Raw genomic sequence first — 72,089 nt, 5'->3', positions numbered from 1 at the left:
TATATATGTGTATGATTCCATGGGCAGTGTAACATATGATCATGCGGTTAAACATGTCAGACATTATGCGCGGTTGATCCCACATTGTCTCAAATGCTTGGAATTTGGGGCACATAATAAATTTTATGGGAAAAGCCTGTGGAAAAATTTCTAATTAAGTGGATGAAGACACCTCTGCAGAGTAACAAATACGTGTTTCGCATATGTTTTACCATGCATCTTATATTTATTATTTTTTGCTCTTGTGTTAACTATTCTTCAATTTCTTTTTCATGTTCTTTTTGTAGTGTTGATTGTGGTGTATTTGCTCTTAAGTTCATGGGTATGCGGTTGAATAAAGAAGATGTCTTCAATTTCTATCAAAATCAGTCATTGACATTCAGGAGAGAATTGGCTGCCAATCTTTGGGCTCATGGAAAGTGGAAACAAGATAACGGCTATGAAACTCCATAAGAACAACAAGGACATGATTACGGAGATTTTGAAAAGACTGTGTGTGAATTTTTTGATTAGAGGATTGGTTGCACAAAATTTGTGAATATACACTAATTATTTTTTTAGTTCGCTTTTGTTTAGACAAATATGTTTGTGTCTTTTATCATGATTTTTAAGTATATTTTTGTTGAAAAACTTAAGCATGAAGTAAATGACTTCTGCTTTTTAAGTTTATGTTTTGGTTAAAAGTCATAACAAAAGTGTCGATTGTAGGACAAAAATTTCAGCTTATCAAGTGCTGAAGTTTTTAGAAATACACTAAAAACTTCAGCACAATGGGCTGAAGTTTATTTGAAAAAGCTTTACGACAAAACTCTTGAATCCAGGACAAAAACTTCAGCTTATCAAGTGCTGAAGTTTTTAGAAATATACTAAAGAACTTCAGCACATTGGGCAGAAGTTTTTTGAAAAATCTTTACGACAAAAACTTGAGCATGTTTTGGTATTTTTTTAACTTGATACTTATCTTTTTTGCATTTACTAGCTACTTTTTGTCATTTATCACCTACTTCATCTTTCATTTAAATTTCTCTGACCATATAGTAAATGAAGTTATTTTTTTACTATAGAAAAATTGTGGCCTTATTTTTTACTATTTTTTTATTGCACTTACCAACTACTATCATTTACCACTTACTTGTTTTAGCACCTACTTATCTTGTTACATTCGATTTCTCTGAACAAAAAATAGTTAACAATCTCTTCGACATTTATAGATATTAAATTGATATCTTTTACATTTATAGATATTAAATAGATTTAGGTGCACTCTTTGGCTATATTAACAATCTCTTCACTTAAAATTTTTATAGTCATCCATAGACTTCTATCATATTTCTTTAAATTTATATTCAAAGAAAAAAAAGAAAATGTTGGCAAAGACATGTTTATTGGGTGCAACAGGGAGTTCATGGGAAGCAAAGATAATGAAGGAAAAGTCGAAATACTTCATATGTGAAGGAAAGTGGGAAGATCAAACACTCGAGCTGCAGGACAATTTGCTATTTTTACTAGTTGGTAAATCTAACTTTTAGGAAAAAGAGCAAATTTCCTGGAGCTCGAGTTTTTGATGTGGCCACTCTCCGTCACATATGAAGTATTTTGGACTTCTCCTTCATTATCTTTGCTTCCCACGAATTCCCAGATGCACACCAGTAAGCATGTCCTTGCCAATATTTTCTTATTTTTTTCTTATGAAAGAAGATAAGAGTTGCTAAAAAAATCATAGTAGTAAACTTCGTCAAGCTATGGCTGACAGAAAACGCTTTGGTGGAATTAAATTTGGTGAAATGGAGCGTGACTGTCTTATACCTAATGGTGCTGCAGGGAATTTGCATGAACACCTTTTCACACTTAGTGACTCCTCCCAGAATGCAGATATGTAGGAAATGCAAGAATATGACAAATATAATTCAGAGGTCCGTACAAGGTGGTAAAGTAAGGGGCCCGTATTGCCGCTTCTGTGAATCAGTTGAAGACATAGTAGTAAGGGGACCGTATTGCTGTATTGCTAGTGTCTAGGTCCCATCTGTAAGCATGAAATCATAAAGTTGTTATGAAAGAAGATGGGAGTTCCTAAAAAAATCATAGTAGTAAAGTTCAGTTGGAAGCGAATTTTAGAGTTCTATAATCAAAGGCATGCATTTGTATTCAACAGAGATTTGGCTGCAAATCTTTGGACTAATGGAACGTGGTTTTGAAACCCAAGAAGAGCAACTAGGACATGACTATGGAGAATATGAAGATACTCTATGAATTTTTTGAATAGAGAATAACTTGTAAACAAAAAACTAATTTTTTCTTTTTTTTTCAAGGATGTAAGTGAAAACAAAATTGGATTTTGTGAATAGACATTATTTTGTGTGAATTATATGAAGTCTTTTAAATTTTTGGTCTATTTGCATTAATTTGTTTTTTAGTTTAGTTGTATTGAATCAAACATGTTTTGTGTCTTTTTTCATGAATTTTAAGTATATTTTTGTTGAAATTCATCATGCTAAACTTCAGGATGAAGTAAATAACTTCTGCTTTTTAAGCTTAAGTTTTGGTTAAAAGTCATAACAAAAACGTCGACAAACCTTTACAACAAAACTATTGAATCCACGACGACAAACTTCAGCTCTTAAGGTGCTGAAGTTTTTAGAAATAAACTAAATAACTTCAGCTCCTTAGGCTGAAGTTTTTGAAAAAGCTTTACGACAAAACTACTGCATCCACGACGAAAAACTTCAGCTCTTAAGGTGCTGAAGTTTTTAGAAATGAATGAAACAACTTCAGCACCTTGGGCTGAAGTTTTTGAAAAAGCTTTACGACAAAACTACTGAATCCACGACGAAAACTTCAGCTCTGAAGATGCTGAAGTTTTTAGAAATGAACGAAACAACTTCAGTACCTTGAGCTGAAGTTTTTGAAAAAGCTTTTACGACAAAACTACTGAATCCACGACGAAAACTTCAGCTCTGAAGGTGCTGAAGTTTTTAGAAATGAACTAAATAACTTCAGCAGATTGGGCTGAAGCTTTTAAAAAAACTTAGGACAAAAACTTCAGCATGTTTTGGTAGCTAGTAAAGTAGCATTTACTAGTTACTTTTTGTCTTTTGTCACCTACTTCATCTTTTATTTAATTTTATTTGACCATATAGTACATGATCCGAAAAAGTTACTTTTGCACTTACATTGATTATGTGAAAATTTTTCAGGCTGAAGTTATTTTTTTACTATATAAAAAATGTGGGCTTATTAGGGCTGAAGTTACATTTCTTTTTGCATTTACCACATACTTGTTTTACCACCTACTTATTTTGTTTCATTCAATTTCTCTGAACGTAAAACAGTAAAAACATCTGAAAAGTTACTTTTACATTTATAGATATTAAATTGATTAGGTGAACTCTTTATCTATATCAACAATCTCTTCACTAGAAAATTTCATAGTCATTCATAGACTTCCATCATATTTCTTTAAATTTATATTTATCCTTAGTCTTTTAGCTTTTGTTAAAGAAAAAATGTCTGGTGCAAGCGGAAATAGAAAGCCTAATATGGATGAAATTATGTAGAAGTGGGAGACTTTGAAGTGTGATTGGTACAATAACAAACCGATGTCTAATCTTATACTTTTGTGGGATCAAATAAAGGCTGATTGGGAGAGAATCAGACCATAGTTTTTTGCCAATGAATCATTCCAGAACAGGCTTAACCTGGAACGTAGTTGTGGAGGTTATTAAACCTCGTTTGACAAGGTTGTGCAGCAGTTTGATAGTTTTAAGTTTCCTATTGGGGACGACTATTCCAAGCTGCAAAACAACCTGAAGACTCTTCTTTCTCTTATGGACAGAGTAATCGTTGAACAAAGTCAGTTGTGTGATGAATTCAACAAGTTGAAGAATGATCTCGTTGGACTCTGTGGTCTTTTGCCTGAGTACCCTATAGTTATCTCCGATACTGATGATAATGAGATATTTAGAGAAATTGAGGAGTACTGTGATGATGATGATGATGATGATGATGATGATGATTAGTGTTTGTAATCCTTTTTTTTATGTTTTTAATGATGTGCTTTTTTGTTTACTTCAGCATATTCATTAAAGAATATGCTGAAGTTATTAGGTTCATTTTGTATAACTTCATCCCAGAGATATTGAAGTTATTGTTTGTACTTTGTGTGTTGTCCTCATCTCTTTTTGTATCAATGTAATTCTCATCCTCTTTCTTCTTAGCTTTTTGTTGTATTATCCTTGTTATTGTTGGTATTTTCTTTTTACTTCTAGTCAATTCTGAGTTAATACAATTAGTTGCTTTTTAAGTTTAGTTTTTGTAATCATTTTTTATGTTTTTATGCTGTGCTTTTTTGTTTACTTCAGCATATTCATTAGTGAATATTCTGAAGTTATTAAGTTCATTTTCTATAACTTCAACCTAGAGATGCTGAAGCTTTTGATTGTACATGCGTATCTTTTGTGTGTTGTACACGTATGTGTGTGTGTGTGTGTGTGTTTGTTAAGAATATGTATTTCACAAACTATAACCTGAAGTTTTTTCTCGGTGAAGTCATTGCGTACTTTCTTAAAATGCAACCAAACCTGTAAGCCTGCGCAACAAAAATGAATGATTTATACTTTACCAGTATATAAAACAGTCCAAGAGCTTATTTTTTTTATTCCTATGAAAAAAAACACATTTCAAATATGTCATACAATAATGAAAGTCTAAATTCAAACCAAGGATTATTGAAGGGTGGAGTATTTTTTAGTGTGTTTCTTTGAATATGGATGAGGTGCTGGAGAAGACAAGCAAGTTGTTCTGTTATTCCTAGCTTGTTTACATCGACTGCATTTGGTAGACTTCAATGGTACTGATTCAGTCGTAGGGATATGCCTCTTCTTTTGTCTTCTTCCTTGTAAAATCTCTACATCGGGAGGTTTTGTGCTCTCAGATTGTATATTTTGTGGTATATCCCATGATATTTGATCTCCCACGGTATTCATATGTCCTTCATATGTTTTCAACCATGTTTCCTTTGAATACCAATTTGAGCAGTAATCGAATTTCTGCAAATATCTCTTATTAATAGCAGGAATTGCATATGGACAGGGCAATTCGTCAAGTTGGAATTCCAGGCAGTCGTAAGTTCTCTTCTTTAAGTCCACGATGAATTCGATTCCTTCACTATTTATTCTAAATAATATTGAATCAAGGTTGAATACCTAACAAGGAATAAAAAATTAAGATAAACTATATTAGTGTATTATTACTTCAAAAATAAAAAATATTAAGTTTTTTCAATGTAAGCAGTAAATCACTGCAACAGATATAAAAGGCTGAAGTTAATAAATATACTCACAAACATTTTGCAAGCCAAGTCCATCTTCTTAGTCATCTCTTCTTCTGCCCATATTGATACCCTGTGAAAAATTTCATTTGCCTTTTTTCCTCCGTTCGTAAAACCACTCTCCCAACGTTTCTTGGATGAAATCTAACATTCTTAAAATAGGCATTTCTCTCCCTTTTGGTAAAATGAAATTCATTGATTCTACCATGTTTGTTGTTACCATATCATAACGTCGCCGTGGGAACCACGATCGAGCCCGTCTCTCTGGAGGCTCTTCCATTATGTAATTGTATGTTTTCTTGTCAACTCTTTTGAGTTAGGACATTAACTTATTAAAATCGTCACGTTTGTATGACCTTGCAGCACTTTGAAATAGATTTATTACCGTGGCTTTTGCATGTCTTTTGCTTTAAATTTTTCTCAAAGTGATATAGGCAGATACCATGGTGAGCTTCAGGAAAAACTTTTCTAATCCCATTTGCGATCGATTGGTTTCTATCTGACAAGAAAATAAGTTCACGACGGACTTGAATTGCTTTTCTCATTTTCCCGAAGAACCAAATGTATGCCTCATTGTTTTCTGAATATGCTACACCAAAACATAGAGGAAAGATTTGATTGTTTGCATCTTTTGATACATCAACAAATAGAACACCACGATATTTTGACTTTAAAAATGTTGCATCTACTGCAATAACGGGTCTGCAGTAGGACCAACCAGCTACTGATGCCGCAGGAGTAAATAACATGTAAGCAAATCTGTACAGTGAAACACAAAAAAACAAATCATAAGGTGTGAAGTTTTTCAAATAGGAACATTTGAAACTTCAGGCTGATGGTTAGTAATGTTTTGCTTACCTATTCTGCCCATCTCTTTTTATGCTCGTGTACGTTCCTAGGTTTTTGCGCACCATCATGTGCAGGTATGAAGGAAGAATCTGGTAGTTGTCTTCAGGTGTTCCCATTATGCAAGCAACAACTTTTTGAATAGCGCACCATGTCTTGTGATAACCAATGTCAATCCCAAATTTCTTTTTCATTTCGTTTTCTACAAAGGCTGATGTAACCTCTATCTTTTTGTCTCGAACATGTTCTATAATTTGTTTACTTATAAAATTTGATGTCGCATGCTTCTTGTGAGCACGTGATTTTTGTTTACACGACAATTACTCCAAAAGAAATCGAAAAATAAAACAATTGGTTTTGTTGTACAATTTTTGGAGTTTACGTGGCACTTTTGGCAGTTATTTGTAGTTTTGTTTGTGGTTGTTTAGTTTTGTCGAATAAAAATACAAAAATATATGTCGCATGTGAGTTTAGGATATCGTTCTACTATTAGGAATTAATCGAACCATAATTTGGTTTTAAAAGGAAAAATCACAAAAAATATGCATCTTTTATTCTATTTGTTGTCATTGAGTGATTTTATTTTAATTAAATGTTTAATGTGAGTGATAATTGTTGTTTAGGTATTAATTAATATTTGTATAGTTTTATTTTGATTTTACAATTTAGTTTAGGAATTTTATTTAAATCAAAAATTAAAAGAAGGAAAAGAAATGAGTTAAAATTAGATGAAATCGGAATTGGGTCATTTAAATTGGACCCAAAATCAGGCCCAAAAGCACTGTTTTACCCGGTCCAGATCAGCCAACCTCAGAGAACGCCCAAATGGCGTCGTTTTGATCATACTTGATCTAGGCCGTTGATCTAAGATTGATCAACGGCCAAGATCACGTCTCCATACCCACGCCTGATACCCGACCCACTTAACCCCAAAGACCGACCCAATCTCATTTAAATTACACGACGTCGTTTCACCAAGTGAAAGATCTGGGCCGTTGATCATTCTTGATCCAACGACCAGGATCCGACTTCCCCGTCCCATATATAAACCCTATACTCTCACCCCACGCCCTAAGCCAGACCCCCCTCCCTCGAGTCGTCTCCCTCACCAAACCCACACTCAAAATAAGCACTTGGAGGACATGACTACTGTGGCTATTTCGGGCCTGATCGGCTGGATAGACCACTGATAGCACCCCGTCGACCCCCTGAACACAGATCCACAAGCCGTGGGTCTCGAATCTTCCCCCACCGTCTCGAATCTTCATTTGAAGATTCGAGCCGGACCCCAACCCATGCCAAACCCCCCCAAATCCATGCCAGGTACTCCCCTGACCTCCCTCGTGACCAAATCAAGCTTGGTTTGGTCCGAATCTAACCAGAAAAACCTGAATCCCAAATCCGCCCTAAGAACCCTAGAAATCCAGAATCCGAGTTTTTGTCCGTTTAAACAAGAAGGTTGGGGTCTAATAGACTTTAATCGAAGTGTTCTCAGTTGATAACACTTCGATTAAAGTCCGTTCAACCCCAAAAGAGGTTCGATTCAAAATCCGAGACATGGTCGTCTGATTTTTAATTCTTTAAGGTATTTTCTTCTTCTTTTCCTTGCCAGTTCATGTTGTTTGTTTTGTTAAATGGTTCGTGTGTTCAAATGTTAGTTGATTTGTTTTTATTTTTGTGTCGACTATTCTGTCCACCCTTGCCCGGACCTTTTATTTGGTCGAATTTTTCTCTATTCATTGATTGAGTGTATGTGTGTTAAACTATATAATCGATTGAAATAAATTTGGTCGATCAATTAGTTTCCAGGGCAACTTTTGTTTTGGGCAGTGCAATTTGAATCACCTGATTAATACTGTTGGATTCTAACCATTTGCTATTAATTGTGTGGTTGTAATTCGCGAAGTCGATTCGATATATGTCGTCAATTAGTTCCAGTTTGGAATGGTAGTAATCTGACTTATGCTATTTAATTCTTACTTGAATCAGTTGAGAATTGATTACAATTGCTTGTAGTCTGTTAAGTTAAATCAGAAACCACTTAAGGATTGGTTATAGCTGCAACTTTAATGAGAAATTTGCAGAGCTTAAGTTAAGTGGACTGCCAGTTTTGGGTATAGGTTAAACCATTAGAATAATCTATAGTGCAAATACACCTTGGCTGACATCTTTACAGATGAGAGGTCAGATGTAAGATGAGTTTAATAATAAAAGGCTGAAGATGCACATGAGAATAGTAGTGGAACCTGCTGTACAGTAGGGTATCCACTGCCTTTCTGAATTTCAGCAGTTTAAAGTAGAAGAAAATCCCATGCCTAGACAATCCTAAGTGGAGATGACAGCCTTTAAGGCTTATTTTAAGCCCTGGGCAGCCTGTCTTTAAAGGCAGGTTCTTCCTTTCTATAGGGATATAAAAAGGGATAGCCAAGAGTAAAAGAGAAAAAAAAAGATCAAAAAAGAGGGCAGGACACCCCTGAAAACTAAGAAATTTCAGCCATCAAAACTCCCTCTAAACAGCTCTTTCTTTCTGATTTCCAGATTGAAGTTTGATATTCAAAATCCAAAACAAAAACATTAAAAAAATGAATAGATTTGGGTGTGTTTGAGTTGATTTTCTGGTTAAGTTTACCTTGGTGAAGTTTCCAAAGCATTTAAGTTCAGTTTTGAAGGCACTTGGGTGATTTTCGAGTCATTGTGCTGTTACCCGAGTTATTTGGTTCATTTGTTATTGTTGTTGGTTTTCTGTCGAAATTTTGGAGTTTTGGTTGGGTTTGAATCATTCCTGTATTGGCCGGTTGTTGCTGTGGTGTTTGTTGTTGCTGTTTCGAATTACTGCTCGCTCTACTGATCCTTCTTTCTTCTTCAATTGTAAGCACTTCCAGGTACATATTTCTGAAACTATGTTTGTTGAAAGCTTGAAGTTGAAGTAAAAATGAAGAAATGAACGTAGTTTGCTTCACGGTACTTGTGTTCATAATATAGCGAATAGTTTGAATGATAGTTAGCCCGTATTTGTTTAAGCTCATTCCAACTACATTTATTCCGTATGAATTGGAATGTACTCTAATTGATATGGACTGTTAAATAGTATGTTGTTAAATCAGGTGTATCTCCATATGTATAACAATTTAGTCTGATTTGGTGATGATAGTATAACTGAATCATGGCAAGCATCTGTATGTACTTCTGTTTGGATCTTTGAACTATCAAACTCGTTATATCCGGTCTAATTTGATTTCCAGAAAAATGTATCCCAAACAAATTTTCATATTGTGTTATGTTAGTACCAACAATTTAGCCATGTATGCCAACCCTCTTGTTGAACTCCTTGTTTCAACATAGTTTTAATGAGGCAGATTAATAATTAATATTGGCATCGGCCCATCATTTAAACGAAGTGGCTATTAATAAGGTCAGTAGGTTTTTACATATTTTGAAGCACGAAACAACGCAACAATTTTAAGAACACTAATCTAATAGGCATGAGTTTTAGTAAGATGGTGCGGCGCTTGGATCTAATAAACTCCCGAACAAGTATTAATAATTAAGGTTAATTTCAGCGCTAATAGTCGTGAACAATTATTCGTTTGTTTATACAATTAGGAGGAGTTTAATTTATCTATAGGATAGTTAATCACGTTCAGAAATATTATTTTATCGTTCTCGATTTTGTTTATAATTTCTAGTAATGTTCCTTCCAGTTAATGTTCGTCTCAATCTAGCGTTTAATATGTTACGCCTCTTTTAAGCTTGTAACGAGTTAGGATTTTCTCTCATTCATTTTAGAAACAAATTTAATAGAAATGTAGTCGCTTTAGGATATCCTTAAAAAAAATGAGACGAGCCTCGCCAAATAAAAAATAAAATGCAAATTGCGGGGCCCTCAATAATAGGTCATAATAAAGTACTTAGAATTTGGGATGGACCGTTTAGTGAATTTCACTGCCCTCCCCAAAGGTAATAACACGTTAGACTCTTTAGGCGCGACTTAATTAAATTGCATTCTTAAATTCGGGTGCGCATTTATGTGACCCAAATTCAAATCTCGACGGAGTCGGAATATATTAACAACCACGGGTGCATTGATTGTGACGTGGTTCGAGATGCATTTTCACGACGTTGCAATTCTATAAAAAAAATAATAATAAAAGCAACTTAAACTTAATAAAAGCACATAAGTAATAACATGTATTAAATCAGATATTTAGCCATTATAATAATTTAAGCGACCGTGCTAGAACCACGGGATTCGAGGGTGCCTAACACCTTCCCTCGGGTCAACAGAATTCCTTACTTAGAATTTCTGATTCGCAGACTTCATTTGGAAAGTCTAATATTTTCCTCGATTTGGGATTCAAGATAAACTGGTGACTTGGGACACCAAAAGCCAAACCTTTCCCAAGTGGCGACTCTGAATTAAATAAATAATCCCATTTCGAATATTGTCACTTAAAATGGAAAAACTCCCTCGCGCATTTTATCCTTCGGGGGCGGGCGCGCAAAAAGGAGGTGTGACAGCTCTGGCGACTCTGCTGGGGAACGAACCCAGAATCTCTGGTTCAGGGTTCAAGAATTCGAGCTTAGAATAATTGTTATATTTGGCTTTATTATCTGATCTTTATTACATGTTTTGGCATAACGTGCTAAATGTTGTCTTTTACCGCTTTGATATTATCTGAACTGTATATAAACTGTGCCGAAACCCTTCTCTTCTTACCTCCGGGGAGAAGCTCGCTGGTCGAGACTCCCTATTTTGTTAGTGTCAATACCTGAAATAAGAAAGAGGCCGGACAAGTTACAAAGCTGGACGATCTCGCGGGTCCCCGGTACGTAGCCCCGTCCTCGACTCGAGTTGTCCGCTCGGGTACACAGTCTAGAACATATACCCAGGTTATAAACCTAGTATAACAAAACCTCATGCCGGATCCCTAGTAGGAACGCTTATTTGCATCATGTTGCATTTGACATAGGGGACTCAACACAGGGGTTGGGTCCGACTAGGACAGGTAACCTGAAATTAAAAGACCATCTTGTTGCATCCCGTTTGTTTTGCGCATTTATTTGCTTCAGATCTACATGCTGACCGGTTTCTAAAAAAAAATTCAGCGTAGGGAGATAATTACTTATTTTTGGAAAAATAAAACCAATGTCCAAGTAGTGTCAAAACCTCGCCGGAATTTTCTTAAAAAAAAAATGAAAACAAAATTTGTCTTTTAGTTTGATTTATTAAAAAAAACATATATATAAAAAAATTCCTTTTAATCACTTTCAAAATCCAAAAAATATATATATATAAGTAAAAAAAAGGGGAAAATTCAAAATTCAAAAAAAATGTTGTTTCTTTTGTAGTATCTCTTTTATAAATTCGGACTAATAGTCCAAATACTTCCTTAAAAGATTTTCGAAATTTCAAAAAAAGGTAAAAAAAAAGTTCAAAGAAAAAAAATTTCTTTAGTCTTCGTCTCTTTTCCAAAAAAAATAATAAAAAACAAAAATATAAAATATAAAAATCCAAAAAAAAATATTCTTCTCCTTTTCTTTAAAAGATTTTATTCAAAAAAAAAGAAGGGGATTTAGTTTGTTTCCCCTATTTCTGATCAGCCCGAACTACGCCGGTTTGATTCTCACAGGGTGCGAGATACGTAGGCAACCCTCATCGGGTCCAACCTCCCCTTTTCAAAAATAGCCAAAATGTTAGAATTTTAATTTCGTCATGAATGAGTCGGGTGATGCCGTTTTGTCAAGGATAACCGAATGTTCCCGAAAGGGACGCCGGAAGGCTGACTTTGCACAAACGGTCATTATTGGTCATTTTTATTTTTCTGACCAAATTGCCCACCGACCTTAGGATCCTCGTCCCCGAGGCTCTGTGAGGCCGTGTTCCCCATGTTGGTTCATTACTAAAAAAAAGTAATAAACAAATCAAGTGATTGTTTTTGTCGAAAATAGCCAAATGTTCCCGAAAGGGACGGCGGAAGGCTGATTTTGCATAAACGGCCACTTTCGGTCATCTTCTAAAGTTTTTGATCGGTTGACCCTCACAACCTTAAAATCTTCATCCCCGAAGTGCTGAAAGGCCGTGTTCGAAAATCGGATCTTCTTTATAAAAAATATAGTCAAAATATTTTTGAGTCAAATCATTTCTGCTTAAAGTCACCTTAATGAATGTGCAGGATGAACACAATGCAAAATGAACACTTTTTGATAATGACTAAAATCTCTGTCAAGTTACGGCTATGGTGGAATGATCTAGGTACTGAAGGGCAAGATGAGGTCAAGAAATATCTGAAAGGTCTCACGAGTTTATTAGAAATCCAGCCTCGGGGAGATATCATAAGAGCTTTGGTCACCTACTGGGACCCAGCGCACAATGTTTTCCACTTCTCCGATTTTGAACTCACCCCGACTCTGGAGGAAATGGTTGGGTACATCGGAAATGCTGAACTTCCATTAAGGCAAAAATACCTGGTTGCCCCAAGAGCTGTCACGGTGCATCGATTTCTAGACTCACTAAAATTACCCAGGACGGTCCATAACCTAGATTTGGCCGCCGGTTTTTGTAATCCATGCTTCATATATGACAGGTATGGTCATGTAGTTGGATTCAATAATCCGATTTACAAGCTATGCAGCAAAGGTAGTCGTCAGAAGTGGGATGAGCACAGACGGGTGGCTTTCATGATAACATTTTTGGGCCTTCTGGTATTTCCGAGGAAAGACAGAAATATTGATCTGAAAATATACGAGGTCGTCAGTACTTTGCTCACTCATAATGACAGTACTCTCGCACCTATGGTGGTATCTAATATCTTTCGAGCTCTCACAGCCTGCAAAGCCGGGGGGAATTTCTTCGAAGGGTGTAACTTGCTGCTACAAATATGGATGACTGAACATCTCTGCCATCGTTCCGAGCTTTTGAGTCATGGTTCCTCGAAGAAAACTTGCATAGAAGAGTTTTACACAAGAACCAAAGAGGTCAGTCTGCCCAAAGGAGTTACGGCATGGACTTCGTTCTTTCAGACTCTCACTGCCAGCCAAATACAGTGGACACTGGGATGGTTGCCTGTTAATGAGGTCATGTATATGCCAGCAGCTAGAACTCACTTTCTACTGATGGGACTTAAGAGCATTCAACCTTACGCGCCCTGCCAAGTCTTGAGACAACTCGGGAGATGCCAGATAGTGCCACACGAGGAAGATCTTAGTGCTCAAACAATTGAGATTAGCCCTAACGGACAATTTCCTGAAGCAAAAATACGCCAGATCTAGAATGAATGTCAATATTTGAAAGCGAATACTTGTGTGCAGGATCGGGCCAAAAGTGAAATGGCGCCGGGTTACCTTGCGTGGTACAGAAGAGAACTTGAACACAAAAGGCCGGCTAAAATACCCCACATCCTGAATTTTACCGAGTCGTCACAAAAGTAGTGGGATTGGTTAGCAAAAAAAAGAGGCTATTGTGCTGAAATCAGCAAATTGAAGCAACAAGTTGAAGGTCTAAAATATGAGCACAACATGCAAGTTGCTACTGATCTGGGAGAAAAGAACAGGTTGACTCAGGAAAACGAGATGCTCAGGGCCCAGATCAAACAGATGAGGATAGACGCTGATAACCAGTAAAGGAGCCAGTCGGATGAACGATTGATAAAAGGTTTACTGATAACCAGCAAAGGAGCCAGTCGGATGAACGATTGATAAAAGGTTTAAGGATGGAAATTGGGGAGTGCCGGAGTGAGTCAGAAAATCTTGAAAATACCATAGCAGGACTCGAAGCACACTGGGCAAGAAGGACAGAAAAGCGTAACCGGTACCTGCAGCAGTTGGAAAGGGATCACGAGCAAACCATTGCCAATCTGAAGGAAAAGGTGGACAAAGCGGTTGAGCAAACCCGAACCCTTGGAGCTGAAAATAGACATTGCCACAAGCTCTTAGCCCAAATGGAAGTAGAAATTCAGCAGTGGCATAATCAATGCCTCCAGGATTCTCGGATTATGACGGCCCATAATGATCAAATAGAGCACCTACTCAAAGAAAATAGGCAAACCAGGGATAAGATTAAGACCATCGCCCATGCCATCATCAGAAGGTGTCTACGATGTGAAAACATGACCAGCATTACCGTTCTCTCGGCAGTGATGATTTATGTCAAGCAGACCATGCATGAGCTGGAACGACTTGAAAGGGACCTCACACCTAAGACCGCAACGAGGCCGAACGATGCCCCACGGGCGCCAATTCTCGAAACCTTAATGAATTCATAGGTCGAGTCTGTATTCTCCATCTTAGCATCTTCTGTCCGTTTTTTCGCATCAGGGTGTATTAGTTTGTTGAGTCTGTACTTATCTCAAGGCTTGTTATTTTCTCCTTTTTCAAAAATGTTAGTTTGTAAGAGATTGTTCCAGTAATAAAATGTGTGCTTCTTTTACACTCGTTTATTTTGAACTACGTAATGATCTGATTCACGCGACATCGTGATACGTAGGCAATCCTTATCGGATCCGGTCACATTTTTAACTGCAAATAATGAAAACAATAATAATAGGAAATAATAAAAAAAATGATAAATAAAGGGAAGCCTAAAGAGAAGCCGAAATGACGCATGTCTTCGTTGCAAACATGTAGAAATTCACTTAACTGTATAGGTGTATCACGCCCCAACGTGAGATTACCTATCTGTTATTTGTTTCAAACTAACTATTTGCTTGCTGCTAAGTTCCAGGTTTTTAGAAAAGGTGGTTTGGTTCGGTGGAGGTCTGGCCTCACATTCATACTTCACGAGGTCGAAAGGGAGTGTTCAGTTGCCCGTCGTTAAGTCGAGAGGGAGTATTCACACTTACTTCACAAGATCAAAGGGAAGTATAGAGATGTCTTCGGAAATTCCTTTGCTGACAATTCCCGTCTCCGAGGAGAGTTCAATCTCGGTCGTCCCGACTCCCGAGTCAGCAACTGCGGAGGAAAACAGAATCCTGCGGCCCCGCATGTTGGAGATGTTGGATGACTGGAATAACGGAAAAGAGCCACCAAGTGTAATCCCTGGGTTCCCTGAGTTGTTCTCCAGGATAAGTGGGACTTCCAACGTCCCCATAAGCTATCCATCTACCCCATTCGGGTTCCCGGCCATTTCAGCCCACTCTGCTAGATCACCCTCTGATTCTTATCCCCGGATGTCAACAACAGATGTAGCTACGAACATATTCATTGCACCTCCCTGTCCAATCGTGGCACAACCCATTACACACAGGCCGAATTTTGACTCATCCTCATTCACATTTCAAGCACCATCCTTCTCACTGGAACCAACTCGGTTCACCACCAGCACTCAGCCTCAACAACCTCAATACGAGTTTGCACCTGGGCAAGATCAAAACCCCAAAGCTTCCGAACAAGATGAGATGGCAAAAAGAATGAGGAACCTCGAGCAGAGTTTGAAAAACATGCAAGGTTTAAGCGGGCAGAAGAGTGTTTCCTATACCGATCTATGCATGTTCCCTCACGTGCTCCTACCCGTGGGTTTCAAAACACCAAAGTTTGAGAAGTATGATGGGCACGGCGACCCCATTGCTCATCTCAAGAAGTATTGCAACCAATTGCGTGGAGCCGGCGGCAAAGAAGAATTGTTGATGGCATACTTCGGAGAAAGTCTGGTAGGAATAGCCTCAGAGTGGTATATGGACCAAGACATATCTCGATGGCATATATGGGATGATCTCGCCAGAGATTTTGTGAGACAATTTCAGTATAACATTGACATCGCACCGGACAGAAATTCTCTGTCAAACTTAAAGAAGAAACCTTCGGAAAGTTTCAGAGAATATGCTATTAAATGGCGCGAACAAGCATCAAGGGTAAAATCTCCCATGAATGAGATAGAAATGGTCACTACTTTCCTCTAGGCTCAAGAATCGGACTACTTCCAGAATATGATGTCAGCCATGGGAAAGCCTTTTGCGGAAGCAATCAAGATCGGGGAGATGGTAGAGAATGGTTTGAAGACGGGTAGAATCTTAAGTCAGGAAGCCATAAGGGCAACCTCCCAAGCCGTCCAAAGCGGGTCCGGAGGAATGGCAAGAGGAAAGAAAAAGGAAGAAACGTCCATGGCAGCATTAGAAGCGAGGGAATATCATAATCCTAGGCCCCGTTTTCCAGAAAGAACCCCACAGCATTACTACCCCCACCAAAATATGACTTATGCTCCTCAACCCTACATGGTCATGAATACCCAGCCCTATGTCCATCCACCACAGCAAGCCAATCGAGGCCCAGCTCCACCTCCCAGAAATCAGCCTCCTTACCGGAACCACTATAATCCACAGCCACCTCAAAATAACTTCCGCCCTCAGGAACCACCTAGAAGACGGACTTTCACACCCATTGGTGAACCGTATTCTACCTTGTTCCCAAAGCTAGTCCAGATGGGTTTCCTGCAGCCAGTCCCTCAAACAAGACACAATCCGGCATCACCTGCTTACAAAGCCGGCGTTAGGTGTGCTTATCATTTGGGAGCAGAAGGGCACGATACAAATGATTGTTGGACTTTGAGAAGGGTGGTTGAGAACTTAATAGAGCAGGGGAAGATAATATTGAGGGACGAGGAGGTCCCAAATGTGACTAACGATCCGTTGCCCGCTCACAATAACGGGCCGTTGATTGGAATAATTTGTGAGGACAAAGAGTTTGATCCTGCCTTAAAAGCTATAATCGCCATCGTCGATGCAGGGAAAAGGCCTAAAACCGCCCTGAAGCTAGAGAAAGGGGAAAAGAAGACTAGTGTTGTCAAGGTTGATCTTGAAGAGAAGGTCGAAACAGAGACAGTAACGATGGTGCCTGCGCGGAATGAAGTTCTTTACGTTCCACGAGGTCGAGCAGAGAAGCCGCAAAGATTCGAAGTCAAAAGGGCAAAACCAATGTACGTACCGAAAGGGGCCTATGTGGTCCGGGGGACGATTCAACCACCTCGGCTGAATGAGCCAGTGGTTATCGGACGCGTACCATAGAAGCCAATGACAAACCCGTCCGCAGTACCGTGGAACTATCAAAGAACATTGGTTACGTACAAAGGCAGAGAAGTCACGGGGGAACTTCCGAAAAATACTTTCATTGGAAGATATTCAAACACTCAAGAGTTAAACAACGCCACACGGAAACGCTTCCCACCCAAGAAGCTGTAAGCGTTGAAGAAGCGGAAGTTTTCTTCCAAAAGATGAAAATGCCTGACTACGATGTGGTGGATCAGTTACGCAAGTGCCCCGAGCAAGTGTCTATGTTATCTCTGTTGATGAGGTCGGCCGAACACTAGAAGATCTTGCTCAAGACCCTGAACGAAGCGTACATACCAGCTGAGACTTCAGTTGAACAACTGGAACGGATGACGGAAAGGTTCTTCGCAGTTAATCAGGTTTCTTTCAGCAAGAACGACTTACCTCCAGAGGGAGCGGCTCACAATAAAGCTTTACATCTGAGAGTTAAGTGCGAAGACTACTATGTCAAGCGGGTAATGTTGGATGGAGGTTCAGGTGTTGACATTTGTTCGCTCTCCACGCTGCAAAGAATGGAAATTGGGACTGGAAGAATTCGCCCCAATAATGTCTGCGTAAGGGCTTTTGATGGCGTCAAGAGGGACACCCTCGGGGAAATAGACTTGGTGTTGACTATAGGACCGGTGGAGTTCGAAATAACTTTCCAGGTACTTGATATGAATACGTCTTACAATTTTCTCCTCGACAGACCTTGGATTCATGCGACAGGGGTTGTACCTTCCACTCTTCACCAAATGGTGAAGTTTGAATACGAAGATCGGGAAATTGTGGTCCACGGAGAAGACGAACAATCTATTTATCGGGACTCATCCATCCCATATCTTGAAGCAAGGGAAGGGAGTGAGCACACGGTTTATCAGGCTTTCGAAGTTGTGTTAGCAGAGCAGTATGAAGAAGGAAGACCTTGCCCCCAACCTTTCCTGTCCAACGCCTCAATCATGGTGGCTAAAGAAATGATCCGACATGGATTCAGGCCAGGAGAGGGGCTTGGACGAACGCTGCAAGGAATAACGGAACCCATCACCTTGCCTTCCACTAAGAAACTTTTTGGGATAGGTTTTCAACCCACTCCAAAAGATGAAGAGTGGGCAAGGAAGAGGAAAAATGAGAGTGGGAAGCTGCCTCGACCATTGCCAAATTTATACGAGACTTTCGTCGGACCGAAATACATCGAAGAAGAAGACGAAGAGGTTTTCACGGCCGAAGAGATCGAGGAAATATGTGGGGCAATGAGAGGAATGCTCTACGAAGCTCACATGGTTCAATCGGGAGAAGGCACAAGCACCGCTGAAATGTTATATGTGGGGCCAAATGCCATGCTTCGGAATTGGGAGGCCACGCCATTCCCAACTAGGCAGGAGTCCGGGTAGACCTGTCCTGCCACCTTTCCTGCATCACGAGTTATCCTAGGATGTAACTCAGATGTTTTTCCTTTAGTTTCTTGTTTTGAATTCCTGAATTATAAACCTTGTTATCTTCCAAATTCCAAGGAATGAAAATCAGTATTTCCTCATTTTTTCCTTTATTCTGATTTTTGCTATTTTTCCTTTATTTTTTCCTTTCAGTTATAATAATGTGGCTTTAAATATGACATGCTTGCAGACTTCACACCCAGATCACAACGAGCTGTTTAATTGTGAAATAATGAACCAAGAACCGGAATATGACGAAGAAAAGGCTTTTAGGGAAATAAATCGAGAATTGGAACACTTTGAGAATAAACCTAAGCCGAACCTGAATGACACTGAACCGGTTAATTTGGGAACTCCTGAAGAAATTCGAGAGACCAAAATAAGCATTCACACAAACAAGAAAACGCGAGATGCGATAATTCAACTCCTTTTTGAATTCAAAGATGTGTTTGCTTTGTCATACGATGACATGCCAGGATTAGGTGTTGATCTAGTAGTGCATAAATTGCCAATTCACCCTGATTGTCCTCCAGTTCAACAAAAGCAGAGAAAGTTCAAAACTGATGTCAGTGATAAAATTAAAGAAGAAATCACCAAGCAGTTGAAAACAGGAGTAATTCGGGTAGTCCAGTACACCACGTGGTTGGCGAATGTAGTTCCAGTGCTGAAAAAAGATGGAAAGACTCGGGTGTGTGTGGATTATCGAGATTTGAACAGGGCGAGTCCCAAAGACAATTTCCCATTACCCAACATCCACATCCTTGTTGATAATTATGCCAAACATGAGATACAGTCCTTCGTAGATTGTTACGCTGGATATCATCAGGTGTTGATGGATGAAGAAGACGCCGAGATAACTGCTTTCACTACACCTTGGGGTACTTACTGTTATCGGGTTATGCCATTCGGTCTGAAGAATGCTGGGGCAACTTACATGAGAGCCATGACTGCCATTTTTCATGACATGATGCATCAAGAGATAGAGGTGTATGTGGACGACGTGATAGTCAAGTCCAAGACTCAGGACGATCATATCCAAGACTTGAGGAAATTCTTCGAGAGACTGAGAAAGTATGACTTGAAGCTGAACCCGGCTAAATGCGCCTTCGGAGTCCCATCAGGCAAGCTTTTGGGTTTCATAGTAAGCAGGAGAGGTATCGAGTTAGATCCAACAAAGATAAAATCTATCCGAGATCTACCTCCTCCAAGAACGAAGAAAGACGTGATGAGTCTATTGGGCAGGTTAAACTATATCAGTCGATTCATTGCCCAGCTGACTAGCACATGTGAGCCCATATTTAAGCTATTGAGGAAGGATGCAGCGATCAAATGGACGGCTGAGTGTCAAGAAGCTTTTGACAAGATCAAAGAATATCTTTCAAATTCCCTAGTTTTGGTCCCGCCAGAGCTAGAGAGACCCTTGTTCTTGTATCTGACAGTCTTGGAAAATTCTTTCGGTTGCATCCTCGGGCAACATGACATAACCGGAAAGAAAGAGCAGGCGATCTATTACTTGAGTAAGAAATTCACCGGCTACGAGGCCAAGTACACTTTGCTGGAAAGAACGGGTTGTGCTTTGACGTGAGTCGCTCAAAAATTGAGACATTATCTCCAAGCTCACACTACTTACCTCATAAGCAGGTTGGATCCTTTGAAGTACATATTTCAGAAACCAATGCCTACTGGAAGACTGGCCAAGTGGCAAATCTTGCTTACTGAATTTGACATAGTCTATGTCACCCGCATGGCGATGAAAGCCCAGGCGTTAGCGGATCATTTGGCCGAAACCCCGGTTGATGAGGAATACCAACCATTGAATACTTATTTTCCAGATGAAGAAATAAACACCATAGAAGTAGTCTCGGAAAACGCTCATATTTGGAAGATGTTCTTCGATGGGGCCGTAAACGCCAAAGGTGTAGGAATTGGGGCAATCTTGATCTCACCCTCTGGTCAGCACTATCCTGCTACAGCTAGGCTGCGCTTCTTTTGCACGAACAATACAGCTGAATATGAAGCCTGCATCATGGGCATGCATATGGCGATCGATCAGGATATTGAAGATTTATTGATTATGGGGGACTCTGACCTGATTATCCGACAAGCCCAAGGTGAATGGGAAACTCGGGATGTCAAGCTTATCCCTTACCGACAGCACGTGGAGGATCTAGGCAAGCGATTCAAATCGATAGAGTTCAGGTATATCCCGCGTTGTCACAACGAACAAGCGGATGCACTTGCCACTTTAGCTTCAATGTTACCCTACCCAGGCAACGCCTACGTCGATCCTTTGGAAATCCAAATCAGGGAAAGACACTGTTACTGTAATGTAGTCGAGGCAGGATCAAGTACCCAGCCATGGTACCATGATATCAAGAGGTTCTTGAAGACACAAGAATACCCCGAACATGCTACTGGAGATCAAAAGAGAACTATTAGGCGGCATGCAGGTGGTTTCTTTTTGAGCGGCGATGTATTGTATAAAAGGACCCTGGACCTCAATTTGTTAAGATGTGTTGACGCCGATGAGGCAGGAAGGATCATGCATGAAGTACACGCAGGAGTATGCGGGCCCCACATGAACGGGTATGTTTTGGCAAAGAAAATCCTTCGAGCGGGTTATTACTAGATGACCATGGAAAAGGACTGTTTTAGCTTCGTTCGAAAGTGTCATCAGTGTCAGGTGCACGGTGATTTGATTCATGCACCTCCCACAGAATTGCATCCCATGTCTGCACCTTGGCCATTTGTTGCTTGGGGCATGGACGTCATTGGTCTGATCGAGCCGAAGGCCTCAAATGGACACAGATTCATATTGGTTGCTATCGACTACTTCACGAAATGGGTAGAAGCTGTCACTCTCAAATCGGTCACTAAGAAGGCTGTGGTAGATTTTGTACATTCAAATCTCATTTGTCGTTTCGGTATTCCTGCAACTATCATCACAGATAACGCGGCAAACCTGAATAATCACTTGATGGGGGATGTATGCGAACAGTTCAAAATAACGCATAGGAACTCCACTCCTTATCGACCCAAGGCCAATGGCGCTGTTGAAGCAGCAAACAAGAACATCAAGAAGATTTTGAGGAAGACGATCCAGAGTTCCCGACAATGGCATTACAGTTACCCTTTGCATTGTTGGGATATCGCACTACAGTACGCACATCAGTAGGGGCAACCCCTTACTTGTTGGTTTATGGGACCGAGGCTGTGATACCAGCAGAGGTGGAAATTCCTTCGCTCCGAACCATTGTCGAAGCAGAAATTGAAGATAGCGAGTGGGTTAAGACTCGATTGGAGCAGTTGACTTTGATTGACGAGAAACGAATGGCCGCGGTTTGTCACGGACAGTTGTACCAACATAGAATGGCCCGTGCTTACAACAAGAAAGTACGACCCAGGAATTTTGAAGTAGGGCAGCTGGTATTAAGGCGCATTCTGCCACATCACCAGGAAGCGAAAGGAAAATTTGCTCCTAATTGGAAAGGCCCATACATCATCAGGAAGATATTGCCGAGAGGAGCATTGTATCTGGGTGATATTGAAGGAAATGATCCTGAAACAGCAGTGAATGCGGATGCCGTCAAAAGGTATTATGTCTGAGTTTTACTTCAGTGGTCTTGGCACGTTTGAGATGATGAAGGTTTTATTCCCACTACCCAAACACTATCAACTCTCTCTACAAGCACTTTTTAGCCGGTTACATTTCTTTGGCTACCACAAAAAAAAACATTGATTGAGCCTAAACTACGTCTGACTTGATTCCGAAAGGATACGTAGGCAGCCTCTCTCTGGGGTTCAGTCACACCAAAAATAAAATCCAATCTACCCTAAAGTTGAAACCGGGGCACACCAAATGGTTTAGAAGTTGTAGTTTCATCTACAATTACTTTACCAAGCACAAGTCCTTCGGATCAATTGCCAAAGGCAGGGGAAGCCGAGAGACATCATGATTGGAGGCCGGCACATTCAAATTGAGAGAAATAAAACGAGAGAGTCCTGTCGGTGAAAACCTTCGGGCACTGTGAGGCGACGGGAGCAGAGAAATTGAAAATGAGAGAGCTTGCTTAGTAAAAACTCGCAAAGAGTGCTATCAAGCGACAACAAGAAGAGAAATGAGAGAGGTCGACTGGCGAAAACCCGCAAAGGGCGCTGTCGGCCGAAAAGATTATTCCACCTCAGAAATTCTTGGCAAGGTTCCACTGGTTTGGAGACACAGATCCGTTTTGGTTCATGAAGTAATGCAAGTTCGTGAAGGTCGGGCATCCAGTCCAAAAAGCATGTCATGTCAATTTAAAGTCAGCATGTTTCCTCAGATAAGTCTTTCTTGTCCCGAAAGGGACACTTCTCTTTTTAAATTTGTTTTCTCCGCTCTTTGATTTACCTTTATTTGAATCCCTTTCATTTTAAACTCAAATTCCAAATATACTGGAAAGAATAGGTGGCAGGACTGGTTTCACGGAGCTCCGTTTAGTAAGAAGTAAATACCCCGCTTCAGTGGTACGTCTGTCCAGTCCCGATTGATCATGATGTTGGTTGCCTTTGAAGTAAAGCCACACACACCCACACAAAAAAAAACCGACAAATCCCCATAGGGTCTCCCTTTGTACAAATCCCAACAGGGTCTCCCTTTGTGAAAATCCCCATAAAGTCTCCCCTTGTAAAAATCCCTCAAAGAGTCTGCCCCAGCTAATCCCCAACGAGTCTTGTACAAATCCCTACAGAGTCTTCCCAATAAAAATCCCCACTGAGTCTGCCTCGGTAAAAATCCCCAAGCAGAATGGGATGGAAGAACCAAAGCCTTACACGGGCAAATCATCACAAATCCGGGAATGCGAGTCTGAGCAGTTTAAAAGGGTTTTGCCTGTGAATCCAATCAATGGCAGAGTTTCTCAACAGGAAGAAGGACGCGACAAAGCAATTGGAACAATCAAAGTCACCGAACCAACCACCATTTTCAAACTGATAATTGTTCTTTGTTTGGAAAATTGAAACAGGTGTGATCCAAAGCAACCGTGCAAGAAGCAGGTGTCGCCCAAAAAGAAAAGAAATACGTGAATGCAAGAAACAACTTTGCAAAAAGGAATCTACCCAAAAGGGAAGTTTCCCCAAAATTCTCTCCTGCATTTTACTAAACAAAACAAAACAAAAAAAAAGTAAGAAGAAAACTCAAAAAAGAGGGTTAGTTAGAATCCCCAATTTTCTGTAAGCCAGCATTAGGGCTCCAATCCCTAAGTTGGGCATTTTCCCATTTAGCCAGCATTAGGGCTCCAATCCCTGAGTTGAGCATTTTTTCATTTAGCCAGCATTAGGGCTCCAATCCCTGAGTTGAGCAGTTTTCCATTTAGCCGACATTAGGGCTCCAACCCCTGAGTTGAGCGTTTTTCCTTTTAGCCGACATTAGGGCTCCAATCCCTGAGTTGAGTGTTTTTCCTTTTAGCCAACATTAGGGCTCCAATACCTGAGTTGAGCATTTTTTTTAGCCAGTATTAGGGCTCCAATCCCTGAGTTGAGCGTTTTTCCTTTAGCCAGCATTAGGGCTCCAACCCCTGAGTTGAGCAATTTGCTTTTAGCCGACATTAGGGCTCCAATCCCTGAGTCGAGCGTTTCTCCTTTAGCCAGCATTAGGGCTCCAATCCCTGAGTTGAGTAATTTTCTGTAGCCAGCATTAGGGCTCCAATCCCTGAGTTGAGCGCTTTCCTTTAGCCAACATTAGCGCTCCAATCCTTGAGTTGAGCATTTTTCCCTTTAAGCCGGCATTAGGGCTTCAATCCCTAAGTTGAGCAACTTGCTTTTAGCCGACATTAGGGCTCCAATCCCTGAGTTGAGCAATTTTCTGTAGCCAGCATTAGGGCTCCAATCCCTGAGTTGAGCATTTTTCCCTTTAAGCCGGCATTAGGGCTCCAATCCCTGAGTCGAGCGTTTCTCCTTTAGCCAGCATTAGGGCTCCAATCCCTGAGTTGAGCAATTTTCTGTAGCCAGCATTAGGGCTCCAATCCCTGAGTTGAGCAATTTTCCGTAGCCAGCATTAGGGCTCCAATCCCTGAGTTGAGCATTTTTCCATTTAGCCAGCATTAGGGCTCCAATCCCTGAGTTGAGCAGTTTTTCCATTTAGCCAGCATTAGGGCTCCAATCCCTGAGTTGAGCGATTTTTCCAGTTAGCCGACATTAGGGCTCCAATCCCTAAGTTGAGCATTTTCTTTTAGCCAGCATTAGGGCTCCAACCCCTGAGTTGAGTGACTTTCTTTTATCCAACATTAGGGCTCCAACCCCTGAGTTGAGCGACTTTCTTTTAGCCGACATTAGGGATCCAATCCCTGAGTTGCGTTTTGTAGACTAGAGTTTTTCCAATCCCCTCATCAGTGCTGTAAATTTTCATGACAATTAACTCACGAAATTTTCCTAGTGAAACTAGGGCAGAAAATTCCGTTCGTTTGTTTTGTTGTCTCAGCAGGTCTGACCTCGAGGTGCATGGATCGAGACGACCTACGGGATGAGTCTCAATCCAGAATAAAGGAAAGAGAAAAAAGAACAAAAAAAGAAGATGTTCCCACATATTGGAACAAACAAAGGGCAGGTCGCTCAAAAATTGGATCAAATTCCCGAGCTCCGCCAATCCCGTTTCACTCAATACTGCAGAAATAAACAAGCACCTACAACTTGCGAGCTTCAAGATTCAGATCGAAGTCTACAAGCAGAATCAGCTAAGACCCAAGATCAAGTTGCATAAGAGCTATAGATAGGAATCTTGTAACAAGCGGTTGACAGGCATAAGTAGTTAGTTCAGTTTCAATTACCTCTGGTTGTAATAAGGAGGTCGGTGAAGCAGTAGCGGCAACAGCGACAGCAGTAACAGCAAGCATTGCAATCCCATGGTAGTCCCAGCTACCAAAGTTTCCCGAACTACATTGACCTGATTCCTGTTTAGCCCAGGATATGTATGAAATCTTTGAAGCAAAGATTCGGTCAAATCTTTCAAAAATGTGCTTCACACGGAGTAGTCCAACGGGCAAAAATCGTTCATATCCGCTCACTTTATCTTTGCACGAAAACCTCGCATGTTTTCGAACAAAAAGGGGCAGCTGTGAGCACGTGATTTTTGTTTACACGACAATTACTCCAAAAGAAATCGAAAAATAAAACAATTGGTTTTGTTGTACAATTTTTGGAGTTTACGTGGCACTTTTGGCAGTTATTTGTAGTTTTGTTTGTGATTGTTTAGTTTTGTCGAATAAAAATACAAAAAATATATGTCGCATGTGAGTTTAGGATATCGTTCTACTATTAGGAATTAATCGAACCATAATTTTGTTTTAAAAGGAAAAATCACAAAAAATATGCATCTTTTATTCTATTTGTTGTCATTGAGTGATTTTATTTTAATTAAATGTTTAATGTGAGTGATAATTGTTGTTTAGGTATTAATTAATATTTGTATAGTTTTATTTTGATTTTACAATTTAGTTTAGGAAATTTATTTAAATCAAAAATTAAAAGAAGGAAAAGAAATGAGTTAAAATTAGATGAAATCGGAATTGAGCCATTTAAATTGGACCCAAAATCAGGCCCAAAAGCACTGTTTTACCCGGTCCAGATCAGCCAACCTCAGAGAACGCCCAAACGGCGTCGTTTTGATCATACTTGATCTAGGCCGTTGATCTCAGATTGATCAACAGCCAAGATCACGTCTCCATACCCACGCCTGATACCCGACCCACTTAACCCCAAAGACCGACCCAATCTCATTTAAATTACACGACGTCGTTTCACCAAGTGAAAGATCTGGGCCGTTGATCATTCTTGATCCAACGACCAGGATCCGACTTCCCCGTCCCATATATAAACCCTATACTCTCACCCCACGCCCTAAGCCAGACTCCTTCACCTTATGATGAGTGTTACCACACTCAAAATAAGCACTTGGAGGACATGACTACTGTGGCTATTTCGGGCCTGATCGGCTGGATAGACCACTGATAGCACCCCGTCGACCCCCTGAACACAGATCCACAAGCCGTGGGTCTCGAATCTTCCCCCACCGTCTCGAATCTTCATTTGAAGATTCGAGCCGGACCCCAACCCATGCCAAACCCCCCCAAATCCATGCCAGGTACTCCCCCGACCTCCCTCGTGACCAAACCGAATCTAACCAGAAAAACCTGAATCCCAAATCCGCCCTAAGAACCCTAGAAATCCAGAATCCGAGTTTTTGTCCATTTAAACAAGAAGGTTGGGGTCTAATAGACTTTAATCGAAGTGTTCTCAGTTGAGAACACTTCGATTAAAGTCCGTTCAACCCCAAAAGAGGTTCGATTCAAAATCCGAGACATGGTCGTCTGATTTTTAATTCTTTAAGGTATTTTCTTCTTCTTTTCCTTGCCAGTTCATGTTGTTTGTTTTGTTAAATGGTTCGTATGTTCAAATGTTAGTTGATTTGTTTTTATTTTTGTGTCGACTATTCTGTCCACCCTTGCCCGGACCTTTTATTTGGTCGAATTTTTCTCTATTCATTGATTGAGTGTATGTGTGTTAAACTATATAATCGATTGAAATAAATTTGGTCGATCAATTAGTTTCCAGGGCAACTTTTGTTTTGGGCAGTGCAATTTGAATCACCTGATTAATACTGTTGGATTCTAACCATTTGCTATTAATTGTGTGGTTGTAATTCGCGAAGTCGATTCGATATATGTCGTCAATTAGTTCCAGTTTGGAATGGTATTAATTTGACTCATGCTATTTAATTCTTACTTGAATCAGTTGAGAATTGATTACAATTGCTTGTAGTCTGTTAAGTTAAATCAGAAACCACTTAAGGATTGGTTATAGCTGCAACTTTAATGAGAAATTTCAGAGCTTAAGTTAAGTGGACTGCCAGTTTTGGGTATGGGTTAAACCATTAGAATAATCTATAATGCAAATACACCTTGGCTGACATCTTTACAGATGAGAGGTCAGATGTAAGATGAGTTTAATAATAAAAGGCTGAAGATGCACATGAGAATACTAGTGGAACCTGCTGTATAGTAGGGTATCCACTACCTTTCTGAATTTCAGCAGTTTAAAGTAGAAGAAAACCCCATGCCTAGACAATCCTAAGTGTGGATGACAGCCTTTAAGGCTTATTTTAAGCCCTGGGCAGCCTGTCTTTAAAGGCAGGTTCTTCCTTTCTATAGGGATATAAAAAGGGACAGCCAAGAGTAAAAGAGAAAAAAAAGATCAAAAAAGAGGGCAGGACACCCCTGAAAACTAAGAAATTTCAGCCATCAAAACTCCCTCTAAACAGCTCTTTCTTTCTGATTTCCAGATTGAAGTTTGATATTCAAAATCCAAAACAAAAACATTAAAAAAAATGAATAGATTTGGGTCTGTTTTTGAGTTGATTTTCTGGTTAAGTTTACCTTGGTGAAGTTTCCAAAGCATTTAAGTTCAGTTTTGAAGGCACTTGGGTGATTTTCGAGTCATTGTGCTGTTACCCGAGTTATTTGGTACATTTGCTATTGCTGTTGGTTTTCTGTCGAAATTTTGGAGTTTTGGTTGGGTTTGAATCATTCCTGTATTGGCTGGTTGTTGCTGTGGTGTTTGCTGTTGTTGTTTCGAATTACTGCTCGCTCTACTGACCCTTCTTTCTTCTTCAATTGTAAGCACTTCCAGGTACATATTTCTGAAACTATGTTTGTTGAAAGCTTGAAGTTGAAGTAAAAATGAAGAAATGAACGTAGTTTGCTTCACAATACTTGTGTTCAAAATATAGCGAATAGTTTGAATGATAGTTAGCCCGTATTTGTTTAAGCTCATTCCAACTACATTTATTCCGTATGAATTGGAATGTACTCTAACTGATATGGACTGTTAAATAGTATGTTGTTAAATCAGGTGTATCTCCATATGTATAACAATTTAGTCTGATTTGGTGATGATAGTATAACTGAATCATGGCAAGCATTTGTATGTACTTCTGTTTGGATCTTTGAACTATCAAACTCGTTATATCCGGTCTAATTTGATTTCCAGAAAAATGTATCCCAAACAAATTTTCATATTGTGTTATGTTAGTACCAACAATTTGGCCATGTATGTCAACCCTCTTGTTGGACTCCTTGTTTCAACATAGTTTTAATGAGGCAGATTAATAATTAATATTGGCATCGGCCCATCATTTAAACGAAGTGGCTATTAATAAGGTCAGCAGGTTTTTACATATTTTGAAGCACGAAACAACGCAACAATTTTAAGAACACTAATCTAATAGGCATGAGTTTTATTAAGATGGTGCGGCGCTTGAATCTAATAAACTTCCGAACAACAACAACAACAGCAACAACAACGACCCAGTATAATCCCACAAGTGGGGTCTGGGGAGGGTAATATGTACGCAGACCTTACCCCTACCCCGAAGGGTAGAGAGGCTGTTTCCAGGAGACCCTCGGCTCAAAGAAGCAATAGGAGATGATATATTAGTACCATAAAAATGCGTAATAAAAATAACAACAATATATAAGAGATACGAAATATGAAATACAGGATACGAAATACGAAATACGAAATAGATGGCTGGTATAGTACAACTAGAAGGTAAAGCCCTGCATCAATAGACGACCACTGACATTCCTAGTCTAACTCCTAACTAGATAGTCTCTCTCACTTGTGCTGTAGAAATATTCACACTCTCCCCTAACCTACAACCTTAATTCTCGACCTCCATAATTCCCTATCAAGGGCCATGTCCTCAGCTATAGGATAGTCGTGAACATATTAAACTCCCGAACAAGCATTAATAATTAAGGTTAATTTCAGCGCTAATAGTCGTGAACAATTATTCGTTTGTTTATACAATTATGAGGAGTTTAATTTAGCTATAGGATAGTTAATCACGTTCGAATATATTATTTTATCGTTCTTGATTTTGTTTATAACTTCTAGTAATGTTCCTTTCAGTTAATGTTCGTCTCAATCTAGCGTTTAATATGTTACGCCTCTTTTAAGCTTGTAACGAGTTAGGATTTTCTCTCATTCATTTTAGAAACAAATTTAATAGAAATGTATTCGCTTTAGGATATCCTTAAAAAAATTATACGAGCCTCGCCAAATAAAAAATAAAATGTAAATTGCGGGGCCCTCAATAATAGGTCATAATAAAGTACTTAGAATTTGGGATGGACCGTTCAGTGAATTTCACTGCCCTCCCCAAAGGTAATAACACGTTAGACTCTTTAGGCGCGACTTAATTAAATTGCATTCTTAAATTCGGGTGCACATTTATGTGACCCAAATTCAAATCTCGACGGAGTCGGAATATATTAACAACCACGGGTGCATTGATTGTTACGTGGTTCGAGATGCATTTTCACGACGTTGCAATTCTATAAAAAAAATAATAATAAAAGCAACTTAAACTTAATAAAAGCACATAAGTAATAACATGTATTAAATCAGATATTTAGCCATTATAACAATTTAAGCGACCGTGCTAGAACCACGAGATTCGAGGGTGCCTAACACCTTCCCTCGGGTCAACAGAATTCCTTACTTAGAATTTCTGGTTCGCAGACTTCATTTGGAAAGTCTAATATTTTCCTCGATTTGGGATTCAAGATAAACTGGTGATTTGGGACACCAAAAGCCAAACCTTTCCCAAGTGGCGACTCTGAATTAAATAAATAATCCCATTTCGAATATTGTCACTTAAAATGGAAAAATTCCCTCGCGCATTTTATCCTTCGGGGGCGGGCGCGCAAAAAGGAGGTGTGACACTTCTGATCTGATTTTCTTGCATTAACCGAGCATTCATGGTTGTTATGATATTTTATCACCCTGAATAGTGTGGAATTTTTTATTCTGGTAGCACGTACATTCCAACCGCATTTGTCCATGATGCATTTCAGCTCGTATCTCTTTGATAATGATCTAACAGTAGTGAATTCAACTTTTTGGTTTATCTCCAAGCTGCAAAAAAATTTAGTCATGTTTTGTTTGTTCTCAAAAATTGATCCGACTCTTACTTCCTCAGGCAATGCATCGTGCCTAAGTATTTTACATGGTGGAGATTCTTTCAGCTTTCTCCTCACTCTTTTTCTTGATTTCTGAGAAGCACTAGAAGTTTCAGCAATTTCTTCAATTGTATATGATGTTATCGGTATAAGCTCCATGTTTACTTCATCTTCGTTGTTGCTTATCATTGAAGAAGGTAACAAAAAACTTTGTTGGATTGTGTGTTGGTTTTCAATTTGCATTATTAGCTGTCCTTCTTCTTCTTATTCATCGACAAATTGATATGAATTTATTGGAGGAGCGGGTAATTGTTGCAGCATTATATATTCTGAAGCAGCTGTAATGTTAGAAGGTTGTTGCTCGTTGTCTACTTCCATTATTGGTTGTCCTACTTCATGTTGATAATCAACAAAAGCTTCTGAATCTATCACATATGCAAGAGATTGTTTGAATGCTGCAGATTAGGAAGGTTGTATTTTTTTGATGACGAAATGACAATTCTTGTAGGCTAAATCAGTTGTAAGAAAATGTATACAGGTACTGAGTACTTCATTTGAAGTTACAAGCATTCCTTTGCTTGTATTTAGTTTGATATCAAACCATATTTTTAGTGAACATCTGGTTGAATCAATATTTGCAACTTCACTAATTTTCTTCAGGAAAGTATTGAATGATATGTGCTTATTAAGTAGAACAAGTTTTGTATCATGATCCAAGTATTTGAAACCAGGAGTCCACCTCCCATTGAAAGTTATAACAACGCAAATCGAACTCATCCTGCAGATTCATGTTTAGTGGCAAGTATTAGGAAAGTGAACAGAAGAATTTTTAGGTTGTTTGTGCTGAAATTTTTACAAATGAACTAAATCAATTAAGCATCTTCTGCTGAAGTTTTTTGAAAAAAAATGTATGACATAATTAATGAATCCTGCACAGAAAACTTCAGCTTTTTAAGTGATGAAGTTTTTAGAAATAAACTAAATAACTTCAGCATATCAGCTGAAGTTTTTATGAAAAAGCCGTCTGACAGGGATTCATGAATCCAGGGGAAAAAATTTCAGCTCATTAAGTGCTGAAGCTTTAAAAATGAACTAAATAATTTCAGCACATTGGGCTGAAGTTTAGCAAATGAATTCAACAAACTTGAGCATGTTTCAACATTAATTGCATATGTTACAAGAGTAAATATAACAAACATAATTAAAGTAGTAATTATATTACGTTGGGGTATGTGTTCGTGTAATAATTACTTTCCTATCACATTCATGCACGTTTTTCATTAGACAACGTTTAAAATTTCTCTTTGCCTTTTCATAGACCATGCAAAAGTTTTTTTTTGCCTATATAAGGACGCTATACCTTGTGAGTTTATTCACTCAAACACATATATTTTAGCAGACATAAAATACAAAAAGGACAAAAATAGATGCTGTCATCAGGCAAATAGTGGACGAAATCAGGCAAGACATCATTGAGGCATTTGAGTTGAAGCTTGATGAGGTCATAGAAAAGTACGATAGGGAGCTGCAAAAAATCAACAACAAGCTTGATACACTTGTGATGTTTGCAAGATTTGATAATCTTGCTGATGAAGATGCTCGTCCAACTGGTAGTGACGACGACGATGATGATGATGACATGGACGATTAGTTTTTCTCTTTTTCTATAATCCTTTTAGTTAAAGGATTATAATGTTATTTATGTAATTTATTTTATGTTTTTAATGTTTAATGAAATATTCAGTTTTTATTTTAAGTTTTTTGTGTGTGTTTTTTTAATATTAATTCTATTCAAACTCGAAAAATAACAGAGGAAATGAACTAAATTATTTCAGCAGGAATTAACAAAAACTAATCCGAAAATTAAGCATTTTTTGGTATGAAGTTTTTCCAAAAAAATCATAATAAAATATACAGTGCTTGATGAAAACTTCAGCTCCCTTTGCTGAGTTTTAAGCATGAACTAAAAATTCTTTTTAAACTTAAAAAATAACAAAGCTATTAACAAAAATTTATCCGAAAATTACATATTACACAACAAAATATTAAGCATTTTTAGCAAATGAACTAAAAAAACTTCAGCATACAAAAAATTATATGAAAAATATTTTACATATTCGTGAAAACATAAGTATTTTTTGGTATGAAGTTTTTCCAAAAAAATAATAATAAAATACATAGTGCAGGAGTAAAACTTCAGCTCCATTTGCTGAAGTTTTTTACAGATTAACCAAAAAACTTCAACACAATATGAAATTTTAATTTATGTTTTATTTTTTACCAAGTGTAGGAGTAAAACTTCAGCTCTTCTTGCTGAACTTTTTAAAGATTAACTGAAAAACTTCAGCAACTATGCTGAAGTTTTTTGTGCAATATGTAATTTTAATTTATGTTTTATTTTTTTTACCAAGTGTAGGAGGAAAACTTCAGCTCTTCCTGCTAAAGTTTTTAAATATTAACTAATTTTTTTGCGTAATATGTAATTTTAATTTATGTTTTACTTTTTTTTACCAAGTGTAGGAAGAAAACTTCAGCTCTTCCTGCTGAAGTTTTTAACTATTAAACTAAAAAACTTCAGCAATATGTAATTTTAATTTATGTTTTATTTTTTTTAGCCAGTGTAGGAGGAAAACTTCAACTCGTACACTGATTAAGTAAATAACTTCAGCTTGTTTAGCAAATAAACAATAATAACACTCATATAATGTTTTAATATAATGTTGTGTTATTTGCCAGCTCGTTTTGCTGATAAATAACTTCAGCTTGTTTAGCAAATAAACCAAAAATTTCAGCATATGATGCAGCGGAAAACTTCAGCATATTTGTCAGATTAGAATGTTAGAATTCAACGTCAAATAGATTTAAAATGCAAATTCAGCATATCAGTGAAGTTTGTCAAATAACTTCAATCAATCAATCAGAAAACATATAATTCAAAAACTATTTTGAAATCTGAAGATGAATTTGAATACTTACAATGTATTTTGTAATTTTGAATTTGGAATTTAAATCTGGTTTGCGAGAGGCGATCTGAGGAGAGACGGAGTGATGGAGGAGATACAGAGGAGATCTGGAATTTGAATCTGGGTATGCTTGATGCATCTTTTATATGTTTTGGAAGGGTATAATGGTCATATTATTATAGATTTTTTGGTAGTTGGTTACGAAATTAATAATTTTTAAAAATAGGGTATAGGTTAAAAGGTGGCAAAAATATAGGGTACGGCTTCTATCCCATTCACTAAGCTCAATCATAGGCCCAGCTTCTGTCAAATAATTTTGTCAACCCAGCCCAGTAAAACAAAAAATTCTTTCTCAATGATAAACAAGGCCCTGAAAACTGGGCTACAGAGGCCCAAAGTAGCACCAGCGTAACACTAAACCCTAGTAAAACACCATAGATTAAAGAACAAAGGTTCGTAGACAATCTATTCACACAACCAAAACTAAGCCTCGATTGCTGACCGCCGGTAGCCAATCCTCACTCCGCCATCATGGGTCGCATGCACAGTCGCGGGTTCGTCATTCTCTTCTTTAAGCTCTTATAACCATCAATTAATCTGCATTTTTCTTTCTCCGACCATCAATTAGCCTAACATTTTTGTCGTGGTTTCAGTAAGGGTATTTCAGCTTCGGCTCTTCCTTACAAAAGAACTCCTCCTAGTTGGCTCAAGATCTCCGCTCCTGATGTAAAATCATCTACCTTTTTGTCACTTCTAACTTCGTGTTATTTATATGTCTTGAAAATTTATATGTGTGTGCTTGATTTGTACGGTTTCAGGTTGAGGACAACATTTGCAAGTTTGCGAAGAAAGGATTGACTCCTTCACAGATTGGTGTGATTCTTCGTGACTCACACGGAATTGCACAAGTCAAGAGTGTCACTGGCAGCAAGATCTTGCGTATCCTCAAGGCTCACGGTATTATTGTTATTATGTGTGTTTTTTGGGTATGGGATTAATTGCTTAGATGAATCTGGTTTTTGAGATATGAGTATTTTGTTGGGGCAAATGGATTTAGGGCTTGCTCCTGAGATACCAGAGGATCTGTACCACCTGATTAAGAAGGCAGTTGCTATTAGGAAGCATTTGGAAAGGAACAGAAAGGATAAGGATTCCAAGTTCCGCTTGATTTTGGTGGAGAGCAGGATCCATCGTCTTGCTCGCTATTACAAGAAAACAAAGAAGCTCCCACCTGTCTGGAAATAGTAAGCTTCTTTCCCTCTCTCTATCTCTTGCTTTACAATGTCTGTGCTCTGCATATAGTACTCTTTATTTTTTTCCATTAAGATTGTCGGATGATTTGGTTATCTGTTAACTTGTTTAAGTATTTGTGTTTTGGTTTATTCTTCTGGAAACAAATTCTTTTTGCAGAACTATTCTGAAACTTAGGTTCCTTCCTAATGATTGTCTTACTAGAGTTAGAGACCAGTTACTTTTATTCATCTTGAGCTATAGTTTTCTGTGAGATTTCCACAGTTGGATAAACAACTGTAATGTACTTGCTCTTTCCATGGCTTCGACATGAAGGTGGTTCATATGCCGCTTATGCTTACTTGACTCAAGTGAATTGGTGGCCCCAAAAGAGGGGCAGTAGTTAGTACTAGTTGTTAATGTTTGAGTTTATCACATCGTTTGAGGGAATGAGTTGTTTTCTCCTTATATGGTCTTGGGTAGTCATCATCTCATGAGTTAGCTTTTGGATGAGTTGGACTCAAGCTCCATGTTCTTTAAATTATATCAAATTCAGGGTCATCCTTATTCTTTGTATGCCCAATGTTTAGCTTCCATGTTGTACTGTCCACGTTTGAGCATGCCCACGTTTGAGCATGCACATGGGAAGGGGGTGTTAAGAGTGCCCTACATTTTTTTGGGGAGTGAATCATTGAGTTGTGTCTCGTTATATGATCTTGGACAATCCTCACCTCATGAATTTGCTTTTGGAGCTGAGTTAGGATCAATGTTCGTCCTCTTTACGATTAAAAAGTTAAGTCCACGTTTGAGCATGCGTAGGGAAAGGGGGTGTTAGAGTGCCCTACGGGGGAATGAGTCATTGAGTTGTGTCTCGTTAAATGATCTTGGACAATTCTCACCCCACGGACTTGCTTTTGGAGCTGAGTCAGGCTCAATGTTCGTCCTCTGTACAATTAAAAAGTTGGCTGAAATCTTTCTAATTGCTACAACTTCTGGCTGTGATAGGTTTTGTATCTTTTTACTTCTGATACCAAGAAAAATTGAGCAAAATGGATTGTGAGGAATTGTGTGCTAACCGCAACTAAGACATAGTATATGTTATTGTTGTTTACCTCTTGATTCTTCTTGGTATATACTCCATTGGAAATGGAATGTCCTGGTTCAGATACAGCAAGCTGTAAAGTTGTAACAATTCCAAGTGTTATTCGTTTATTACTATCTTCTTTTACTCCTTTCCAGTTTAACTTATATTTTTGGTCTATCTAAATTGTGTTGGTGTTCATTATGAAAGCGTACCAAATAAACTACTGTAATGTTTAAGGAAAGCTGTCCTTCAGATTTGGATATATTTTTCTTTAAATACATCAAAGCTTTACTTCTTACCGTAATACATATTTGATATTCTCAAAGAGGAATACTTATACTGGGGTGCACAGAGTGGATAACGCTTTGACATTTGCACAGAGTGGATAACGCTTTGACATTTGTTCATTTTTTTTTTCTTATATGTTTTTGGTAATTTTCGTACATGGTTTTAAAACCAACTTATCGCGTACTATTTCTTTTTTGGCTGTCTTTACTTCTTTCTTGGTTTAAGAGCAAGATTTATTCCATCTTTCTTAAAGGTTGCTGATTGTTTTTATTTCGATTTATGTGCAGCGAATCAACCACTGCTAGCACGCTTGTGGCTTAGGGTGAGCCTTGGGCTGGAGTAGTTTTGGCTGATGGCAATATGTTGTTTTCTCGTGTCATGAATTACTTGTTAAATCCAATTTTGTTTGATTTAGTCATGCTACTCAATGGAAATTAGTTTTCTGGATTTTACCTGATCCTATTTTTACAAAGTATTAAGCATAGATGCTTTTATTTTGATATGAATGACATGTTTCTCAAGCTCTTAGGCTAAAAGAATGGAAAAGCCAATGTTCAGCTGGTATGGCAGCACTCTAATTTGGCTAGCTGGAAATTATGGTTTTGCCCTTCAATTTTTCTCCACTTTGTATGCATGGCAGTACTGTACTGTTTTTAAACATAAAACCTATGATTATGGAACATAGATTTGCAACATATTGATGTTGAAATACTTAATCTGTCACTGCAATTAGGAGTAACTATCATTCAAGTCGCTAGATACTCATTGTTATTGAAAATCTTGCGAACTGTAGTCAATTACCACTGCTTTATTTTCAAAAAAAAAAAAAACAAAGCTCGAGTTTTAACTTCAGTACTTGATTTGATTTTTCTGTTACTCAGCGCTATATCGAGCTTTAACATGCATTCACCTGCCACTAGCAATCAAATTTATTCTGCCTGTCGACCTTGGGTTGAGGTTCGAGCTGGATTTACGCCCATCCCTGTGCATAGAGGCGGGTTTATAAAATTTGATGAGTTTAACCATAGGTTCTTACTAAACCTATCACACTTTTGAAATTATGAAATCATAATTTGCTATCTGTTAAAGTTTAGTAATGCTCTTATTAAAATTTTTGGGTTGAGTTCAACCCATCGAACTTATGCATCCGCCTTTGCTTGTGTTTCGGAGAAAGTGTCGTGTTTAGAAAAACAATCTATTTATTAGACGCAATTGACTGGTGAGGTAAGCTCTTCTTGATGTCTGCAGATTTTTTTAAATGTTTCACTGACGGAGTTTACCCTAATTCCTCGGACATGCCATGTCAGAATTTTAGACGATTTACTGGCCCAAAGATCGAAATCCACGAATTGTCTTTTCCTAATAGAGATTTTCTAAATCCGAAACGTGAAGTTGTTTCTTTCATTAAGTTGCCTATTTGGCTTGCTTGTTTGTCTAAGTAATTATTTGGTTTGTTGAGAATTGGCTTAATTGAGAGGAAATAATCATATTCGGAAGGCGAGAATTGGATGTAATTACAAGATAACTTTTTAGAGTCTTCTTCTTTTTTTCCAAATATATTTTTCTTTAAAACAAAAACTTTTTCGACAGTGAGAATATTCTAAAGACATTAATAGCCTGTTTGGCCAAGCTTTTTTTTGGGTCAAAGAAGCACTTTTGGCTAAAAATTGAGGTGTTTGGCCAAACTTTTGGAAGAAAAAAAAGTGCTTTTGAGGAGAAGCATAAACAGTTTTGGAGAAACAGAAAAAAATAGTTTCTCTCCAAAAACACTATTCTTAGAAGCACTTTTGAGAAAAATACACTTAGAAGCAGTTTTCAAAAGCTTGGCCAAACACTAATTACTGCTCAAAAGTGCTTTTCAAATTAATTAGCCAAACACAAACTACTTCTCACCAAAAGCACTTTTTAAAAAAGTACTTTTGAGAAAAGCACTCCTCAAAATAAGCTGATTTTAAAAGCTTGTCAAACGGGCTATAACTCCAAAACTAGTAGTACTAGAAATAGTTTGTGGAATTGTTCTATCAAATCGTATGGTAATGCAAATTTCTATAATTGCTGTTTTCCTATCTTTTCAGTTCATACAAATAATGAAAAATCATTCCATAAATTCTACTTGTCATCAGTACAAATAAATATGGTCAATACGGCTGACATTATAGTTGTACTTAATGTAATCGATATCACAATAAAATTCTAAATAGTAATTTATTGCATAATATACCTTATGCTAATAATAGAGCTTATTTCTCTGGTTGTATGAATAACTTATGTAATTGTTTTAATTGGATTTTAATATTTCTTAGATTGTTGACATGCCAGTAAAAGACGGTAATATATTTTACTAATTTCATTTTTCAATTTTTAGTGTAAATATTTATTAAAAAAAAATACTTTCTTTGGTCATATCTAACTTTCTTATATTCAAAATTTTATTTTTAGTTGGTAAAAACTAAATCCGTTATCAATTTTTTTAAATTAATTTAACTAATAATATTATGTATTTGTAAGAACATTTATGATTTAATACCAATTTATAATAAATTAATATTTTTACAAAAAATATTTTAAACACCTCATAATTTTTTTATATATAATTTCCCATATATTGGGAGTGTTGTATTACTTCAAAAGATAGTTGCCAATATTACAATACAAGGGTAAAGATTTCCCTTTCAAAAAAGGTAGGAAGGTGATAATAAAATCAGATTCACCTGCCACAAACAAAAAAATCCGAGCTTACAAAAAAATTGGCCTTGTCCCACTTAATTCTAGTGCTTGGAATTTGGCTTTTGTCCAAGTGAAATGGGCCTTTGGCTGCTTTAGGAAGCTGCAGCCCAGAAAAGAAGAAAGCTCCACTTTGAGCTTTTGATGCCATTTTTGCCAAGTTGGTTAGCTTCTTTATAACAATGGAGAATGTCTATATTAGACGTGCACCTCAATTGTGCTATTTTTTTTTTTTGTGATCGTAGAAATTTTGTAGTTGCTCTCTATCTCCCCCCTTAGCAAATCAACGAGCATTAGAGAGTCCAACTCTAGAGTAAAATCTGTATAGCCATTCTCAATATACCAGGTAATGCCAAAATGTGCTGCATATGCCTCCACCATATAATGGTTGCTGCATCTATAAGGGACCGAGAACGCCATAATAATTTCACCATTGTTTTTTCTTAAAACACCTTCCAATCCAGCAGTCCCATCTATCTTGTTGAAGCTTCCATCCGTGTTAAGCTTGAGTCTTCCCGATAATGATTTTTGCCATTGCACTACCATGATACTTTGTTTGGGGTGTAACCTTACAACTATGTCGCATAGCCTATTCCAAGGCATTTGAAGGTCACACTTTGGATATGATTTGTGGAGAGCAGCTTTCACATTCCAACTGATTTGTTGATGCAGTTTATAGAAGTTGAATATTTTCTGTTCACCATACCTGCAGGCACAATATTCTTTCTACAGTACCCAACATATAATAATGGGGGTAATATTTAATACCTGTTTATGTACAACATTTACAGAACTAGTATTCCACCAATTATTTAAGATATTTCTAATAGGGTGGGGGTGATAGCTAATGCTAAGTTGAGAGCCAAACAGTTTCCAAGCGTAACTGGTTGCCTGTCCTTCTACAAAAATATGGTGCATATTTTAATAGATAGGGTTCTCACAGTAGTTACACCTAGAAATAATTTATTCCCAAATCTAGAAATAACTTCATCGAAGGGGAGTTTTTCATTCTAGAGCCTCCAAACCAGAAACGACATGTTAAAAGGAACACTAGGATTCCATAACTTACCCATGAGGTGTTGTTTAGGTCTAGAGTTTCTTACCAGATGCCAAGCTATCTTGTTGGAATATTTGCCATTCTCCGTAAGATCCCAATAAATTTTATCTTCTTTGTCTCGGTTTCCAATGTCAATGCTAAGGATATGATTGATCAGATATTCAGGAAGAACAACATTCAACTTATTAACATCCCACATGCCTTCAGTGATGAATTCATTGACCAAAGTTTTATGACTCTTTCTATTGTTATTAACTAGACCCGCAAGGTGACCTTTTAAGGTCCAATTATCCTATCAGAAGCTACTAAAACCGGAATTAATATGCCAAATCATGTGTTTTTCAGCCGTATTTTTTATCTTAAGGACATGTCTCCAGGCATGAGAGTTACCAGCAGCCCATTGTTTCAATACCAAGTGAGATCTAATACAATATTTGCTCCTAACATATATTGCCCAAAGAGATGATGTGGACCTTATCCTCCACCATCTCTTTATAGCTAACATATCACTAATATCTTCCAACCTACGTACACCAATGCCACCCTCATCAGTAGGCACAAAAAGGTTGTTCTAGGAGCTCCAGTGATACCTCTTGTGGTCACTTGAAGTACCCCAAAAAAATTTAACAAAATATTTTTTAATTAATTTACAAGTGGTTTTTTTTGTTTGGGGAGGGGGGGGGGAGGGAGGCATAGTAGATAAAGTATAAATAGGCAATAATTGAAGGACATTTTTAATCAACAGAGACTTATCGCCATAAGACAAGAGTTTGCCCTACCAACCATTGAGCATTTTCATAATTTTACTAATTAAAGTGTCAAAATATTCAGCCTTTTTCCTACCCACATAAAGTGGTCAGCCAAAGGTAAGTGAGAGGGAAGTTCTTATCCATAAAGCCAGAACACTTTCTAATTCTATTAATCCTGTTAGCAGCAGTCTTAGGTGCAGTGAAGAAAAAACTCTTGTCTCTATTAACCAGTTGACCAGAGCTTTCCTCATAGTTACTAATTTGCTTAAAAATAAATTTAATAGATTTAGAGTTACCACTATAGAAAATAACAATATCATATGCATAAGCTAAGTGATTAACTTTAGGGACCTTATCATGCATAGAGAAAGGAATAAAGCCAGAGTGATTGTACAAGTTATTAAGGGATCTGGAAAGAACTTCACCAGCTATAATAAACAAGGAGGGGGAGAGGGGATCACCTTGTTTAAGGCCTTGAGATGAGGAGAAAAAATCATGCCTATACCCATTAATAATGATCGAATACCACACATTTGAAATCAAGTTATGAACCATGTTTGTCCAATGATTAGAGAACCCAAATTTTCTTAACACAAAGAGTACAAAGGGCCAAGACATTCTATCATAGGTTTTAGCCATATCTAGCTTAATGACAACATTCCCACCTTTGTTCTTATCAGAAATTTTATGAATAATTTCATGAGCTAATAACACATTTTTATAGATTAGCCTATCATTTACAAAGCCACTTTGATTAGGAGACTAATTTATGCAATAAAAGGTTAAGCCTTAAAGAGAGATTTTTGAAATGATTTTGTTAGAGAAGTTAGACAAACTAATTGGCCTAAAATCTAAAAAATTAGAAGGAGAGTCAATTTTGGGAATCAAAACTAAGCAAGTATGAGAGAAGAATTTAGTCAGACCTTTTCCTTTGAAGACCTCTATCACAAAAGCAACAACATTTATTCTGATAATTTCCCAGTAGCTGTGATAGAATGCTCTATTGTATCCATCCAGCAGTGCTGTCAGCATTAAGGCTCATAACAACATTTTTTATTTCCTCTTCATCAGGCATCTGTTTGAGATTAGCTTTATCCTGCTCCGAGATGCATTTTAGGATACATTCAAAAATAGAAGGATTGAAATTTGGCTTAGAAAGATTGAATTGTGCCTTGAAGTGTCTGACTGCTTCTTTAGGAATTCTCTCCCCATAATCCAATTACCCTTGTGATTTTTGATTCTGTTTACCTGTTGCTTCCTTCTTTTTTTCCCGAGCATGCAGTGAAAATACCTGGTATTCCTGTCACCATCTTCAAACTATTTCATTCTCGACTTCTGTTTAAGGAGGGATTCTTGAATGCTAAGCCATCTAATATATTCTGCATGGGCCCTATTTACTTCTTCTCTGCTCAATTCAGTATTATCCTCAATGTCCTTATCCTCTAGGAATTGTAGTTTCTCTTCCCAGTTGTTAACAACATCATGAATGTCCCCAATGTCTTCCCTGGACTATTGAGTTAACCTTTTACTGAGAGTCTTCAATTTAGTTTGCAAGATCCACAAAGGATTACCCTTAACATTGACACTCCAACTATTATCGACAATATTGAAAAAATCAGGCAGATTGGTCCAACAGTTGAGGAATCTGAAGTATCTTATATAATTATGATTAGAAGATAAATTTTTCATGAGAAGAGGTCTATGATTAGATCCGGTTCTTGCCATATGCCTAATAGAAAATCTCTGGAACAGAGTATCCCACATGTCATTCACAAAAACTCTATCCAATCTCTTCCAAATCCTCTTCCCTGGTCTCCTGTTGTTTCACCAGGTGAATTTTGGCCCAGAGTAACCAATATCTGTAATACCACAATTGTCCATACAATTCTAAAAATCGGTGCTTTTGTACATTCTATGAGGTTTACCCCATAATTTTTCATTAGGATCAAAGATCACATTAAAATTACCCCCGATACACCAAGGATCATTCACGATACCACTATCCTGTTGCAAAGAGGACCAAAGATCTCTTCTTTCTACAGAGTTGCACTTAGCATAAATCGCCATAATGAGAATATCTTGATTGCAAATGGCCTTATCCAACTTGATAGTAACGTGTTGATCGCTTTCTGAGAAGATCTGATTGTTGTTGAAAGAGTTCCAAAAATATCAAATTTGACTGTTACCATTTGAGTGGTAGTATTGAAATCCTAAAAATCTCCTGTAGCCATCTACCTTCTCTTTCGAGATAAAAGGTTCAAAGATAGCCACGAACTGAGTGTTGTTGATGTCAATAAGTTTTTTAAGCCTGTGAATGACTTTTTTGGATCTCACTCCCCTTATGTTCCAGAAGATTGCACTAATCATAAGAAAAATTTGGGGTGTTATCCTCTTTTTGTTTCCTTTTCTGTGAAGGATAGTTTCTGTTTCTTTGACTTTTGCTACTTTTTCGTGTTTCACTTCTCCCCCTTCTACTAGAATTTAGATTATTATCTCTCTGACTTTCCAAGACCTCATCTAGGTCTTCATTCTTAGTATCACGACCCCTTTTGTAGTTTATGTCGATTCTGTTGGTACTGCCTTCGTTAACCTCTTACTCCCATTCTTTGCCATCCAAGTCGACAACTAAGCTTATACTTGGTAAATTTCTTATTTCTGATGGAACAGTAGATGTGTTTGAGTCACAGTGAACATGTTTGTTATTCTTGTATGCCTTGCCTTCTTCCTTCCTGATAGTCTCATTATCTTGTGAAGACTGTTTACCCTCTTCTATTTGTTTGTTAGTAGCCTTCTTCCTTTCTTACCGTTCTATTGTACCAATTCCAGTAGAAGTATTCTGCTTCCCCTCATCCTGTACATCTAGAGCTTTTGGATTTTCATGAATCTACATACTGTCCCTAATTTCTGCTAAAGATTGATTATTTTGTTTGCTTGTCGATATAGAGACATTATTCTTCTTGCTATTGTTCTGGGCATGTTTGAACTTGACTTTGCTTTTCTTATTTGGCATCTTTTTGGCTTTCTTCTTATTAGTTTTCTTCTTCATACTTTTCTCCTCCTTGTTTTTAATGATCTTATTATCGTCTAGGCCATCTTCCTGTTGCTTTTTTCCAATGTCGATACTGTGTGAGTCTACTTGAATTGTCTCCTCTCTACCTTCACTGTTGTTTCCCGTTATTTTGTTCATAAATTGTGTATCCTCCTCATTTTTGGTAATCTTGTCATCTTCACCCTCCTCCTTCTCTTGAGCAGCCTTTTCCTTTTCTAGAGCCGTACAATTGACTATGCGGTGACCCAATTTCCGACAATGTTTACAATACTTCGGCACACCTTCATATTCTAATTTTTGGGTATAACCTTGTAGTGGTGATTCATCAAATTCCTGTCCCATAAATACATTCTGTGGTAACGGCTTAAGCAAATCGACCTCCACTCTAATTTTGGCCATACTTGGCCTAGTTCTTCCCATTGTAGCAGCATCTAGGGCAAATGGAGTATCAACAGAGCTCAAAAGATGCTTAATGTAATGTCAATCGTGCATATGAAATGGTAAGGGGCAGGAGAACCCAGGCTGGAGCGACTGGTAAGTCCTCCTCTGGCTTGAAGTCCGGCGAGCACTTTTGTAGCCATATTTGCATTCCATCTACTTCGGAACCATACTACTTTCCAGTCGTCTTCATTAAAGAGATCAATGAAGACATTATGGTTATCATAGACCCCTATTCTGACTGTCCCTTTTAAGGAAATAATTTCCCTAAATCTTGACCTAATTCGATCAATTTGGGGGCGCGGTCTAAGAAATCTACCCACAATAGTATACTTGCAAGAATCTGCCATTATGCCATAGTAGTCCTTAGCTTTGAAATCACCGCCGACATGTTGTTGTGATTCGTGTGTCTTGCAATAACTTTTTCTTTTTCTTGTCGGTTTGAGCTTGGGTTGGGGATCTGAGAAGATGAAGATGGGGTGCTAATGGTATTAGCATAGGAAAGTTTTTCTTGTTTTGTGACTTCTTTGGGATCTATTTTGCCCGATGGGGGCGATAGAACCGCCGTATGCACCGGAGGGATGCCTTCCGGTAGCTCCATCTTGTGGAGCGTGACCCGTACGCGTTAGAACAGGGGAGCTAAAGAGTCTTTGTAGAGAGAAACTTTTTAGAGAGAGGATTTTAGATAGAGGATATATGAAAACCAAACTTTCCAACGTTTAAAATAACAAAGAAACTAAAACCACATCATAATAGGTTAATACTTGATATTTATATATAAGTTTGTCACATAGTAAAACTTATCTACATATTAATCTAATTTTTTTAAATTTAACTATATAATTACTCTTGCCCAATCAAACATGACAATATTGTTGGATATATTTTTAGTTTTGCGTTGGTTTATGATGAGAATGCATAATTTAGTTTATCTTTTTTTAGTGCTTAGTCATGTAATTAATACTAGTACTTATTAGAAGTACTTATTTTAGCATGACTTATATAGTAATTTTAGATTATATTCATTTTTAATATGGCTTATTAATTAGTAATATTTATTTTATGTGATTTTATTATCTTTTTCATTGAATATTTTAATACAATGCTATGATTCATTTCATATTATTGTATTATTTTTTTGAAAAATACATTATATAGTTGTATCCTACTAGGGCTAAAGAAATATTCAAAGCACAAAATGAAGACTTCACCAGAAAAAATCCAAAAACCCAAAAAATCCGAGATTGAAAAATCCGACTTTGTTGGTTTGATTTGATTTATAGATTTAAAAATTCGACACTATTGGTTTGGTTTAATAATTAAAAAATTCGAATCAATTCGACCTATGTACATTCTTAGTAATTTCTATCCTAGTAAATACATTATCAGATAATTACACGTGACTTTCCAAATAGACCCAAATTGGGGATTTTGGAGAGTAAATTGATGTTCTAATTGTTCATAGGCAATGAAAATAGTTGGCACCACGAGAAAACAAAACTAAAGCTTCTGACTGTTTATGGTGGTTAGTTATCTGTCCGATCAAGTGGATAATGGGAGGGGCGTCTATTACGTGGTGATTTTATTTAATTTAAGGTGGGCGGTCGGTGTATCGACAAACTCCTTTATCTAGTGCTTAGAGTGAATTATGGGCAGAAAACTAAATTTTCCCACACCGTTTTCAGAACCTGCTCTTGCGTCGTTTTAAAATGGTTTCCAAGATCGATTTACCAATTCGACTGCAAGATGATGTGAATGGGTTGCGATTTATTCAGTGAGTAGGTCAAGCCCAGGAAAGTCCCCGGGCCACTTATCAGAGATGCAAGCTTCGAAACGAGCTAAGCTTCACGGCTTATGAGTTCCAATCTCATACGTGATTTGGGCTGAGACGAGGTGGAGCCTATGGAGTCCTGCCGGAAGCTATATTGGCCGATAGTACAGTTATTCACGTGGTCCAACTGGACTAACTGAACGGGGCTTACACGCTTGCAGTCACCTTTTTCTCTCAATTTTTTTTGGTTCTTAAATTGTTACACCCCATGTTTTCGTACGTAGGAGATACGTCTTAAGTCAATTGATGTAAGATAAAAAATGAGATCATCTTTGGAAGTATATAAAGTAAGTTATCATTTTACCTCGGATGTTACATATATAAAGTAAGTTATCATTTTACCTCAGATGTTACATATATTGAACATCATGAATAACAAGTACAAAGAGGGTTGGAAGGTTTAAGAAGCTAAGAAATTGAAGAAAATAATATTTCGTCGAAAGTCAACAAGTTGGGAATGTCATAACATGTACTTTGGGATGAGACTAGGGTGCTTAACTTGATAAGAAGGTTATGTTATGAGTTATGTTAGTTGTATGATAATCGTGTGTTATGTTTGAAGTCAAGTGAGTTGTGGAACAAAAGTCGATGAAAGTCATCACAAATTAAGTTTATAAGTTTTACTGAAAATTTAGATCGAATGTAACTGCGCTTTTATCCCAATATACTTAGAGTTATGGAGTGTTCCACCCATCGAATTGAAGCTCTATGAGTGTAATTTCTAACGCATTAAACCGTTTGTCAATACGACATCGGAGTAGAGAGATATATGCATTTTTCCGAAACTGCGCATGCTGCTAGGTTACAAGTAGGTGTGTCACCTACTTGGTTAAATGAGAGCCCCAAAAGAGGCTATTTCGGGTCAGCCAAAGAGCCCATTTAAGGACTTATCTCATGCTATATAACCCTCATTATATATAATAAATAACCATACATTAAACCCTACAAACTTCCTTCAAAAAATTACCCACAAACCCTAATTGCTTTTCTCTCCCTTTCAAGTTCTAATTGGAGGTAAAACCTAGAGTTTGAAGAACCAAGATAAGAGCTGAGTTATCCAACAAATAAGGTAAGTTTACTGCTCTCTTTCATCCATTTTTTCTGTTGTAAAGTAATGGTAAGTCGTTATATAATTGTAAGAATTCACGGGACGATGATCGGAAGCCGTGAGTTCGAGTTATTCACTTGTAGCAGACTGTTTTGTGGATTGTTTTGTGTTGCTGTTGGGCTGCGTGTTTTACTACAGTTTTCTAGAGTTTTGGAGGAGGAAGGGTATGGAGAAACACCACATAAATTCAGGGTGGAGGGCTGGTCGTTCGTCCTAAGATTTTTGGGTCGTTTGACACTACTATGATGGTCTTTTGTGTATGAAGAGATTGGGGTGTGTTGGGCTGTTTTGTAGTATTTTGTGGTGTATATAAGGTTGGAAAATAATGTATATATGTTGATATTGTTGTGTTCTTGTGTTGTTGGTGTTATCTTGAATGTGGAGGAAGTAAGGATTACAGGGGAGATGCTGCCTGTTTTTATACAAAATAAGCTTGTCATTCGTTGTGCAATAGTTGTAACTTTCGTAACTTAATGATAGTATTATTGTCATTGTTGTAGAATAAGGTGCGAAGAGGCGTGTTCAACTTGGTGATTTGAAATATTGTGATAAGGTATGTTAAGTCTAATCCCTTCCTTCATTTTGGCATGATCTCGTAATTATATATGTTTGATAAGGAGGCATAAAGAGAAGTTCATACTCCTGAATTTATATACATTATCCTAGTCTTATAAGTTTCAGTATTCTCCCTTTTTGGGACTTCATATTCAATTTAGTATTGTCTTCTTCCAGTTAAGAGAGCAGATAGTCTAAATATACAGTATTACAGTATTTTCACTACCATCGAGCTATAATCGATGAGCAAGCCCCTATTAGGAAACCTCTGGTTAGATGGTGAGTTATACACCGAGCCTACTGTGGCCGAACGCCTATGAGCGAGCCAAGAATGGCCGAGCACCTATGAGCGACCGTACTATGTCAGAGCAATTACACATACCAAGCCTTATAAGGTCGGACAACTATTTTACTTACTATATTGAGAGAGTTGAGTCAGTATCAACAGGTAAGCATGTCTTCAAATTATCTTTGACTCCCAGTTACTTTCAGTTATTATATTATCAGTCCAGTTTCAGCTTTCAGTTATTCTGTTGCCTTACATACTTGGTACATTATTTCGTACTGACGTCCTTTTTGCTGGGGACACTACATTTCATGCTTGCATGTCCTCATTGATAGTTGGACAGACCCTCCCAGCAGACAGAGTCAAACATCAGCTTGATTGGTAAGCTCCACTTTCTCGGAGTTACCAGGTCTAGACCTTGGAGTCAATTTTATATATACAGATTTGATGGATAGGTCGAGGCCCTGTACTGACTATGGTACAATTCAATTATCTCTAGAGGCTTGTAGACGAGTACTGTATTGTTTGTATATCAGTAGATGTTCATGGCGGCCTCGTCAACCTCCACATTTATATACATATGAGTTTTTGGGTATGTTTACCCCTCAGATAAGAGAAATGATATTTTCATATGATTCAGAATATGGCCTCATCGGCCTAAGTTGATGGTTACCCCTCCAGAGTTTACAGTTACAGAGTGGTACGCTCGGGCCGAGTATAGAACCGGGTGCCGGCCACGCCTCGTCAGGTTCGGGGCGTGACAAATTTGATATCAGAGCAGTTCTATCCTAGGGAATCTATAAGCCTTGTTTAGTAGAGCCTTGTTAATAGATGTGGTGTGTACCACATTATATAAATATGAAGCTACAAGGCATTTAGGAGTATGTTACCTTTCTTTCAAATCCACATCGTGCTATAGAGCTGAATCATAAGAGTTCGAGCCAAGACTTATGTTTGTGAATTATAGAAATGCTTGCAAATTGAAAAATTATAGCTAGCCTGAGGGCTACTACAGCAACAAGTTAGTGCACTAGTAGAGAGAGAATTCTTGACAATATGGCCCGATTTGAGGCCCTATCAGATCATACGTACCAGATGTGCGAATTTCCTACTTAAGACCCTAAGACGGGAATATCTAACATAACCCATGAATAGCAGGCCATAGGAGTATTAGAAGGTAAAAGTATAAGTTTCAACATATAATAGAAGCAAAGTGGAGAAGGGTACGAGGTACCCAGTTAGTGAAGATTATTAGTTTTTAAAATTCATGCAGAGAAATATAAGTATTTGAGTTACCATCAACAGTAACAGAAGCTATGTACAATTGGACACACTCATATTAGTTATGCCCTATGGGAGCTAACATTTATTGTTTAAGAGAAAGATGGGACACCACGATCCAACTGGGGTTAGAGTAACCCAAAATGGTGGATGAATTATGATCATTAGCTATAATTTTTGAAAGATAGTGCAAACGCGGTAATAGATATCCTTGTGAGACACCTAGGTGGTGTACTCTAGAATAGAACAGTCAGACATGAATACTAGAATGTCTAGAAAAATTTCAGAAGACAGGCAGTGAAATCCTAGAAGGGATAAATATTTACCTTTGTATGGCTCTCGTCCCTTGTAAAGAGAAAATACTAGGCGACTCGAAGAGCCAGTGGATAGAGAAAAGGGAGCTAAAGGCAAATGAATATTTTGTTGAAATTTTTAGAATAAGGTAATAAACAGAGATATTAGCAGGAGAATAAGAAGAGAGTAAATGAAGCATTATGAGTAAGATATGATAAAAGGGTGGTAACGATAAATCATAATATGATATGATGGTAGAGTCTATAGTCAAGTGAAGGAAAAGACAAGAAGTGACATTCCTTGAGACAATACAAGAGTATAGGCCAAAATTCATATTCTCATTTTAAGAAATGAGTTGGTGAGGCCAATGTGATTACCAAAACAAAAATTTAGACCACCAGAGTAAGGGAAATCAGCATGGGCTAGTGAGCAAGATAAACTGAACATAATTTAGCCTTATGGTAACCCTTCTGTACTAGGGATAACTGAAATCCTTACGCATAAGGGTGACACCTAGAGTAATTGGAACACTTCCTGAAGCATAACTATGCTCACAGTGCTTGCTTTAGGGAAGCGTCTTCCTGAATGAACTTTAAAGGTTATTCTTTTGTTGTCCATTCTATTATTGGTGGAATGCGATCTCTAAAATTCTCTTGATATGAAAAGATGCCAAAGATGAAGAGGAAAAATATCTATATGTAGATCATCGTAGTACTAAATCTTAGTACTCCCTTAAAGGGAGGAATATAGTGTGATATGGTATTAAGTCGGAGTTAAGTGGTTCAGGTAACTATGGAATGGTAAAGGAAGAATGTGGTAAAAAGGAGAAAGGGATGATATTGCATTTATTTAGATCCTACAGATATGTTGGGACTCCAGAACATTATGCAAGCACGACACCAAAGAGAGGCAGTAAACGCTCTCGGCCAGGATGTTATTGATAAATAAGTGTGAATGAACAGTTGATACATCAGGAGCTAGTGCAAGAGGTAATTTAAGACAAAGGATATATCCCAAGAGAGATTATGCAGAATATAGATATGAAAATGTTCCAATGAGTAATACGCAGTGATTCAGGAAGAGCCTGGTTATGGCTAGACAAGAGGTCACAGATAAATCAATAGATCATGCAAGATAAATATAGTGACCCGCATCATAGGGAATTCAATCTCGCATATACGAGATCGCAATCGTCTAAAAATTTTCAGATAGGAGTTGGGACCATTAAATGTACCATGTATGTTTTATTAAAATAAAAGAGAGTGACAATTATGAGCACAAGGGCGCGGAGGTAAGTAACTAAGGATAATGATAGGCGAGTAAGAACATCAAAAATTTCGTGGGGTATACAATATAATAAACTCGCAGCTTTATAAGAGTCAGAGGGTCTTCCCTAAGCACTGCAACGAAAGAATAGCTGAAGAAATAAGGAAGAAGGCTTCAACATAAGCATAGTGACCTAAAGAAGAAATGCTCTTGTAACAATAGTCTCACTATAATGTTGTATGCACTCCATAAGAAAGTAGCACTTATCATGACTAAGGAACGAGAAGAAAAATCCAAAAGTAATATTCGAGATCATATGAATTGCATGAAATTCCAATAGGCGTGGACACTAAGACAAGTCAAGTATTCATACAACAAGTGGCAGAACGACCAGGAAAAGTAATTGCTTACTTTTTACATAAGGCTGAGAAGGCGCGAAAGGAATTATTTATCAATAACCTAGAGTTAGTTACGTTATGAACACACTTAAGATTTTGGAGTGTTATCCATGCAGCATATATGCTGAAAATGATACAGCTATGGAGACTCCAGTATAAGTTAAAAGGGCAAAGTGAGTCCACGTCACAGACAAAGGCTTGAATTGCTAGAAGGTTATATCATGAATGTTCCATAGCATCCACGAGGGGCTAAAGTAATAACTAATACCCTGAGATGCAGATCAGAAGATAAAGTAAACTTACTTAAAGGCTAAGAGAGAAGAGGAAACTAAAGAGTTACATTAGCTAAATGAATTAGGAGTCTGATTATTAGACCTCCATGAGTATAGAAATCACGATTCAAAACATTATAGAATCACTCTAAATATCATAGGTACAAAAGAGATAGTACGACAACTATATTCTATAACATCTCTACGATAAATCTAGTTAGAACAGTACCAACCTCATAAGAAGTCAGTATCAAGATTTCACCGGTTTGTGTATGCACATGATGTCACGACCCGAATTTCCCACCTTCGGGACCGTGATGGCGCCTAACATTGTACTCGCTAGGCAAGCCAACGTTACAGATTATTACACCTTTTCCTTTATCCTTTTATAATTAAAATTTAACAAAATTAAATCAGCGGAGATAAAAGCGGAAGTGCTTAATTTAAATGATTACTCATATACTATTAACGAAAATAGAAGTAAATACTACCCAGAAACTGGTGTCACAACTCATGAACAGTCTACGAATACTACAAGTAATGGTTTGAAAGAAAATACATGTCTCGGATAAAGTAAAACAGAAATGAAGTAAAGATATGAGGGGATGCCAGGGCCTGCGAACGCCTACAAGACTACCTTGGGTCTCCTGAATGCAGTAACAACAACCAACCTCTCGATCAGCCACTAGCTCTGAAATCTGCAAAAAAGTGCAGAGTGCAATATTAGTACAACTGACCCCATGTACTGGTAAGTGTCGAGCCTAACCTCGACGAGGTAGTGATGAGGCTACGGCGGGGCATAACAACATATATAACCTGCAATAGTTGATACTAAAACAGAAAGGAAATACAGAATGAAATATAACAGTAACTAGCATTAAATAAATATGGAACCCAGTCTTTTACCAATACTCAGCTATAACCAATCCTTAAGGGAGTTTCAACACCACAATAATGAGCCTCAGCAAAAATGAATACATAAACAATAGTTGATGCGACACGCATCCCTATCCCACCATATAATCAGTAACAGTATAAATATTCACCTTTATTACTCCTTGTTGCTGCGTGCAACCCGATCCCACCAGTACACCCTTATTACTCCTCAATATATATAACCCTTATTCCTCCTGTTGGCGTGCAACCCGATCCCACTTGTCCACCCTTATTACTTCTTGTTGCGGCGTGCAACCTGATCCCACCAGACAATTATATTCACCCTTATTTTTCCTGTTGCGGCGTGCAACCCGATCCCAATATATATATTAGCACCAATCACAAAAATAAAGACTCAAATCCTCTACAACACTTATACCTTAATCTAGCATATTGGAATATCACTACAATTATGAAGCTTCACCAGTTAAAAACTACACAGTGAGACCAACCAAAGTGACCATGAAGAACTAATAAACCAATATAATCCAACAAGGAAATAAAATAAAACTACGAAACAATTAATACTTCAATAGAGAAATCAACAGTTAACATGAAGCAATTAAACATGGAAATATTTATGAGCAAGTAGCAATTAAGACAAGAAACAATATATTAGGAAACAGGCTAAAATGATGTACGTGGCGAAATCAAAAGACTTGATTTCTCGCTATCAAGACATTTCGAAAGCATGCCCCGGGACCCCGAGGGCGGGAGGCCGCGACCGAGTTCTCGGCCTTGGGGCTAGTCGAAGCCCGACTCGAAGGAAACGAAGTCAGGACAGAGGGGAAATCCCCCTAGGCACATGGCTACATCTGACAGGCCCGACCTATCCGGTGCCTATGCTGAGGCATCACGTCAAGCCATCCCATCGCCATACTTTGTAATTAATCTCCACTTGCTTGTAGCTGAGTCTCCCCTCCTATATAAAAGGGACTCGCCCTATCTTGTAAAAGGCTGATGTTGCTCCATTTCTCTATAAGTGCAATGATATCTCTCTCTCTCTCTCTCTCTTTTCTTCTAAGTTGTTCGCTCTCATTGGCCCGAGGCCGTTTTAGCATTTATCATTCTTTTACTTGTTCTTCACTATATCATTCAATATTAGCAGCATAGAGCCTTGCTCGATCATATCTCTGCCTGTTACCCTATTCCTGACTGCCCTCGGAAGCCCAAGCTCAGCTCGAACCTTGGCTCCGAGGCCCCCGTTGATCGGTTGCATCTGGGAAACAGGCCCCCCTTTGGTTTGATTACTGCCTTGTTTTAGCTCGCTTTTCATCATTATACTTAGCATTCTTAGCATCAACTGCTCTAAAAACTAGCTCGGGAATAGATCACGTATTTTTAGAATCCTATTTACAAATTTAATTATTGTTACCATTTTCACGGTAAACAGTTTGGCGCCCACCGTGGGGCTAAAAATAATAGTGATTATTTTCTTACTGGTTTCATCACACAAATGCACGTTATCTTTCACACTTTTTATTGCCCAAGATCTTTTGATTTCAGGATAACGCTATCTCGGTAAGCAAAATCGAGAACAACTACCCCAAAAGTCACAGCGAAGACAGTATGGCTGCTCTAGAGGTTAGCATGATACCGCAGGACCCCGATAACGTATTTGGATCGATTCAAGCAGACGCGGGCTTGCAAGGCGCGCAACAGGGTCAACAAAGCCTCGTGCACCAATGGTAGCACACAGCGTGTTGACCAATGGGAAGCTCAAAAAACTCCGTCCCAGGTAGAACATGAAGTTAGTCTTCATGTTATTTTTTGAAATGTTGCAGGCATGACAGTTGGCTATCGCACGACTGCAAAGTCGCCCGGAGACTCCCAACGCAGTAGCGCCGGGAACATCTCCTTACGTCGAGCTAGTACCAGAGAGATCAAGTAACGATGGATCGGTAACCGACCCTGCCGCAGTGAGGATTCTTGGGAATCTCTTCGAAAGGATCAAATCAGGTTCGTGGAAGCTCTTACAGGAACCGTCTCCCGAGGAATCGGTACCAGAACTCGCTTAACAGAAATCCAGAACGCCGAAACTCCCTAGGTGCGACAGGACCTCGGATCCCTACTGGTGCACTACCACTTGCGGGTGCTCGCTCAGAGGCAGCGACTTCCAAGATGATGAGTTCAAGCCCATCTCGCTGAGGAAGTTCGAAGAAACTCTCTCGAAAGAAACCATGATGAAGCGCCACTACCTGGCACCTGACCTCACAGACTCGCTTACCATACCAGTGTGGTTCTCCACGGAAGCACGCACCGGTGCCATCAAAGCAGTATCGAGAGGGCCCGATACACCTGAGGCAGAACGAAGAAGAAATGAAATGCCGCGGGAAACCGCACCCCATTCCCTGATAGGACGAATGAGATCGCTCTCGGTTTCGGATGATCGGTCAACACAGGCCTTCACCCGAAGCCTAAGCGAAGCATGCCCAATGACTCCAGGGCATTTTGAGCGAAGCCTGATCAGGTACCCAATCGAGGTCCGTTTGGATGCCCACACCCGGCACCAGCCCCGAATTAAGGCCATGGACAATCGTCCAGGAACCTCCTCGGGTCTGGTATATCCAAGCAGACTCCCGGCAAAGAAGTTGATGCTAGACAGATGGAGGTATCATCCATGCGCCGCAAATGGAAGGAACGACTCGAGATGCAACCTACCTTGCAACAATAGGGAAATAGCCCAAGGACAGCACCCTCGAGGAACCTCCAATGGAACCAGATTCAACAAGGCACAGCTGGCAGGGAAACCCCGCCCAGTCGAGTACGATTTCAGCATTGCTATACCAAACATCGTGATCACCATAAGCGAAACCAGGAACGCCAGGCGGCTCAGACCTATTTGACCAAGACCCCATCAAAAGAACCATGGCCCGGCGTAAGAACCACAGGGCGCGCGGGGTCATCGGCTCAAAAGAACGACAACCATACTATTCGATAGAGATCGCAACCAAGTATCATCGAGCGGTCAGGCTTGAGTAAGCTCCAATAGAGGAAGGAGATTGGGAAAAATAAAGCTGACAAGCCACGACGGTAAAGGGGCAGCGACACCCTTCAAAGATCCATAAAGTGTAGAGTGAAAGTGCTCATCGCCGGGAAAAGACAGGTCCGGGGAATATACCCGAAGGACACCCTTGCATCCAAGCAAAGAGACGTCGAGATTTCACCTCGGCCTCGTATTAACGTGTTGGTAACCCCTTCCTTCATTTGACCTATTTCAAATAAAACATGTTTTCATGAATACAGGTGGTTCGATCAATTATACCGATGATGTCAGGCCAAAGCCAATAGGGAGTTCAGACTACCAAATTACTCCCACACCTCGAATCTTTGATGGATTCCAGACGCCGATCGCCACAACGATTAAGAAGGATGCTCCCTCTATACAGTCCGCTTGAGCTCGGGCTGGAACGCCGAGGCCGCAAAACACGAACGTTTTATTCAGATGACAACAGGCACACCGCCCGGGGGTGACTTCAACCCCACTTTGCCAAATGGATGAAACTCCCCGACAGAGGTGAGATTAAAGCATTCAACAAGGAGCTACACGCAACGAGAGTAAATCCCTCTCCACATGACCCATCACCAGCATCAATGCCTCCGCCCTCGAAGGGATCAAAGGGTAAACAGAACCACATCTTCGGCCAAGCCTGGTTTAACATAGCAGAAGGCTGTATCAGGGCTCACGCCTCGAAACATCACCTACCCATCCCGCAGCAAGGAAGAACTACTCTGCTCCTTTGTTGTTTCTTTTCTTTTACTAACCTATATCCAGGCAATCAGCCGAGGCATTCAGAAGTTCTAAACTCAACTCGGAGATTCTGTAGAGGCCCCGGATCTCCGAGTGGGCTTCCAACCTAAAGAAGGTCCCGCCAGCAAGATTATTAGCAGAGCAGCGTACTCACCAAAAAGGGATCCAACGAGATCACAGTCCTTTCTTCTACAGTCAGACGACGTGCGATGACCTTCTCTTAGGGACACCGTCCCCCCGGAAAGGCCAATAAATGACGGGCTAAGTTTCAAAACAGAATCATGTAAATAGATCAGATGATCGGAGGAGCCACACCCACACAGGCCGAGCTCGGAGCAACGAGACAATATGTATTCATGGCCTATATTTATGCCAAGCAATAAAGAATATCTTTTCGGCATTTCATACTTCGAAAAAGGCTATTTCGGCATATTCACGGCGAAGGCCTCTCCGCCAAATACATCCCGAGATACTTGGAGACTTAAATGATTCAACGCCTACACGACCCCAGGGTCGGAACTCCGGGCTCATCAAGCCCCTATAAGGCAACTCCGGGCTCATCAAGCCCCTAGAAGGTAACTCCGAGCTCACGAGAAACGGTCTTCAAGCTTAAACAAACTCGATGACTCGGAGACTGCCGTTGATCGCCATACGATTGGAAAACCCGAAACTATAAGACCCCTAGCGGGCAGCCTCAGCGTAACCAGATCTATTCTATATTACACAAATTGTAAAACCTCAATAGGCATGACAAACAAACTATAAGACCTCAATAGGCATGACAAACTGTAAGACCTCAATAGGCATGGCAAACTGTAAGACCTCAACATGCATGAAATCCCGAAGTTTAGGCTATACATCGCATTTGTAAGAATCCCTAAAGGGCATACCCTCTATGTAGACGCCTAAACTATCACTTGAGATAAAAAATGGCTACGGCCAAACGCATATGACTACGGTCAAAACAGCTGATACAGCCAAAATAATGTGACTCGGGGATGCCCTACTGTCGCTAAAAATCGCAGTCCACTACTCCGAATATACTTCGGAAAGAACCGATTAAAACAGACTTCCCTCAACAGGCAAAAACGAGCTCCAACCATGTCAGTTCCAAAATGCAAGAGCGTCGATCCACTCGACCTACGAGCTATGAACCTTATGAGGTGCTCGAAACATCGCCGACAACAACTTGAAATCGAGGTTCCTCTGGAACTAGATAACGGGTCAGGCAAAAATACTATAAAAAGACCTTAACGAGCGGAAACAAAGCCTACAAAAAAGCCCACGAGCAAAAATAACATAAGAGCCATTGTCGCCAGCTAAGCAAGCCTACGTGCCTCATATTGAAAGGTCTCTACGACTAAACAACGTAAGAGCCATTGTTGCCAGCTTGAAAATTGACAACTTGAGGATTAAAATGAGCTCGAATCGTAACCTGATTCGGAGAACGGATCCAAAATAGTTAACTATGCAAGCCTCCGGGCCACATACTAAAAGGTCTCAACGACCAAATGGCATAAGTGCCACTGTCGCCAGCTGAAAACTCAAGGGAATTTAAGGGTCGATTACAGCTCGAATCGCAATGCGACTCAGAGACTGGATCCGGAAATTTCAATATGCCTAAAGGCACGACATAAGTGCCACTATCACCGGTCAGGAAATCAAGGAAATTTAAGGGTCGATTACAGCTCGAGTCGTAATGCGACTCGGAGACTGGACCCAAAAGCTGCAGTATGCCTAAGGGCATGGCATAAATGCCACTGTCGCCGGCCAAGAAACCTCCAGGCCATGCGCCCGTACGATCACTTTGACCCAGAGCACAAAGGGCCATCAGCATCCGCCCATACAGGCAGGAAAGAGCTTGAGGGTCAATTGAAGCTCGAGTCACAATGCAACTCGGAGACTGGACCCAAAACAGTTGGAACGGCAAATGCCCAAGGGCAAAAGATAAAAACAACTACTACCTGCCCGCACGGGCACAAAATATTCAAGGACAAGAAGGCTCGAGTCGGAGCCCAACTCGGAAACTAAGCCTAAACAACCGGGCCAAGCACGGAGGCCCCAACACCTGCTCACGTCATGAATCATGCGTAAGAGCCCCCAGACCTGTCCGATCAGTTTCGGACCTACGAGGATCTCGCCAAACACCAAAACCAGTCTGCCCAATCGAAAGAAACGACAGAAAAAAGGTACAGGAGAAACAAAGCTTCAAGTTTCTTCTTATGTATTACATGTGTGAAAAAGCGCATTCTCCACCTACAGGCATGCCTTACGTATATCAGAAACAAAGTGACAAAACGGCAAAATCTACACTCTGTGCTAAAGGTCTACAGCTTGTCAAATTCTCCCTCCGCAGCGTCAATAAGAAGTGACCGAGCATCCGCTCGTCCGCCCTTGCTCGAGCCAACTCCTCTGATAGAGCGAAGCCCCTTGCACCGACCTCCTCGAGTACCTCTCTCCAGGATCTACAACGAACATATTCCTCGATCCTCTTCTCCCGGTCGAGGGCTCTCTTCAACTCAGCTTGGGTATCAGGAGCATCTTTCATACGAATCGCCATCTCACGATCAACCTTGGTTTAGCTTAATGCCGCTTTTGCTTGAGCATCAATTATCTCGGCTCTGACTTTCGAGAGATCAGATTCAAGTTTCCTAATCATATCTGCTTGAACTTTGGCATTGTCATGAGTCAAACTGAGTTAAACCTCAAAGGCAGGGACCTTAGTCGAGGCGCTCATCTCCTCTAAAGCTCGAGCCTGCACTTGAGCCCTTAGCTCCTCGCAAGCAACTCTGATGCGGTTGACGTCTCCTTTGAGTTACTCCAAGGCCTCCACCTTTTTCTGCAACTAATACGACAAAAAGGAGTTAGCCTTAAGGTTAGAAAGGAGCGAAGCACGTACTACAGGAAGTTACCTGCTCCATCAAATAGCTCTCATAGTTTGAGCTCCGGTACGCCTCATATCGCCAATGCTACAGCTCAACTTCCTTCTCCTTGCTAAGAAGCCTAAGGGATTCGCCCTCATCCAGAATCTTCTGGAGCTTGGCCCCTTGACGACGCAGTTCAGATCTAAGCCTATCATAGGCCTGCACAAGAAAGGTTCAATAGAGGGAGAAGGACACGAGATACAGGGAAACTGTGCATAAACTCACCACAAAGTGAAGTCGACGGACTTCCTCGAAGTCAGAGCACACCCCTGCTGATCCTGCCCATGCAGCCCCAAAAGAACCGACCTCGGGCACGACATGATCGCTCAAAGGAACCGCCGGCCGGGAGTCAGGCTCTCTGGGAGCAGCAGACTCGGGCGACGCCCCTTCCTCGGAAATATGAGCCCGACTAGCACCGCTAAAGGCTCTGTCACACCGCAGGTGCTGATCCCTCTTATTGCCGTCGTCCCTCGGTCCAGACGCTAATGATCCCTTCCCCTCTTTAGAAAAACATTGCCTCATCCTAAGGAACCGCCCGATATCTGCAAACAGCGAATCTGGTGCAATTGAAAGGGGAAAGTGTTACCTCGTGTATATGAAGGCAAAGGCAGCATACACACATACCTTGGTATTGCGCTCCCCATCTAGTATGAAGCACAACTCGCCACATGCGCTCGTCGCAGGACGAATGGGTCACCAGCCTCCGGACCCAGCCGGGCAGGTCATAGACTTCACCCGGCATCCACAAAGTTGCTGCAATAAGGGAGACAACATAATTACTCAGCTGGTTTTCGCTATATGCAAAATCTGAAAAAACGCCAAACGCCTCACTCACGTGCATGATTCTACCCTTCGAGAAATGGCAGAAACTCCACATGGATAATATCGGTCGTCCGGACCCGGATAAACCAACTGGACCACTCTCGATCCCCGCCTTCCTCGTCATCAACAACAAAGGGCATGGACGAATGACACCTTAGAGTTCACATGCCTCGATGATGAAAGGGCCGATATAGCCTGACAAAATGGTCAAGCATGAATTCAAGCCCGACTTTTTCCGAAAAAAATCTCATCATCTACGCTATTCACCAAAACAATGGATGAATCTGTGCTAGGTTAACCCGATACTTCGAGCAAAAATCAAGCACAACCCTATCAGGGGGGCCAAATGCGAAATGGTATAGGTATACGCTCAAAAATCCATCAGTGGAGTCCGCAATGCCCTCATCTGGGGAAAGCACCTGCAGTGTTATCCCCTCGCTCCACCCGTAATACCTCCTCGCCATCTCCAGGTGTTCCTCTCTTATCAAGGACGCCGTTTCCAGAGCAAAATCCCTCGGTTCCTAAGCATCAGGAGCAGCGCCCCGTCCCCTGCCGGATCGACCCCGAAGTGGTTTCCATGACTATGGTGAAACTAACACGTCAAGGCAAGGGCACACACCAACACTTTTTGCGCCTAAAGAGATGAAGTACCCCGTGCCAAAGCAGAAAGGCGGCTATCTAAAAATAGTGAAGTCTTGTGAAGGAGCTGAAGCCGCCCCATATATATGCGAGAAGCAGCGACGATTCGCCTACCCGAGGCAAGCCTCGAGAAGCCAATAGCCTTGAAACAGATCGACGGATCGATACCCGATCCAGAAAGCACCCTTCAAAAAGAAGTCAAGACTCGAGGGGCCGTTCGTATTATCTCCAAGCTCGAGGCATCACTCTACATCAAGAACCCCCGGCCCAAAGAAGTCGGACCTCGGTATGCTTTAAACGCCGACACTCGATGCAAGGCAAGCACCTGGTCTCGTGATCCCCTATTTCTGAATAGGGGAATAAACACAAGAAGCTCCGATTGCGAAAGCTTCACGAAGGTCCGAGGAAGCGCCCAAATATAAGCAAACTCCTCAGCAGAAGTCAATCTTATACATTCTAAAAGGGTTATCTACATCAAGATCAATAGGGACCCCCAGGTACCCGAAGACGACCTTCATCCAGGATAACGTTCCCGAAGTCCCCGGAATTCGATGCATGATCTCCGAACAACTCGGAGGGCCTTGATAGCACGGTCCTATCAGACCTATCCATGATTGATCCGGAGTATGACAATGGGTTCGGAGGAGAGCCATGTCAATCAGCAGAAGATAAGAATTGAACGCTCGTGCTCAAGACAGATATCAACAGTCAACAAATAAAATAAGGCATTCAAATAGCCCCAAAGTGCATAAGAGCATACAAAACAAAGCAAAGTAAAGAAAGCAGAAGTCAGCAAAGTATATTCTTATTCATAAAAATTTGCGTACAAGCACCCATCGAGGGGACATTACAATAGCCAACGAGGGATCTCTATGCCTAAAGGAAGAGACAAAGGGATGTACACGCAAGGTGAAAGCCCGAAGACCAACTCGCCTTCGAAAGTCCACAACAGGCGCCTCCGGACACTCCTCCTCGGAAGTTCCATCCCAACTTTCCACACTGATATCCCCAAGGGGCAAGGCGAGTGGCAGGGAGGGATGAAAAAACTCCATAGCTCTCCGAAGCTCGAATACCTTCTTTGTCCAAGGAAGCCTCGGAGAGACAGCGGACCGAACAATCCTCGGTCCCGCTTGCAAGGCTACTTTGAATCCACTTCTCGGGACGTCTAGCCGTGCAAGCCCCCAACTCGGAGCAGAGCACCACGTCGAGCCGAGGTATGAAGGTGAACAACGGTGTATAATCCGAGCCCCCTTTTGAGCAGCAGTGCATAATCCGAATGACTATCTACATAAGGGAGGAACCAACTCCCCGTCCCTTATCACCTCAGGCCAGCAGCAGCAACAAAGGCCAACATACCGATGACTACAGCAACAGTGGGACAGCATGTTTATGCTCGATGAAGGGAAGCCCCGGCAGAAGGCCACAACACAGTCTAAGGGAACTCCTTCAAGCGGCCTTAAGGTCATGATCCCCCAGCATAATATTCAAAAGTGAAAGAAGACGGTGAAGAAGAGATGGGCGAGCAATCCAATAAAGGCACTGGAATAGGAAAAACAAAGCCAAGGCACCCCCATTTATAGGGGATTACGACATGGTCATCTAGGCTTTGGAAGACTGACCGACGGGCGCAGTTAATGCATCCATGGAAAACCAAACCCGCGGCGGTACCTTCACCTTGGGAAGCAAGAATCAGGGAGTGCAATGAATGAGGTCAAAAAACACGAGCACGTGGATGTCCCATCACCGTGAAGCTTACGTCAGGGGTCGCATCATCAATATGGCGTCGCCGAAAGAAGCTCGAGGAGTCAATTGTCAAAATCACATCACTTTGTTATGGGAAACGCAAAGACTATCTGTACACGGCGAAATCAGAAGACTTGATTTCTCGCTATCAAGACATTTCGGAAGCATGCCACGGGACCCCGAGTACAGGAGGCCGCGACCGAGTTCTCGGCCTCGGGGCTCATTTTAGCCCGACTCGAAGGAAACGAAGAACAAAGTCAGGACAGAGGGGGAAGACCCCTAGGCACATGGCTACATCTGACAGGCCCGGCCTATCCGGAGCCTATGCTGAGGCATCACGTCAAGCCATCCCATCGCCGTACTTTGTAATTAATTTCCACTTGCTTGTAGCCGAGTCTCCCCTCTTATATAAAGGGGACTCTCCCTACCTTGTAAAAGGCTGATGTTTCTCTATTTCTCCATAAGTGCAATAATCTCTCTCTCTCTCTCTCTCTCTCTTTTCTTCTAAGTTGTTCGCTCTCACTGGCCCGAGGCCGTTTTAGCATTTATCATTCTTTTACTTGTTCTTCACTATATCGTTCAATATTGGCAGCATAGAGCCTTGCTCAATCATATCTCTGCCTGTTACCCCATTCTCGACTGCCCTCGGTAGCCTAAGCTCGGCTCGAACCTTGGTCTCGCGGCCCCCGTCGACCGACTTTGCATCCGGGCAACATGCCCCCCTTTGGTTTGATTACTACCTTGTTTTTTCTTGCTTTTCATCATTATACTTAGCATTCTTAGCATCAACTGCTCTAAAAACTAGCTCGGGAATATATCACGTATTTTTAGAATCCTATTTACAAATTTAATTGTTGTTACCATTTTCATGGTAAACAAATGATAGTTTGGTGGCGCATAAGTACTCGTCACCATACCTATACGCTACACACATGGAATTTCACATAGCAATTAAGTCAGGGATCCCTAATCCCTCAAGTCAAAGTTAGACCAAACACTTACCTCAAGCTAACGAGTATTTCATAGCTCAATCACCGATTTACCTCTCGATTCCAACACCAATTCACTCGTATCTAGTCATAATTATCTCAATAACATCAAGAAATGCTAGAGAAATAAATTCCAATGCATAATTATTTGTTTCTCAACATTTTCGCCAAAAAGTCAAAACTTGACCTCGAGCCCGCTTGGTCTAAACTCGAAATTCGGACCAAAACCCGATTATCTATTCACCCCCGAGCTCGGATATACAATTGGTTTTGGAATCCGACCTCAATTTGAGGTCTAAATCCCCAAATTACGAAATCCCTAAATTCTACCCAAAAACACCCAATTCCACCATGAAAACCCCTAGATTTTAGGATGAAATCTTGTAAAAAGATGAAATAGATTGGAAGAAATAAGTTAAGAATCATTTACCTATGATTTGGGGAAAAACTTGCTCTAGGAAGATCGTCTCTTGGAGTTTAGTTTTGAAAATTTGAAGAATGAATGAAAAATCCCGTCCAAGTCTCATTTACCCAGCTGCAGATGTCGCAATTGTGACATGGGCTTCGCAAATACGAAGCTCGCAAATGCGAAGGAGGCATCGCAAATGTGAACCCCTTCTCACCTCTGCAATGTTCGCAAATGCGAGAAATAGTTCGCAAATGCGATCATGGGCAAGACCGCATTTGCGACCATGTGATCGCAAATGCGAATAACACTGCTCCCCAACTCCCATCGCAAATTGAGGAGAGATAAAATGAGGTTTTAAGGCATCAGAACATGGATTGACTTCTAAAACAAGAGATGACCTTTTGGGTCATCACATTTTCCACCTCTAAAACAACCGTTCGTCCTCGAACGGACATAGAAAAGTACCCGAGTCAATGAATAGATGGGGATATCGGCTCCACATATCGGACTCGGACTCCCAGGTAGTTGCATCAATAGGCTGACCTCTCCACTACACACAAATCGAAGGATAACTCTTCGATCTCAACTAACGAACCTACTGATCTAGAATGGCTACCGACTCCTCCTCGTAGGTCAAATCCTTGTCCAACTGGACTGTGCTAAAATCTAACATGTGGGATGGATCGCCGTGATACTTCCGAAGCATGGAAACATAAAACACTGGATGCACAGCTGATAAACCTGGCGGCAATGCAAGTCTATAAGCCACCTCTACCACTCGATCAATGATCTCAAAAGGCCCGATGAACCTAGGGCTTAGCTTGCCCTTATTCCCAAATCTCATCACGCCCTTCATTGGCGACACTCGAAGCAACACTTGCTCTCCGACCATGAATGCCACATCACGAACCTTACGGTCGGCACAACTCTTTTGTCTGGACTAATCTGTATGAAGCCTATTCTGAAAGATCTTGACCTTATCCAAATCATCCTGCACTATGTCTATAACCAGCAATGGAGCTTCCCCCGGTTTAAACCACCCAACCGACGATCGACACTGTCTACCATATAATGCCTCATAGGGAGTCATCTGGATGCTCGATTGATAACTGTTGTTGTAGGCAAACTCTGCTAACGGCAAGAACTGGTCCCAAGAATCTCCAAAGTCAATAACACAGGCACGGAGCATATCCTCTAAAATTTGAATAGTACGCTCGGACTGCCCGTCCATTTGAGGATGAAATGATGTGCTCAACTCAACCCGCATACCCAACTCACGTTGTACTGCCCTCCAAAAATGCGAGGTAAACTGAGTACCTCGATAAAAAATGATAGACACGGGCATACCATGAAGACGAATGATCTCATGGATGTAAATCTCTGCCAACCACTCTGAAGAATAGGAAACTGCCACAGGAATGAAATGTGCTGACTTAGTCAGCCAATCCATAATAACCCATACTGCATCGAACTTCCTCTGAGTCCGTGGGAGCCCAACAATGAAATCTATAGTGATACGCTCCCACTTTCACTCAGGAATCTCAATCTGCTGAAGCAAACCACCAGGTCTCTGATGCTCGTACTTTACCTGCTGACAATTCAAACACCGAGCTACATATGCAACAATATCCTTCTTTATTCTCCTCCACCAGTAATGTTGCCGCAAGTCCTGATACATCTTAGCGGTGCCTGGGTGAATAGAATATCGGGAACTATAGGCCTCCTCTAGAATAAACTCATGAAGCCCATCCACATTAGGCATACAAACACGACCTTGCATCCTCAAAACACCATCATCTCAAACCGTAACCTGCTTGGCACCACCGTGATGCACTGTGTCCCTAAAGACAAGCAAATGAGGGTCATCATGCTGCCAATCTCTGATACGCTTAAATAATGAAGACCGAGCGACTGTGCAAGCTAAAATACGGCTGGCCTCAGAAATATCCAACCTCATGAATTGATTGGCCAAAGCCTGAACATCATACGCAAGGCTACCCATACTAGCCAACTTCCTACTCAAAGCATCGGCCACCACGTTGGCCTTCACAGGATGATACAAGATGGTGATATCATAGTCTTTCAATAGCTCCAACCACCTTTTTTGCCTCAAATTGAGCTCCTTCTGCTTGAACAAATACTGCAAACTCTTATGATCCATGAACACCTCACACGACACGCCATATAAATAATGCCTCCAAATCTTCAGCGCATGAACAATGGCTGCTAGTTCCAAGTCATGAATTGGACAATTCTTCTCATGGATATTCAGTTGCCATGAAGCATACGCAATAACCTTGCCATTCTGCATCAACATTGCACCAAGTCCAATATGATATGCGTCACAATATACTATTCATGGCCCTAAACTTGTGGGCAACACCAACACCGACGCCTTAATCAAAGCTGTCTTGAGCTTCTAAAAGTTCGCCTCACACTTGTCCGACCATCTGAATAGGGCGCCCTTCTGGGTCAACCTGATCATCGAGGCTGCTATAGATGAAAACCCCTCCACAAACTGATGGTAATAACCTGCCAAACCCAAGAAACTCCGAATATCTGTAGCTGATATGGGTCTAGGCTAGTCCTTGACTACCTCAATCTTTTTAGGATCCACCTAAATACCCTCTATTGATACAACGTGACCCAAGAATGCAACTGAACTCAACCAAAACTCACATTTCGAAAACTTAGCATATAACTGGTTGTCTCTCAGGGTCTGGAGAATGACTCAAAGATGTTGTTCATGCTCCTCTCGGCTGCGAGAGTAGATCAAGATATCATCAATGAAAACAATTACAAAGGAATCCAGATAGGGCTTGAACACTCGGTTCATCAAATCCATAAATGCTGCTTGAGCATTTGTCAACCTAAAGGACATCACTAGGAACTCATAGTGGCCATATCGAGTCCGAAAGGCTGTCTTAGGGACATTGGATGCCCTAATCCTCAACTGATGGTAGCTGGATCTCAAATCAATCTTCAAAAACACTTTGGCACCCTGAAGCTGATCAAATAAATCATCAGTCCTCGGCAATGGATACTTGTTCTTGATGGTAACTTTGTTCAACTACCAATAGTCTATGCACATCCTCATCGACCCATCCTTCTTATTTATAAATAATATCGGTGCACCCCAAGGCAAGAAACTAGGTCTAATCAAGCCTTTATCAAGCAGATCTTGCAACCGCTCCTTCTATTCTTTCAACTCTGGCAAGGCCATAATGTACGAAGGAATAGAAATGGGCTGAATGCCCCGAGCCAAATCAATGCAAAAGTTAATATCCCTGTCGGGTGGCATCCCCGGAAGGTCTGCAGCAAAATAGCTTTGGAAACTCTCGGACAGTTGGCACAGAATCCATAGAAGGTACCTCAGCACTCGAATTACGAACATATGCCAAATAAGCCAAACACCCTTCTCGACCATACGCCGAGCCTTCATATAAGAGATAACCCTACTGGTAGAATGACCAGGAGTCCCCCTCCACTCCAATCGAGGAAACCCAACAAAGCTAAGGTCATGGTCTAGGCATGACAAGTTCAATATAGCATGATAAGGTGAAAGCCAATCCATTCCCAAAATAACATCGAAATCCACCATATCGAGAAGTAGGAGATCTACAATAGTCTCAAGACCCCCAATAACAACCACACACAAACAATAGACACGAGCTACAACAATAGAATCCCCTACCGGTGTGGACACATATATGGGAGCACTCAAAGAATCATGAGGCACAACCAAATATGAAGCAAAATAAGAAGACACATAGGAGTATGTAGACCCTGGATCAAACAGAACTGAAGCATCTCTACTACAAACCAAAACAATACCTATGATAACAACATCGGAGGACTCAGACTCAGGCCTGGATGGGAAAGCATAACATTAGGGTTGGGCCCCACCACTCTGAACCATATCCCTATAACAGCCTCCTGCTGACTGGCATCCACCTCTAGCGGCCTGGCCTCCACCTTTAACGGCCTGACCTCTACCTCTAGTGGCCTGACCCCTACCTCGGGCTCCTTGACCCCTACCTCTAGCTGGCTGGGCAGGCGGTGCCAGGATCATGGAACGAGAACCCTACTGCTGTGGCTGAACACCTACTAATCTCGGACAGGTCCTCTGGATATGCCCATACTTACCACACTCGAAACATCCATTGGAGTACTACGGCTGAGGAAACTGAGACTGACTCTGACGGGCCGGCTAACTGCAATAATAACTCTGAAGAGGAGGTGCTCTGATAGGTGCTGGCGGTGCACTATAAGTTGGCTGCTCTGAAGGAGGTACATAAGGACCACGACCCCCTGAAACTCCATGGGATGTCTGAAGTGCTGAATGAAACAGCCTGGGAGGATGGCCCCTACCAAAAGTACCTCTACCTCCAGATGAGGCCCCACTGAATCTACCAGAGTGATGAGGCCCTCTTGTCAGACCCCTGACCACTCCCCTATGATAGAACCATCTCTACTCGTCTGGCCACATTGGTTGCATCCTAGAAAGAATCTCACTCCTTGTATCCTTAGCCATCTGCAATCTGATAGGCTGAGCAAGTCCATCAATAAACCTCCTTGCCCTTTCTCTCTCTCGGTGGAAAGTATAAGAAGAGAATGACCGGACAAATCGACAAATCTGGTCTCGTACTATGTGACGGTCATAGAACCCTACTGAAGGCGCTCGAACTACCTCCGATAGTCCTCTCTCGGAGTGATAGGGAGAAACTTCTCTAGAAATAGCTGAGAGAACTGATCCCAAGTCAAAGCGGGTGACCCACTTGTCTAGACAAACAAAAATCCCTCCACCATTTCTTGGCGGAACCTCATAGATGAAAAGCAGCAAAGTCGGCCCCATTGGTCTGCACTACCCCCATGTTATGCAACACCTCGTGACAACTGTCCAGATAGTCCTGGGGATCCTCTAAAGATGTACCACCATAAGTAGTGGTGAAAATCTTGATAAACCTATCCAATCTCCACATGGCCTCAGAAGGCATAGTTTATCCATTGCCGTTGTGTGCTACAACACCCGACAGAACTACCCCAACTAGCTAAGTTGCTGGAGTCTGAAACTGAGAAGCCATCTACTTCGGAGTGTGAGTAATATGAGTCTGTACTCCTCCCCCAGCCCGAGAGATAACTGGTGCTACAGGAAGTATGACGGCCTGAGTAACACTCTCTATAAGGCCCACTAGATGGACCAAAGCGTCCTGAAGTACCGGGGTAGCTATGAACACCTCTGGAACCTGAGCTAGCCCTGCTGGAACGGTCTGGGCCAGATCCTCATCATCAAACTCTACCTGAGGCTCCGACGCCGGTGCTGCTGCTCGAGCTCTGGGCTGAGCCCTGCCTCGGCCTCTAGCACGGCCTCGTCCTTTGCCCCTCGCAGGAGCTGCCACTAGGGGCTCGGGCTGCTGATCATATGATGAAGCGGTACGTGTTTTCGCCATCTGCGAAGAATAGAGTAGAGAGTTCAATTAGTATTGAGAGATCAAACCGCACGACATAGATGAATAGAAGTGAAATTGTTCCTAACTCTGTAGCCTCTAGGGGATAAGCACATACGTCTCTGTACCGATCCCTCAGACTCTACTAAACTTGTTCGTGAATTATGAGACCTAGGCAACCTAGTGCACTGATACCAACTTGTCACAGCCCAAATTTTCCACTTTCCAGACTATGATGGCGCCTAACATTATACTCACAAGGCAAGCAACTATTACAAATTATTACACCTTTTCCTTTATCCTTTTATATTTAAAATTTAACATAACTAAATCACCGGAGATAAAAGCGGAAGTACTTAATTTAAATGATTACTCATATACTATTAATGAAAACAGAAGTAAATACCACCCAGAAATTGGTGTCACAACTCACGATCAGTCTACAAATACTACAAGTAATGGTTTGAAAAAAATACATCTGTCTCAGATAAAGTAAAACAGAAATAAAGCAAAGATAGCAGGGGACGCCAGGGCCTGCGGATGCCTACAAGACTACCTTGGGTCTCCTGAATGAAGTAACAACAACCAACCTCTCGATCATCCACTATCTCTGAAATCTGCACAAGAAGTACATAGTGCAGTATCAGTACAACCTACCCCATGTACTGGTAAGTGCCAAGCCTAACCTCGACGAGGTAGTGACGATACTACGGCGGGGCATAACAACATATATAACCCGCAACAGTTGATACTAAAAACAGAAAGGAAATACAGAACGAAATATAACAGTAATTGGCATTAAATAAATACGGAACTCAGTCTTCTACCAATACTTAGTTATAACCAATCCTTAAGGGAGTTTCAACACCACAATAATGAGCCTCAGCAGAAATAAATACATAAACAATAGTTGATGCGGCGCGCATCTCGATCCCACCATATAATCAATAACGGTATAAATATTTACCCTTATTACTCCTTGTTGCGGCGTGCAACCTGATCCCACTAGTCCACCCTTATTACTCCTCAATATATATAACCCTTATTCCTCTTGTTGTGGCGTGCAACCCGATCCCACTTGTACACCCTTATTACTCCTTGTTGCGACATGCAACCCGATCCTACCAAACAACCATATTTACCCTTATTCCTCCTGTTGGGATGTGCAACCCGATCCCAATATATATATCAGCACCAATCACAAAATAAAGACAAGTGTTTCACAAGTTAACTCAAATCCTCCACAACACTTATACCTCAATCTAGCACATTGGAATACCACTGCAATTATGAAGCTTTACTAGTTAAAAACTACACAGCGAGACCAACAAAAGTGTACCATGAAGCACCAATAAACCAATATAACCCAACAAGGAAATAAAACGAAACTACGAAACAATTAATACTTCAATAGAGAAATCAACAGTTAACATAAAGTAATTAGACATGGAAACATTTATGAGTAAGTATCAATTAAGACAAGAAACAATATATTAGGAAACGTGGAAGGGAACAAGCTAAAATGATAATTTGGTGGCACATAAGTAATCGTCACCACACCAATACGCCACACACATGGAATTTCATATAGCAATTAAATCTAGAATCCCTAATCCCTCAAGTCAAAGTTAGACCAAACACTTACCTCAAGCCAATGGGTATTTCAAAGCTCAATCACCGCTTTACCTCTTGATTCTACCACCAATTCACTCGTATCTAGTCATAATTAACTGAATAACATTAAGAAATGCTAGAGAAATCAATTCCAATGCATAATTATAGGTTTTCTAACATTTTTCTCAAAAAGTCAAAACCCGACCCCTAGACTCCTTGGTTCAAACTCGAAATTCAGGCCAAAACCCGATTACCTATTCACCCCCGAGCCTGGATATACAATTGGTTTTGGAATCCGACCTCAATTTGAGGTCTAAATCCCTAAATTCTACCCAAAAACACCCAATTCCGCCATGAAAACCCCTAGATTCTAGGATGAAATCTTGTAAAAAGATGAAATAGATTGGAAGAAATAAGTTAAGAATCATTTACCTATGATTTGGGGAAAAACTTGCTATAGGAAGATCGCCTCTTAGAGTTTAGGTATTGAAAATTTGAAGAATGAATGAAAAATCACGTCCAAGTCTCATTTACCCAGCTGTAGATGCCGCAATTGCGACCCGGGCTTTGCAAATGTGAAGCCCACAAATGTGAAAGAGGCATTGCAAATGAGAACCCCTTCTCACCTCTGCATTGTTCACAAATGCAAGAAATAGTTCTTAAATGCAATCATGGGCAAAACCTGATCGCAAATGCGAAGAACACTGCTCCCCAGCTCCCATCGCAAATGCGAGATTTTGTTCGCAATTGCGAACATTGGACTCCACAACTACTCTTCGCAAATGCGATGAGTAGGTTGCAACTACGAACCCAACAGTGGTCGCAAATGTAAGGCTTGATCTCGCAATTGCGAGATCAGAGGCTCTACAACAGAACTGAAGCACGCCAACAAAATTTCTAAGTTCAAAACACTCCGTAGTCTATCCAAAACTCAACCGAGCCCTCGGAGCTCCAAACCAAACATGCACACAAGTCTTAAAACATCATACGAACTTGCTCACATGATCAACTTGCCAAAATAACAACTAGAACTATGAATTCAACACCAAAACTCATTAAATTTTCAAGATAGTTCAAAATTTCTATTTTCTCAACCAAAGGTCCGAATTACATCAAATCACTTCCATTTTTTCACCAAATTTCACAGATAAGGTCTAAATATCATAATGGACCTGTACCGGGCTCAGAAACCAAAATATAGGCCCGATACCAACAAGATCAAATCTTATTCAATTTCCAAAAACCATTATTCTTTTAGTTAATTTTCTTCAAAAATTCATTTCTCGGGCTAGGGACCTCGAAATTCGATTCCGGGTATATGCCCAAGTC

The 72,089-nt window shown here is 40.1% G+C and overlaps 1 protein-coding gene across 1 annotated transcript; it reads left to right on the top strand.

The window, feature by feature from the left end:
• The first annotated feature begins 33,972 nt into the window (after positions 1-33,972).
• LOC107790766 (small ribosomal subunit protein uS15) lies at positions 33,973-36,680 on the top strand. Its single transcript, XM_016612728.2, has 5 exons — positions 33,973-34,130; positions 34,230-34,302; positions 34,395-34,533; positions 34,634-34,820; positions 36,466-36,680. Exons 1-5 carry the CDS (start codon positions 34,108-34,110, stop codon positions 36,497-36,499), a joined length of 456 nt encoding a protein of 151 aa, XP_016468214.1. The 5' UTR covers positions 33,973-34,107; the 3' UTR covers positions 36,500-36,680.
• Positions 36,681-72,089: the final 35,409 nt, after the last annotated feature.

This window comes from Nicotiana tabacum, chromosome 6 (genome assembly GCF_000715075.1).
Source record: "Nicotiana tabacum cultivar K326 chromosome 6, ASM71507v2, whole genome shotgun sequence".
Taxonomy (NCBI): Eukaryota; Viridiplantae; Streptophyta; class Magnoliopsida; order Solanales; family Solanaceae; genus Nicotiana; species Nicotiana tabacum.
Note: the sequence above shows the minus strand (reverse complement) of the source record. Positions and strands in the feature narration are given on the sequence as shown.

Excerpts from the sequence above, each read along its gene's own strand:
- LOC107790766 (XM_016612728.2), top strand. The coding sequence starts at position 34,108 with ATGGGTCGCATGCACAGTCGCGG. Across the intron at positions 34,131-34,229 it reads GGTCGCATGCACAGTCGCGG|TAAGGGTATTTCAGCTTCGG; the intron begins GTTCGTCATTCT and ends TCGTGGTTTCAG. Across the intron at positions 34,534-34,633 it reads GCGTATCCTCAAGGCTCACG|GGCTTGCTCCTGAGATACCA; the intron begins GTATTATTGTTA and ends AAATGGATTTAG.